At 46.7% G+C, this 72,089-nt stretch overlaps 1 protein-coding gene and 2 long non-coding RNA genes across 3 annotated transcripts; all 3 read left to right on the forward strand.

Moving 5' to 3' along the window:
• The first annotated feature begins 473 nt into the window (after nucleotides 1-473).
• On the forward strand, nucleotides 474-9,698 carry LOC119167267 (uncharacterized). Its single transcript, XM_037418724.2, has 5 exons — nucleotides 474-571; nucleotides 2,586-2,784; nucleotides 5,477-5,586; nucleotides 7,448-7,480; nucleotides 9,478-9,698. Exons 1-5 carry the CDS (start codon nucleotides 514-516, stop codon nucleotides 9,696-9,698), a joined length of 621 nt encoding a protein of 206 aa, XP_037274621.2. The 5' UTR covers nucleotides 474-513.
• A 1,054-nt stretch (nucleotides 9,699-10,752) lies between these two features.
• Nucleotides 10,753-13,554, forward strand: LOC142769166 (uncharacterized). The gene is made up of 3 exons (XR_012885692.1): nucleotides 10,753-10,903; nucleotides 10,976-11,029; nucleotides 13,365-13,554. It is a non-coding gene; the product is annotated as an uncharacterized LOC142769166 (long non-coding RNA).
• A 17,297-nt stretch (nucleotides 13,555-30,851) lies between these two features.
• Nucleotides 30,852-34,864, forward strand: LOC142769172 (uncharacterized). Its single transcript, XR_012885693.1, has 4 exons — nucleotides 30,852-30,977; nucleotides 31,998-32,099; nucleotides 32,714-32,912; nucleotides 34,755-34,864. It is a non-coding gene; the product is annotated as an uncharacterized LOC142769172 (long non-coding RNA).
• Nucleotides 34,865-72,089: the final 37,225 nt, after the last annotated feature.

A 72,089-nucleotide genomic window follows, 5' to 3' on the forward strand; every position in this document is an offset into this window, starting at 1 on the left:
TCCGGAAGTGTTTCTTCCTCACAGAGATGGCGCTAAGCCCCACGAGCAGCTGAAGGATCGCCATTTTTTGAACGTATAGGCCTATGTGAAAGTTTCGCTACCATTTACTTTTACCTTGGCACCATGCTCAAGTCAGCCAATGGCTGATATTCGCAATCGCTCTGACGAGTGACATTTGAGCGTGTAGCCATATATCGTGAGAAGAGAAAGTGATGTCAATTTCAGGCCACGTACTGGGCTGTAATATTTGGCTCGCGCGATTCCCGGAGCCTCGACTGCCGATCAGCAGTATTTTCTTACCATGCTGAAAAAGTGTGGCAGCGTCCCTTAAAAGCTTTGCCCGTCTCGGAACACCCGACTGACCTGGCAGTTTCCGGGTTTTCAGGTGGTCTCACGCTCATGCAGTGCTCTAATATATACGCGCATAAAATACGGCGTCTGAAATGTTTGACCCTTGGTACTTTTCTAGTTCTTCAAGATCGTCGACTCGCAAAGCGTGTGCTTTCTTCTCCGATGCCGAAATACGATTATGACTACTATATAACAATGAGGAAATCAAGGGTGCGATGCGGTAAGTACATTGATGATTTTGTATCGTGCTTACCTTAGCCCGTGCTTTTACGACGAACATTTGCTAATGTGTCCTCAGGTGGGTACTTGAAACGCACGAACGTCCCTTAATCACGAGCATGAAAAAATACAGGTCGACTGATCAGTTTATCTTCCCATATTTTTTTTTCATTGGCTGATTTTCAATCAAAAGGACTCCTAGAATAAGCTCATACAAAGCGAGAGTCAAAATGATGCCAACGTCAAAAGGATTAATTTTTCTTTGCTCTATATAAGCACCACCACCAGCAAACTGCGTATGCATTTCGGCCCCGCAACTTGATTTTTTCTAAGTAAAAATAGAGCATGACAGATTGCAGAATAACAAAATGTTTATTTTACCACTAATTGCAATAATTGACTAATTATCGTGGAAAATAACTATCTCTTCATTTGCTTTTTTGGGATGTAATATTGAGTGGCGTAGTATTACATCGTGCGAATCTTGAAGAGTGATTCCGGAGTAAAACTTTCAAAAGAAAACTTGCAGCGCTCATCTAGAAACAATAAAATTTTCAATTTGCTTCGGAATACCTGTGCGTAGACGTGAGTACAAGCATGAATCCAGGCAAGGCTGATAGTGATACTGAAGGTGACTAGATATGAGCTTTCGTCAGCAAAAGAAAGTGGAGCTCGCTCAGACTCATCGAAGAAGTGCATGCTGCGCTTCGGACTCACTCGGACTCAGACTCGCAAAAATTTTTTTCAACTGAACTCACTCGGACTCAGACTCGCAAAACTTTTCTTCAACTGAACTCACTCGGACTCAGACTCAACGAAATTTTCTTCAACTAAACTCACTCGGACTCAGACTCAAAAATTTTCTTCAACGTAACTCACTCGGACTCAGACTTACCAAACTTTTTTTTAACTGAACTCACTCAGACTCAGACTCAAAAATTTTCTTCAACGTAACTCACTCGGACTCAGACTTACCAAAATTTTCTTCAACTGAACTCACTCGGACTCAGACTCACAAAACTTTTCTTCAACTGAACTCACTCGGACTGACTCACCAAAATTTTCTTCAACTGAACTCACTCGGACTCAGACTCACAAAAATTTTCTTCAGCTGAACTCACTCGGACTCAGACTCACAAAAATTTTCTTTAACTGAACTCACTCGGACTCAGACTCAACAAAATTTTCTTCAACTGAACTCACTCGGACTCAGACTCACAAAACTTTTCTTCAACTGAACTCACTCGGACTGACTCACCAAAATTTTCTTCAACTGAACTCACTCGGACTCAGACTCACAAAAATTTTCTTCAGCTGAACTCACTCGGACTCAGACTCACAAAAATTTTCTTTAACTGAACTCACTCAGACTCAGACTCAACAAAATTTTCTTCAACTGAACTCACTCGGACTCAGACTCACAAAACTTTTTTCAACTGAACTCACTCGGACTCAGACTCAAAAATTTTTTCTTCAACGTAACTCACTCGGACTCTGACTCACCAAAATTTTCTTCAACTAAACTCACTCAGTCTCAGACTCACGGCTCGATCTGAGTCTCAGTAAGTCCAAGTGAGTCGACTCCCGAGTGAGGTTCAGCCACTTTATTTGCTTCTTATTTACATCACATATACTACGAATGACGCACGGACAAACGAAAATTTTGTCGTACATTTGGATGGTGCCTGTAGTACCTCTGAACAATCAAACAACGGCGGCTCAGACTAAACTAAGCCCAAAGTTTGAAACATTTCTTTTTTAAGAGCCTATTGTAGTTCCAATTAATTGCAGGTGAAACTGAAACAACAGCTTGTGAAACTTGTCTGATGGAGCACGGCGCGGAATTCTCAAACATTCAGATGGGGTTGAGTACTGCATGGTCTTGTCCACCCCTAATTCACTATAAAGCGTGCAAATCGTACACGTCAGGTATCATTAGCTCCCCAAGTGGAAAAATAGATATTGGCGTACTCAAGGCCCCCTCACAAATGTGTAAATTGTTTGTTTTTTTGCAGTGTACTTCACGGATTGGCCGCCGCACACTTACTGCCTCGTTCGGAACGGGATGTATTTCAACACGTTTGATGATGCGGACTCTTATTGTAATTCGATTTTCCTGCGCCTACTTAGTATGACTTCTGCACCTATGTACCGCATTTGCCGTCTCATACGGCTCTTTCGAATCAAGGATCGCAGGCTATGGGTTAAAAACACGTGAGTAGAATTTGTGGCAGGGCTACTTGGTATTTGTTTATTTGGGTACAAAACTTAGCTTGGCTTGCACTGCAGGCCCAACGCCAAAGAAGCGGCGGCGCTGGTGAGCACCTCAGTAGTTTGACTGTTGCTGCCTTCCCCCGTTTTGCGAGTTTTTGCGTTCTTTCTGCGTTCAATCTTTATATTTTGGTATTCGCTCTGTTTTTTCTATCTTTCTGTGTTTTTTTTTCCTTTCTCAGCCTCTGCCTGAATTTCTCGCTTCCCCTTCCCCACTCACTCTCACTTTCTTTCTCTCACTTTATGTCCCCTTCACTTTTTCTTTCTTCACTTTCTGCCTCTTGTTCTGTATTTTCATCTTCCTTTGTATGCTCCGATGTGCTCTTTCCCCTCTTACTTTGCTCTCTTCTCACCCTAACTTTTTTTTCCAATCTCCTTGCTATACTATCCTCCGCTGGCGTGCCTGGATAGCCGAGTGGTTAAGTCACTCGCCATCGGATCATAGGTACCCGGTGCGGATCTCGCCTCGCGGAGAAATTTCCTCTCTTCCCTACACCCCCGTTGTCTTTCGTTCTCTTCCTCTGTACTCGTTGTCCCACCGATCAGATCACATCGTCCCACCCAGGAAAAATCGGCGCACGCGTTCTGGCAGCCAAGGACAAGCCTAGCGCGTTTCGTTTTTCTGGTGGCTATCGTTTATGTTGTTAGCTGACGGACTAACACGAGTCCTAAGCAGCCCTGCTGGTAGATGATGTTCAAGCACAAAGGAATGTCTCGAGACGGTAAAGACGAGGGCGCCACTAGCAACTGGCTTTCTTCTCAGAGAAGCAGCGACACACACACAGCCGTGTATCTGCGCGAAACAAGAATCACCTCGCATGGCAGTGCCGCCCTCTTCTGTTCTATTTCGAGACTTTCGCTGGGTGTTACGCGCCATTTTTATTTCAGTAAGACAGATGAGTACATGCAAGCGACGCTAGAAAATATTTCAGGGAAAGTTTTTACTCGCACCCTAACTCCGAAGAAAAGCCGCGATATATTTGTGCGTTTTGGTGACCTATTCGCGCATGCAACACACACTCGGAACGTCGAGTTAGCCAACTCCTGTATCAATTACAAAACATTTTTTTTTACAGTAGAGGTAGCAATATACAGTACGCTCACCATTTGAAAATCAGCTTGATGTCCTCGGAAAAACGTGTACAGCACGACTGGACAGGAAAGCGCCTGGACTCACAAGTGATCTTTTATTAGTCAAATAATAAAATCATAAAATCCGACACAATATTCTTCGCGCTTGCGTAACAGTGCAGGGCGCAAAAAAAAAAGCATTCGTGTGTTCACTTTTAGAAAATGTGAATAACACAAAAATTTATTTTCCGCGTTACATGTCATTTGTTGTACATGCCAAGCGCCGTATGTGACATGCGAACTTCTTGTCGTACCCCACTAGTGTGACTTGACTACACAACGTCCTCTCCACTTTTCTGGGTATGATACGATTCAACCATCTGGCAAGGCAGCTGATTCTCATGCCAAAAACTGACTTCGGTTTCATTAAACATGGGCTACCTTTGGCAAATCTTGCAGTGAGCAATGAATTGAGTATATTGCCTGCATGGGGCGTGGTGTTGCTTAATAGGCTCATCTATGCGCCTTCCATACTGACCTACGTACACTTTAGCATAAGTGAAATGAATCATACAAACCATCATTTGTACGCATTACATCAACTTATTCCGGTATTTTACAAGGGCAAGCTCTTGTATCATTGAGCATCAGTTATCGCGGACACAAGTTTGTGAACCTGTTTTTTGCTGTATACTTCGCGTCTACCTTACTCCTGCTGCCAAGATGTTTCAAATCGTACAAGTGCCAACTCGTGCGCGTATGGAATGGTGGACATTTTCCCGCGTTTCTTTGACTTACTTGCTTTCCAGCTGTCTCCCTCTTCTCTATTACTTCTCTAGCTCCCTTTAATGTTCTGGCTACAGTTGTGCCCACTGAAAGCAACAACTGCGTGGGGTAGCCAAAGCCCTGAAATTTCTGCAACTGACTCTTAAATTTAACAGCCATTAAATAAAGACTTGATTTCTGCAAAGTGGTCAAGAAACTTGGTTTGCATATTCCCATTTGTACTAACTTGGTGTGCCGGGATGCTTCTTGGGTTGTGACGCCAGCAAATGAGTTCCCCATTAAGGACTAACCTTAAGTCCGAAAGTTGCAACTCGGTATTATTAGGAAGTTTTGTGACGAAATTAAGACCCACGCTTTTATACTAAAACGCATTTAAAATAGTCACTACTGCACGAGAGGAATCTGTGTTATCTGTGAAGGATCTTCATATCCGAATCTAAAGCAATAGCGATAAGATACCGCTCTCCTCCCCAGTCAAATTTGCTGAAAAATATTTTGCTAATAGGCGCGAAGGACCATCTTATACAAGTTTCAGATCGCTGGTTGAACAACTTGCTTTCCCAAGACTTGAAATCATATCGTAAATAGAACGTCTATAACTCCAGAAATGCTCCTACGTTTACCCGGAATTTTTCGCGAAGTTTGATTTTAGTTATGAATTTTTTTCACAGTCGCCACCAATTTGTCAATTTTCAAAAGTAGCGCCACTAATCCTGTCTTTTTTTTACCTTCAGTTTGTATAACAGCTCATAATCTTGTGTTTATTTCTCCATAAAAGAGTGCATCAGCCGAGTACCTTGGGCTGGGAAGATTGCTACTTTCGGGCTGAGAACAAACCCAAGCCACCGGTGAATTGTGACTCCTGCAATATCTCCGTTATTTGTGTCGGTAAGTGGAGTTTCAAAAGTACGCGGGAACTTCAGTTGACGGTGCTGTTTCGGTAGTCAACGCGTGCATGCGCATGTATACAGAAAATTACACAAAAACACATAAATGCAGACACATTGATTTGATGTGTGGGGTTTCAACGTTCTAGAACAAATACACACACATGGAAAAATACAAATGCTTACACACATAAACATGCTCGAGCACACATATGCACGCGCGCACCCAAGCATGGCACTAAACACACACACACACACACACACACACACACACACACACACACACACACACACACACACACACACACACACACACACACACACACACACACACACACACACACACACACACACACACACACACACACACACACACACACACACACACACACACACACACACACACACACACACACACACACACACACACACACACACACACACACACACACACACACACACACACACACACACACACACACACACACACACACACACACACACACACACACACACACACACACACACACACACACACACACACACACACACACACACACACACACACACACACACACACACACACACACACACACACACACACACACACACACACACACACACACACACACACACACACACACACATGTATTGTTTGGCACGCACACAGGATGTTTGGTGTGTGCATGCGTTTAACGCGACATTGCTAAAAAAGCTCGTTTCGGAGAAATTCCGGCGTTGGTGTCAGAGTCGGTGTGGTCCTTGTTCGTTGTGAGCGAGAAATAGTCTGATTCGTGACCGAAAAATTGAGAAAGATGCAAATAAAAAATAAAAGAATTCCTGGTCCCACTGTGGACCGAACCAAGGCCACCTTCGTGGTAAGCAGGTGTTTTAGGCTACCATACAGCCATTCATCTGCTAGGAAATACAGGAAAAATACAGTGAAAACATAACTTTAAGCTTTTCAAGAACACTCGACTATATGGTATACACAATTTTATTTTCGACTTATGGGTGCCGCCATCTTGGACTGATAAGCATTGTTTTGTAGGTTTTTTATGTCACAATATCAAATGATCAGTTTCGGGAAACGTTGAATGCGCCGGCAAAGCGATTTCGTGTGTGTGAGTTCGCAGTAGCACTGTTTGTTTATTTGGTACTAATACTGCAACGTTATCAGTCCAAGATGGCGATGATACTAATACTGCACCATTATTAGTTCAAGATGGTGGCACTTAAGCGCGTTTTGGAAAATGGTGCATACAGGCTTCGCCATATACACCGTGTAATATCGCAATTGTATTGCGTGATACAAGCATGCATTATTCCTATCGGACGTCACAACATTTTATTATCGTAGCAACTTTGTGGTTTAAAGCCGGCCGCCCATTACAAAAGGCACAGACTTTACTGCGCGTATTCCCTTAACACCAGGTAGTGTGTGTATAGGAAGTTCGAAAACATATCACGCGCGTAATTACTCGTGGTTTAAAGTATGCTACATATTACAACGAATGCAGTCGTATGCGAAATATCTACTGACACAATCCACTTTCAACTTATTCATCCCGTTGTAGGAGTCCACGATTTGAACTTCACTAGTAAAATCGTACAAAAATATTCTGCACTAAGCAGTTGAAGTACGCATTAGAGACAAGATAACACGATCGCGTCAAACTCTCAAATGCGAAGCCTAAGGATCCTCCGATTCGTTGTGCGCGCCTTTCTAACACTTAATCCCAGAGCCTCAGCGACACAAACGCTGTGTTTGCAGGTCTGGTATAAAACCGTCACAATCATACATCATAGTGCTTTGACCAGATAACGCGTGTAAACGTACTTCATGCTTCTCTCTATTGCAGATGATTCCATCTACTCAGATGTTTCACAATGTGGTGAGTGGGTGAACGCTTGAAATTCATTGAACACGTATTGCGTGTTTATTGAGAATTTGTGAACTTGCGATCGGTAACAAGTGGGGACAATTATAATGAATCACATGCCATCTTGTGGAACTTACGCCACACCCATAACCTACCTACTGCCTGTCATATTGGCCCCTATAGTGGCGCGTGGAGCTGCAATCTGTCGTTTAAAAGTTTACAGTATTTATATCCAAGCACAGGGATTTCTTTTTTTTACAGAAACATTAAACGTTCAGGTGATTTCAAAGTACAGAGGTGAGAACCTCAAATGAGTTTACTATGCAAAGTAAGCTTTAGCCTATTGCGTTAATGCAGATTTTAATGTAAGGTCAGCAATGTATTGTTTAAATGTGTGGTATTACTTAAAAAAACGGTACCTATAAGAGTGAATTTTGTGAGTTTAGTAATGACTGAGAACTAGTGTGTCGTTATTATATTAACCGGCAAGAAAACGAATACTCACCCGTGACCTAACTATTCATCGAGGAGGCTAGATAAGAAGTGCCGTTCTTTATGAAAGGGAACACGCGAACGCGTGGCCTGCGCTCTGCGGCGGCTGCCTACAGCGCCATCAACCGACAAGTGAAGAAAGCACGTTCGCTTTTTCGCGTCATATATGGCCAAGCAAAATAACGAGTTATGACTGGTCGACAAGCAGTGCTAGATTACGTTGCCCGATAGCTCGCGTGGCGAGCGATATCGGGCGATTACTGCTGCTTGCCCCGGGGTCGCGAACAACGCTTGATATGTTGGCAGTGGACTATGCACTGCAGGCGTGAGCAGAGAGAGAGAGTGAAATCTAGCAGCGATTGTCTACCAGCCATAACTCGTTATCTTTTTCGGCAACAGATGACGCTGAAAGTGAACGTGCTTCCTTTTGCTGTCGGTTGATGGTGCTGTAGGCAGCCGCCGCAGAGCACAGACCACACGTTTGCGTGTTCTCTTTCATAAAGGACGACAGTGTGCATGACAGCATGTATGTAGTTATTTGGTAGAGTTGTTTACGGGGATCCTGTCTGTAAGAGCAGCACCAACGTCCCTAGCGATAATCACCTGAAGAGGTACACCCTTTCTTCAGTTAGAAGATATTTTTAGCGATATTGGCAACATGGCTAGGGCTATTCAGAATATCCGGTACGTTCACTTAAAAGGCGACCCGCAAGACCACTGTGTGTCATTAGGGTACCAAACTTACGTTGGCAGAAATTGTTCGACCCACGTCCGTTGAGATCTAGCAGGCTCTTTGTTACAGAAGGCGGGGCGTAGCAATTAAAAAAAGTTAGTGAACGTGAACACCAAGCTTCATGGGCAACTTAGATTTCGCGTTTGAATGAAAAATATGTATTGACGCGCTGTCTCAATGGCGGAAGATTTCAACTGTGACTTGGTACGGTGCCAGTCATCCACTTTCTTATGAAAAGGGTTGATCGTGGGTTTTGACATATTTATCAACATCACTGCCCTTCTGTAGAAGTGCCGCCTCCGTTCGTACTTCTGTATTGACAGAAAGTTCTTTATTAACGTACACATCACCAGTTTTTGCGGTGCTGTACATTAAAGGACCAGTGTTTATCCTGGTAGTGGCTATTTTGCATGGAAGAGTTCATTATAATTTGGAAAAGAACAAGAAGACTCGCAATCAATGTGGTATGGCATAGATTCATTACATCTCAAGGTAATCAGGAGGACAACTTGTGTTACCCTATAAAGTAACAACAATCATGATGCTGGCAGAAGGGGCCGGTGTCAGACACGCAGTATCCTGCAAGGAGTCTCATATTGGTTTGTTTTGCCATTTTTGTTTCAGTGTAAAACCAGCCCGTTTTATTGCTTATAAAAATCTGACCTGAAGTGCGATGTCGAAAGTCTATGTTAAACGTGGATGGAAGTTCTCCCTTGCCGTTTCATTCAGTGAAGTCAGTCGACGCAGATAAAATCACATTCTTTTGCATATTTTCTTTTTGCAGTCACGAGAACAGAGGGCGATAATGATGTCGAATATTGCTATGAAGATGAAAAAGTCGACGCTACGGAGGTCAACGAGCAATGTAAAAAGCATTCATCGGTGCTTGTAGACACGCAGAGAATTGATCGAGGAGTATGGACCGACATACGTGGACTGTTCTACCTCGATCTGGAGGAATCTTGGGTAGACCTGAACCAAAACGACTTGAGGTATAGGAGCTAACGTAAAGCTAAAATGTTGCCTTTTTCCCCCACTGTGCTTTGGTGCGATTCGTTATGAATAATGCTTGCTTGCGTAGAGCTTGCACGACGGCTAGTACGGATCCCTTCGGAATTATTTGGGAGCCGGAATCGTACTAGTAACGGTGAAGTGGCTAAGCTGTTCCGCAGAGCCGGGCGCGATTGGTATTCGAAGAGCTCGTCCAGCCTCACGCTTCATGAAATGTAGTAAAAAGAAAGTGGTTTTACAACATCTGCCACTCGTAAAACCTTTTGCCGCACTAGTTGTTCGCACGCTCACAAGACACACACGCAGAGGCCATTTTCGCTGCACCGACATTGAGTAATGTATACAGACGTACAAAAGCGAGTGAACGTCTTGAGATATGGATGTTTCCAATGTCTGGCGGTGTGAAATATCTCCATCAAAACTCTCCACATCTCACATCTAGCATCTGTAATCAACATTAGAGATCCTGTCTTATAAAAGACGAATCTCTTCAAGAGGAACAGTTCATGACTGTGGGCACAGAAAATATTTGCGTCTGCGTCAACTGTCCATACAGCCACGGTTGACGCCTGAAAAAAAAACACAAGACAAGTTTATCTGAACACAACTTGTGCTGAAAAAATCCTGTAGGAACCAGTAGGTGGAGTGTTTAGGGTGGGATCTGAAGACAAGTGGTTCACCACCTTTTGGCACCCGCCCACCATGACTCAAATATTCTAGTTGTACCACGATCCCCGTGCTTGCGTTTATGCCTGGGTCCAAGCTGGCGTGTTATCTGCAACCAATTCCATGACATGTGTTTACTTTGTATGGCTTTCTCGCACCCTACCGCAAGACACGGTACATCTTTGGCAATCTGCCACATCGCGGACATTCGTCAACGTTGGTTATATTTTGCTTCGTGACACTATATATGGAAAGACTCTCGTGTGGGTACCTATCGGCAGTGCGCGACGTGTTCCCTGTCGATGAAATTGTGAGAGACACCATATTTTTATCTCGAGCATTCAGCTACGTTGCACTTTGTCTCTCTCCTCGGAGCAGCCATCTGAGTGGTGTGATTTCAAGGAACTTCGCCGAGATCGACTGGCGTTCACCATGCACTACGGTTTTGCTTAATGGAGTTGTACCGTGGTTTTTCGTGCGTAACTGCAGCGACTCCTATCCAGTCGTATGTGAGACCCGCGATGCATCGAAAGGTGAGCGGGAACAGAATGAGTGAACGACTTTTGCCGTAACGTGTTATAATCCTATCTGCGCGTTTTCTTCAGATGACATACTGAATGATTATTCAAAATATTATGATACTGATATTCAAGACTGCGGTGAGTACTACTACAATTCTAGCATTTTAAACGTATCGCGTTGTGAATATAAAAGTTTTTTTTAATTGGGAAGTATTGATTCCTGGGTTAATTTTGAGCGACGTTCAAGTCCATTTGAATTTCACGAAGTGGGAAAACCAGGTAAGAAAAAAAAAAACCCTACTAGTCTACCGTTTCGCGCATTATTTCATCACTTGCTTTGTTCTGCATTTTTTGAGCATCGTGCTTTTATCATAACACATTTTCTCATGGTATATGTATATATCACTCCTTTGCGTGTAGGCAAAGTTTAGAAAATTGTTGAGCTTTGTGATTTTTACGACAAAACTTGTTAATTGATAAAGAAGCATAAATTACTTCCGTCGTACTTTGTTTCCGGAAAACGTACTATTTCCCAATATTTTCTGTTTGCCTCTGCGCGGCGCATAACCTCTAAAATCAAACCTTAATTTTGGCGAAAACACTGCCTCGGCCCATGTTGAGACGTCTGTAGCACTCTTAGGTGGTTCAAGAAAACTTCAGCAGATCCCACGTTCCTTGGGAATGGACGTTATACGAAGCATGTGGAGGGAAAATGATCGTGTTGTAGTTTTTTTATTCAGCGACACGACATGAAATGACGATAAATATACCTATAAATCCTGAACGCAAAGCCATTTCTTGAAGAGTTGCATGTGTTCATATAGCCATTTCTTCGAACTTGCGCAATGATACCAACAGGAACATGGGTATTAGCAACAACAGAAGCAATATGCAATATGCTGATATGAAGCGCCGGCACTCGCGAGGGTAGTAGCCCCTGACACTACCACATAAATCAATCTCAGTGCATGACATCTAATTGCAATTGACGTTAGCCCTCCGTGACGGGTGTATCATAGGAGTGTATATGCAATGTTTATAAAATATGATAGCCCGCACTGCAACCGCAATCGACATTCTGCGAACATTAGGACCTATTCGAAAAATAGTTCCGAGACGTGCACGGTTCCGTAATAGAATGCTTGATAGCCACGCAGAATACTTCATTTTGATTCCTTCTGGAAGCATTACATTTATTATATGCAATGTTAGGGTGAACGCTGCCGATGTCAGCTTTTTCATAACACTCCCGTGTTACTATTCTACATTTGTTCTCGACGTTCCTGGGTAGATACTGAGTGTCAATCACCTGTGGCTCATACCTGCCCGTGGGTATGTGCCACTGTTTGGCGGAAAGTGTTTGACGACGTATGCGACGGGATTGTGACATTATTCGTATCTTGACCAGCACGTCATATTTGATTGAATTATTGATTAACTAATTGATTGATTGATATGTGTGGTTTAACGCCCCAAAACCACCATATGATTATGAGCGATGCTATAGTGGAGGGCTCCGAAAATTTCGACCACCCGGGGTTCTTTAACGTGCACCCAAATCTGAGCACACGGGCCTACAGCATTTTCCCCTCCATCGAAGATGCAGCCGCCGCAGTCGGGATTCGATCCCACGACCTGTGGGTCAGAAGCCGAAGCGCGTCATATTCGTCAAACCAGCTTACGCTCCCATACTAGTTTTGGTTCCCGCCAAGTTAAGGGGTTGCCTGCCTGCACCTAGGCAGGCAGGCAGGCGGGCAGGCGGGCAGGCGGGCAGGTGGGCAGGCGGGCAGGCAGGCAGGCAGGCAGGCAGGCAGGCAGGCAGGCAGGCAGGCGGGCAGGCAGGCAGGCGGGCAGGCAGGCAGGCAGGCAGGCAGGCAGGCAGGCAGGCAGGCAGGCGGGCAGGCAGGCAGGCAGGCAGGCAGGCGGGCAGGCAGGCAGGCAGGCAGGCAGGCAGGCAGGCAGGCAGGCAGGCAGGCAGGCAGGCAGGCGCCAAAGGTGGCAATGCTTCGCATGGAAAAATGTCAAGAAAATTATGACTGATTGAATTGAATTGAAAGTAATGAAAATGCTATAATTTACTAAAAATTTGCGTATGCGCTAAGAATTGAAATTAAAAGACTACCATAAAAAAATGCCCAATGTTAAAAGCAAGATGCTCGACAAATGCAAAAAAAAAGACAAGTGTTGAATGAATGGGGGAAATAAACGGTCAATTTATAGTAAATGTTTGTTTTTTCTTACCTGGTTTTTCGAAGCTCGTGAATTTCAAATGATGGGCACGTGCGCAAAAAATTAGCTGCTTAAAATATTTTGGGGCGATATTGTAGAACTATTGTCTATATGTGTGTAATTTTCTGAGAAACTTCTGCAGAAATGAATTGTCAGCGAGCGCCACAACTGGGACAGTCAGTATGGAATAACCTTACACACTGTGCGGCAATATATTTCAATTCTATTTTTCTTTCCCCCTTAGGTGACAACAATAGTGCTTTCTGCTTTTCGGGCGGTCGCAGGTTTAACAAGACGACCGCGACAAGATTCTGTGCAAACTACACGTATTCGGTGCTGAACGGAAAGACTCTTCGCACACTTTTCTTCGCGTACCGTCAGTTCTCAACCTCTTACGAAAACCGGCCGATAGTGTGGGACACACACGCCGTGAGCGACCGGTAACCATTTCTTCCTCCTCTTCAATTGAAAGTCTACGTATACTTGTAAACTTAAGGGTTTATCGCGTGGCGTTATTAATGAGACGAGAATATTATGGCTCAGAATTTCGTACACGTCTTCTCAGGACCACCTGCACACTTTCGCGATAGTGTTCACGATTACCTGTTGTGGAAAGTGTGGTGTTGGCGTCAGATGAATTCTCCCAGCTGGTAAGCGAAAACGTGTGACTGATGCAAAACATCAAGGTGAGAGCCGTAATCAAGGCCTGTTAACAAATGTAATAACCTAGGTGGTAAGGACGTTACCGGGTAATTAAAAATATTCGTATCATCCGAAAATCGTATCACCAGAATACACGAAAAACTAGTGTGCGGCAAAAGAAAACTGGCGTGCGTTGTTGTTTATTGTGTATCAGGGCCACGACAACGTTACGAAGAACTCTCAGTGATTGCCAGTAAAGCTTTTAGCCTTGGAAGATCTCAGTTGTACTCTTAAATATTGGGTGTGTGCACGCGTGTGTGAAATGATCCATTGCAGGAGTACTCTTATTTGTAACTGCTGGTAGCCCCTTCCGAAACCTAGTTTGTTCTTTAAAAACGATAGTCTTTCTTGGGGATCTTCGACGCAAAAATTTTGGTCTGTCTGTCTGTCTGTCTGTCTGTCTGTCTGTCTGTCTGTCTGTCTGTCTGTCTGTCTGTCTGTCTGTCTGTACATTTGTCTGTTTGTCTGCCTTTAATGCGAACTGGGTACTCTAAACAGCACCAGCCGATAGTCCAAACGGCCGACCCCATCCGCAGCGCCCACCAATGTTGCTCAAGATTTAGCGTTCATACTTGTTCGATTGTCAATTAAAAAGCAATTATTGCGCATATCTGAGGCACCATAAAACACGTATACTTTCTTCATGTGCGTCTTTTACTATAAAAGGCATACATAAGTAATTCTAAGGACTGTAGCGTTTATCACGCTGCGCTGACCATGCAACTCATGCACGAAGAAGCGAGTGTTTTCGACGCTTTGTTAAGACGACGCGGTGGTGGCACCTACCCGTCGCCTTGCGTTCTACACCTTATCACCTCTGAAATGGGCGCGCACGCGCAAGCCCGTCTCAGGGCCGCGCGCTTTGTTTTACAAAAAAAGCTGCCAGATGTCGCTTATGTCTCACGTGTGTAATGACTTGGTGCACTCGTTCCCCTCCGCTGCACTCTCGAGGCACTCTAACACAGCGCCTCCAGAATACCATTCACCAATTTTCTTGCGCAGAACATTAAATAAATGCTTTGTTCACTCTCTCTACACGCAAGCTATCGTCTTCCGACGAAATTTGTAGATTAACACGCAGATACGGTGTCAGTTTCTTTTTAAATAACAACAAATTACTGCGGTAAAAGTGGCTTAAGAAGCTGTTTCCAGCCAATTTTAGAACCATTCTTCTTTGTTGTCAATATTTTCTTATCGCGGTAATGGTGAGGATTCTTTTTCAAACAATTTACAGTCCGGCCTACACAGTCGGGAGGTTTGATGAAAATTTGGGAATCTCCCTTGCAATTCGGAAAGTTTCAAGGTGTGCGTAGTCCTGGATTTCCGAGGCCCAGCTTTTTGACCAAGACCGTACGTTCCTGCTTCGGGTCTTACTCCCCATTCCTAGGCTGTCTGAATGTAGGGACATGGCTTGTTTCGACGTGCGAGTCATGCATAAACAAAACACAAAGACGCTGCCTCTAGCACAACAGCGTGCTTTGACGAATTGAAAAAAAAAGAAGAAGTGCGATGCTATAGCTATTTGTAATCAAAACGAGCAGTGCGCCTCGATGTATTGGTGGCTAGGGTGCTCGGCTGCCGAGCTGAAAGTCCGAGGGTCGATGCCGGCCGCGGCGGTCACATTTCGATGGACAATAAATGGTAGAGGCCCGTGTTCTGTGTGACGTCAGCGCACGTTGAACAATACCAGATGGTCAAAATTTTCGGAACCCTACCCTATGGCGTCTCTCATGTTCATAGCCTATTTTTGGGACATAAAACTTGATATATTATCAATGTTCAAGACAAGAAGGCACGTGAAAGCGCATCACAGCCTCCAAGATCATGACACAAAATCTCGGAGGCTATAACAACGTCGTGCCGCTCATGACGTATTCTCTCAATCTGGCGCTGTTGCGCATACACTCACACTTCTAATGTATCCGGCTGAACACGTTACGCTCTACCCTTTCTGCAACAGGGAAAGAGGCACTCCGGCACATATCATAGTTGAGTGTAAGGACATTAGGAAGCCCCACCTTCTCGGCCCCCCCCCACACACACCCAATCTCTAGCCCCCCGAGCGATGGGAGACCTTGTTGTCCAGCTCCGCCCTGCTGACTCAGCTTGCATCGACGGCCAGGGGTCAGAAGTTGCTTGAGAGATATGGGTCCCGAGAATAGAGAACCCCTTCGTCTTGTGCAAGCACGCACCATAGAATCTTCGAGCTGAATAAAGTTGATTCTCTCTCTCTCTCCGCATTCATGCGACCGCTGCATATTCCACCCCAGCGCGGGCAGCATTTGCCCGTACGTTTGCAGTAGCGTGCATTCTTATCAGACGTTGCTGAATGAAAATCGGTAAACAACAACCGTACTCAATTACACTGCAGGCTGATGCATAACTCATCATAATCGTGGTGATGAGGAGAACCATCATCATCCTCCTGTTCATCACTACCATCAGAAGCAGTGGTGGTAGCGGCTTCCTACGCATCTGTTAAAGAGCGCAATGATATTGTTACAAACCGAGCACTCAAAAAACGGCGCGCCGCCAAATTCTCGCGACGAAGCGCCGAGAGATCAACGATAAAAAAAAGAAAACAAGCATCCAAAGACTCCCCGGGCGCGCGTCCTTCTCCCCTCGGAAGCGTAGGTTCGCCGTCGAACCTCCTCGCATCGGCGGCTGAGCAAGCCCTAGAACGTTCTCAATGGAAAGGGGCGTGGTGATGCAGCGTTGCGTCATCCGTCGCGGACGGCCCTCGTACCGTCTCGCCCTTTCCCCCAGCCTTCGCTGCGCATCGCGCCGACGAAATGACGAGAATTTTCTGGAATCTCGCACGGAAGGTGTTTAACCGAGCAGCAAAGATGGGAGATCAGGAGAAGAAGGAAGTTAGCGCCAGAGTGCGTAGGGTTTTCCGCCGCGTCTGTCGGCGAAGGTTTTGCCCTTAGTGACAAAGCAGGAGAAGAAGAAAGTATGCGCCAGAGTGCGTAGGGTGTTCTGCCTTGTGGGCGAAGCCTTTTGTCTTCCGCGACAAAGGAGGAGAAGAAGAGGATTTCCACCTGAGGGGTGAAGACTCGAGCTACAGGCAAGAGTGTGTGTCTACCGCTATCGAGCGAAGACGCGTGGCAACAGCTCCGAGTGTGAAGCCGACGTGTTTCCGGCGAAGAAGTTTGAAGCTTGGAGAGCGGCCAAGTGAAGACGCGAGGTTTCCTGGAAGAGAAACTTCGGGGGCAGCGGAACGACAACAACGCTGGACTTTGAGTGAGTGATTCTCGGAAGAGTATCATCCAGACTTTTATTCCAAGAACTTTGGACTGAATAGGTTTTCTAACTCTTTAGTCTTTAAGTGTCTTGGTTGTTCGATGCATGCGACTGCATTGTAGTGCGTGTTGTCGTCTGTGTCCGTTGTTTCGAGAGTGGCTGATTGTACTGTGTAGTACATTGATTGGTGACATATTGTATTCAACTATTGTAGAGTGTGCATACTTGTGTATCGTTTTGATCTGCCATAACTGAGAATATAATTTTGTTTTGTTTATCAACTCTCGGCTCTGACTTGTTCTTTGGGCCACAGCCGGCGTCCGCTGGCGCGCCAAATACGACCACTTCTAAATTGTCCACGCTTTCGTGGTGCGGTTCGGGGGGCCGATACTTCGGCCCTTGGAACTAGCCCGGCAATCGCCTCCCGAATTAACGGGACCCGTGACAGATATGCTATAGATTAGCGCAGATGCGGTACACTTTAAATTATTGGTAGGCCTAACATCCTAGCCCAGAATGTTCTTCTTCACGTGAGCGCTGTTTCTGCGGGCTAAGTGCGTGAAAGCACGCAGTCTCACTTCCCGAGACGCCGTAAAGCGCCCGTCGTGATTCCCGCTTCAAGCGATCTTCACCACGAGAGGGTGTTTGTTTCATCATGTTTCGCCATGTATCGACAAGGCCGAACGGCTGAATATACAGGTAGGCATGCAGGTTTGCGGGAAACTGTACTGATGCGATTAAGTTTTTGTCACTGTGATCGTTTCATGCCGTAGCATTGCATTCACTGCGAACAACCCCTTTGTTGTCTTTTTGCAGACAAAACAACAGTAGCACGTGTTACGCAGCCAATCTCGAGACCGGCGCAGAATTGATTGAATACGGCTGTTCTGAAAAGCTGGGCTATTTCTGTAAGTAGACGTAATAAGTTTATCGGCCACACTTATGAAATGTCGTCAATGATTAGGGTCGCCAAATGAAAAAGACAGAAAGAAAACAGGCAAGAAATCAGAAAATTGTATCTACAAAACAGCCAACTCGAGCCATGGCAGTCAAAATAGCAAAAAAGTAGCCTCGCGTGCGTGCGAAGAAGTGAGACGTTTTTATGTTTGCGAATTTTAGCATAGGTTTTTTATGTATGAGTTTTATGCGTCGACCCTTGTTTTATGCATATAAAGCTTGGAAACTTGATTATGGGAAAATACAGTGCACAAAGGGGCGAAAGGAAGATGAGGAACGTAACTCCCTTCGTTTTCAGACACGTTGTTTTTTTCCACAACACAACTCGCTTAGAATATCATTACTCGCAACGAACTTGTCGATGTGTAAAGCATTCCGCGAATTCCCTACAAGAGGCCATTCATCTTTAAGGTTGTGCGAATAATGTGAAATTTCAAATAACCGATCGAATTGCGTTCTGTTAGATTGAGTACTCGAATATAATTGTCCATATTCCCGGTACCGAATATTTTTGACATATTTATTGAATAATGGGGGCTGTCGGGAAGAGGATAATTGGACAAAATGGTGAAACATGTTAGGAGTCATGTCTCGTGTATTTGTAATTGAATAAATGTGATAATCCAATATTATCTTGAATAACAATGAACTGACTTAGTTTATCAACGCTATACTGATGACTGGATCATGAGACCTTTATTTATAACTCTAAGGTCTGCGATAAGAAGGAATCATTTGTATACTGTCATCATTATTTTACTGCTAATGGCCATAGAAAGGCGGACATGGTGGCCTCATTCATCTACACAAGTGTAGTTTGGGCGCTGACATCCGCTGGTCATTAAGGGTAACTGATTGGATTCCCAGAGTAGGCAAGCGCGCGAGGGGGAGAAAGAAAGTTATTCAGGCCGGGGAGATTAAAAAGGTTTGCAGATTTTATAAAGCTCAAGACCGGGTTGATTGGCGAATCATGGGAGAGGCCTTTTTACAGCAGTGGGTGTCGTCAGGCTGATCATGATGATGATGATGATGATGATGATGATGATGATAAATAATAGCAGTCACAAGTTTTCTCTATCTGTAAGGTGGTCTTGCTGAAACAGCACACCACAAGTACGTTTACAAGATATTCCTGCAAAGGGCAATCCTCTGGTAACTGATTTATTTGCATATTAAACTGAGTGAACGTGGTTTTGTTCAATGTTGTTTATACTTTATGTCTCATGAGTTACAACGTAATGCATTGACTGTCGCAGTCAGAGCTGTATTTCGATCCACACTTACTAACAACAAAAATGTTTTAGTCGGTTGATGGCATTCGGTCGGTTGATAGTCCAGTGCAGAGCAGAAATTAGGTGGGGGACATAAAACAACACACACAGCGTAGATCAACGGCTATACTTATTGTCTGCTTCATATGAGCTTTCCTCAGTTTTGTAGAATAATGAAATTGTTGTGTTGCTTTGTTAAGGCTTGCGAACGTTTGTTTTGTACAACATACTTGAGGAATTCCACAGCGGTTTTCAAAATTGTAGAATAATGAAATAAAGTCATAAAAGACGCTAGTTTCTGCGGGTGATTAGTACAGAATAATTAATGGCACATGGAAGGTGCATGCGCATCTTGTACAAATATATTCCATAAAGCAAAGTAAGCTCATTGTGAATGTTAAGTGGGACTGCTTCAGTGGTGCACCTAAATTACTGAGCCGCGCCCCCCTAAACAAGGGCTGAAAGAATAGCGTATTATCCTTACACCTGTTTGTAATCCTTTCAAAAACACCTTGACATGAGCGAGTTGGTATATATATATATATATATATATATATATATATATATATATATATATATATATATATATATATATATATATATATATATATATATATATATATTAATGAGATCTAACAGACAATAATGCCAATGAAGGTATAGGGGAAGTTACTAGGCCAATTGTGATGTAATTGAGAAGAAAGAAAAGTGGGTGAAAACAAGATAACTTGCCGTGGGCAGGATCCGAACCAGCGACCTTCGAATAACGCGTTCGATGCTCTACCACTGAGCTACCACGACAGATATCCCCCAGCCACTTTATTGGGTATCTATGTCAATTTAAACGTGGAAGTTTCAGTCAGCGCAACTCGCCGCCATGGCTACTAGTGGCGCTGACTGACAACACACACAGCGTAGACCAATGGCTATTTTTATTGTCTGCTTCATATGAGGTTTCCTCAGTTTTGTAGAATAATGAAACTGTTATGTTGCTTTGTTAACGCTTGCGAACGTTTGTTTCGTACAACATACTTGAAGAATTCCACGGCGGTTTTCAAAATTGCTTTCAAACTATTTGCAAACTGTTCGATTCGTATTGGTAATTTATTCTGTTCAGAAATTTACTACTCGCACGCACCTAGGAACGTGAATGCAATGAAGTTTGCGCCCAAACTTAACGAAGTAGTGTATATTTAGGTTTCGGTAACGCAAATGACGAACTGTTGGCAAATATATGCTCATTTCTCTAGAAGGTAACCTTAGTAAGAATGTTCATTGCTTAGTGACAAATCTTCAAATATCTCGCGACGGGTGCGCTGTGAAAACCTGATAGGAGATGCGCATTATCGAAGGATCCCACAGAGCGGAGCTAAAGCAGAAAAGTCTGGAGAGAACTCTGAAATAAAAAGAAGAAAGGTTTCCTTTTTCGATGTCATATTTACGTTTCTCTGAGCTAACCGTATGCCCATTTATTTATTTAATTAACTCCGCCAATTCAACGTCAAAGTCAGGACCTTCAACCACCTTTTCTGTAAACAAACAACGTTTAAAACGTGTGGATTTGTGTAGCTTCTGACGTTACCGATCATTTTTGGTTGTTTTTGTAGGCAGTAAATCAAAACCACGTTCTACACATGACTTCGATTGCGGTAAGTACACAGCATGCAAGAAATTTAGTAGTTATTAATGATAATTTTTGAAGATGTGATACGTTTGCGGTAATTCCGTAATTTTCGATTTTTCTTTCGTGCTTTGGCAAAACAGAATACGCGAACGCGGCTCGGTGGTCTCGGCGTCCGGTTTGTGTGAGCAATGTTGGAATAAACTTGGGGGAGTCCATAACACAATGCACAAAACTGGGCATGGATCTTCTCCCTGCTGGTCTCGACCACAAAGAATACGCAGTCATTGTAAAAAACTACTTTCTACTATTCATGGTTCCGAGGCCGCATTTAGCCCTGTGGCTCGACACGCCTCAGAGGTGGGCACTTTATTGTAATTTATAGATTAATTGTTTTCTTAGCCGGTCACATTACCACTTACGTCTGACTCACAGCACTCGAAGATGGGCTATATGACTGACGTAGTGTGATTTGATAGAGCTATATTTTAAAGCAATTGAACCCAAGTGCTACTTTCTGCTACACATTATTTTAACAGTAATGTTGTCAGAGTGCCCCATTTCTCGTTTTTTGCGTTGTGACCTATCATACTGGTAGACGAATAATGAGGACGGACCTTTTTCATTCTATCCGCATATTACAAGAGCAAGCAACTGTATTACAAAATAAGAGATAATGCAGACTGTAATCGATACTGCACTCATTTGTTTCACAAGCTGAAAATTCTCCCTTTTGATTGCATACGGCTCCGTAAAACGGCCGTCACCGTCAGGAAGGTCGCCGCATACGCGGTGTTTTTCGATGTATCTCTTTCTTCTCCCTCCTCCCGCTCTACTACACGCATTATATCGTGCAAGTTTAATCCTCTATTGACTAACAATGTGAACTCTGGTGAAAACAACCTCAACAAAGTCATAAAAGACGCTAGTTTCCGCGGGTGATTAGTATAGAATAATGAATGGCACATGGAAGGTGCATGCGCATCTTGTACAAATATATTCCATAAAGCAAAGTAAGCTCATTGTGAATGTTAAGCGGAACTGCTTCAGTGGTACACGTAAATTACTGAGCCGCGCCCTAAACAAGGGCTGAAGGAATAGCGTATTATCCTTACACCAGTTTGTAATCCTTTAAAACACCTTGACATGAGCGAGTTGGTGTATATATATATATATATATATATATATATATATATATATATATATATATATATATATATATATATATATATATATATATATATATATATATTTTATTTCAAAGTACCTTACAGGCCCCATGGGGGGCATTGAGTAAGGGGGGCTACACATATATACAAATAAACTGGGAAAAAATATACAAGACAGACAATTGAGCAAGGGGGAATACATATAGACACCTCAAAATGAAAAAAAGTACAAAAGAAACAATTGAGTAAGGGGCGCAATACTTATATACATCTCAAACTAAAACAAATACAAAAGAAACAATTGGAAAATAATAAGTCAAACAAAAAGCACCAACATGTACAAAAGTTCAACATGTACAAAAGATACACGCATATTAACCGTGGGCGAAACACTGTATTTCCTGCGCATGCAGCGGCCACAAGGCAGAATCCTCGCGCACATGAATGTGACAATCACAAAAATGAACCAATACGGACCAATGAATTATGATACGGCATCTACTTGCTGAGGCTTGTGAAGTGGCTTGATAAGATATGACGGAATGTGTCAAAGTTTGTCTGGGATGCAATGTCGTCAGGCAAACTGTTCCACAGACGGATAGCACGTGGAAGTGCGTACTGATTGAACGCGTTTGTTGAGCCGTATACACGGGAATAGCTAAGATGATGATATATATATATATATATATATATCACTTACATCCTCCGAAGAAGGCTGGTCCACCAGCCGAAACTGTTAAGATTAAATAAATATTTTATTGTTTTGTTTCCTATACTGCACTATTCTCGAAGTTTATAATATATATATATATATATATATATTATAAACTTCGAGAATATATATATATATATATATATATATATATATATATATATATATATATAAACTTTGAGAATATATATAGTATATATATATATATATATATATATATATATATATTGATGAGATCTAACAGACAATAATGCCAATGAAGATATAGGGGAAGTTATTAGGCCAATTGTATTGTAAATGAGAAGAAAGAAAAGTGGGGGAAAAGATAACTTGCCGTGGGCAGGATCCGAACCTGCGACCTTCGAATAACGCCTTCGACGCTCTACCACTGAGCTACCACGACAGCTACCCCCCAGCCACTTAATTGGGTATCTATGTCAATTTAGACGTTGGAGTGTCACTCAGCGCCACTCGCTGCCATGGCTACTAGTGGCGCTTACTATATATATATATATATATATATATATATATATATATATATATATATATATATATATATATATATATATATATATATATATATATATATATTGTGAGCATTGTACAGATGAAAAGATGGGACACAAACAATGCTCACAATATATATACTTCAACGTATGCAGCGTGACTTAGGCGAAGGGATGGGAAAACCAAGAACAGAGACGAGCGCTGCAATCTTCCTCGTGTTGGAGTCTGTCGTCGTTGGGCGATGGCTGAAGCTACCAGTCGTCGTGATTTCAGCGTTGTTAGACGTCCGGAAGGTGTGACTGTTCTGTTCGGTCTAATCAGCAGCAGTAACCGAGCCTGCTGCCTAGGAGTCAACATGTACCGGCGTATACAGATTAACACCGTCAGGTTTCATTAAGCACGATTCTAAACTATGCTGTTGCAGTAGATGCTTTGCCCTCCCGGTGTTAGTACAGCTTTGTTTTTCATTTCGACCTTACTCGAAGATAACACTTTGTTTGTCTATGCGTGTTTCGGAGAGTAAGATTTTACAGTGTCAATACAACGTTCTGTGACAGACACTTTCGAAAAAGGTTTGAAACTTGTAGTTATTTTGTTTTTAGAGTAAAATCAAAGTGACTTATTTCGCATGTTTTCTCTCCACAATGGACAACGACAGCTGCGCTGTGATGTCCGACTGGAAAAATTTCAGCTTTCAATCTGTTCAGTGTGACAAGAGTGTTGCTTCGACTCTCTGCATGTGTGAGTACCTCTCTGTTCCGTTTCAAGGTAACATGTTGTAGATTATTTCACTGAAAAAATTAGAGAACCCCTGGCAGATGATATCGAAAGCTTTTGGTGTTGGTGAGGGACCATAAAAAGAATCAATCTAATTAAGGGGTTCGTTGAGCTGTCACCACGTTGGGTGCCCCGATGCAAATATTGAGGCACCGACTCTGCCGTCTCAAAAAACGCCATCAAGCGACATTTTACTATTTACACGCAGACGAGAACCGGTGTAAAATATAGTTTTTAAGTGAATGCAACGGATACTATAAGAACTGATGTTTCAATGTCCCCACGTGACTTTTATTTGCATTCTGTTTATACCAAACTGAAGAATTATGCAATATTGAATTAAAGGGCTCAATTATTTGCAAATTTATTCACCGAAGCTTCCTCCGCAGTCCGCCTACCACCCCCCCCCCTCAAAAAAAAAGAAGCCCGGCAGATCATCGACAGAGTGAACAGTTGGTTTGGTTTGGTTTGCTTTATTCAAGGCAAAATTGAACAAGATTGCCTTGGGGGACACGACTAAAGGCTAAGTAAAAGCCTGACTAGGTTGTGCCACCCTGGCAGCAAAGCAGAAACACACCGCAAGTTCACTGTCCAAAACTGCACTAGTAACTAGCTGTTCTATTCACTCCGAAAACTACCCAATAAATCAACAATTCCAGGATAGCCTAACTATCGAAATTACGGGTCGTAAACGCCACAATTACTCTAATAAAAAATGCGGACCACTAGCAGGATTTTCAGGTTTGGTTGTTGCTATCGTCACGACCGTCAAGTGAGTCGTAGGGAAAGCAATAGACTTTGATTAGTGTCCACTATCTTGAATGCTTTTTGACAATTAGCGCGATAATAATTTAATATATAATTGATATGATCAAATTATTTAAATAAATCAAGACTTGTAATTTATTATTGATGTGAACTAATCTTGTTTTTGTTTTATTCCACAGTCTCCAACCGATAAATGCCAGCTGCTGCTGACAACACCACAACTGAAGCTGTCGGTGGTGTTATGGCTGTAACAAAATACCAGTTAAGACCTTGTGTTACTGGTCGTTCAACGTTTTATTTACTACATCCCGAACAATACATTCCTTTTAACGTCTGAAACATTTGTGCCTATTGCAGGTTGTTGCAATTGTTGGTTGATGATCGAATGTCGTATACTAAGTGGTCACACATTTGCGCAGCCGTTTCGGGCTTCATGCAGGAGTGATAAATGTTGCTGGACGTAGGTAGACACTAAATGTTTCAGCATTTTTTGCTAATGAGAATGATACGTGTGATGGAAACAGTTCGAACTTAGCCTGTGGCATACAGACCTGACGAGTTAGCAAGTTTTCCGATAACTTAACTCGTGTGCGCAATATGTCATAATACCTTGGCAAATCTGAAATTGCTTCGCGAATTCCCAGTCAGGTATTTTCTTAATGCCCGAGTAGAGTGTGTTGTTTGAATGTGCACCAGCATTCAGTGTGCGTTGTTCGCGCTGGAAACGTCAGTCATGCGTGGTGATGTAACCTCAAGTTCGCATGTTATTTTGCCTTTGGCTCGTCGTGTTTTTGATCTGGCTCAATGTGAACGATTTCTCAGGTTAATGCGTAAAACCAATGTTTGATTATATGGGAGACCATTGCGAAAGAATGAATACGTCATTGCTGTCGCTTCATTTGTGCTTGCTGCAGAAAGAATTGCTTTCGCTGTACGCACACAGTAAGAGGACTGTTTTGTGAGCGTTCTGTCGGAACAAAATGGTAAAAGAGAGTCACATGGCATCGGTGGAAGCTTGTCTGACGGTCAAGACGTGAGAGTAGCCACAGAACGGGTTCATAACGGGTAGAGGTTTCGTTTTGTTTGTAAAACGAATACAAAACGTTATCCGGACGACTTCGATTAAATCGAAACATAAGTGCTTGGGACCAGAGCTTTGTGTCTGGCTAGCTCAAATTTCGTGCTGATAGTTAGAGAAAATAGCAACCCTAGCGCAGAAAGACCCGTGAGATTGCGACATCACGTAGAGTAGCGTTCATACAAGTCAACATCATCAAATCGCCAAAGTCATTGCGCTTTTCAATCTGAAGCTTCGGAAAACAATGCCTGTTGGCGTTTTGACGTTCCGCTTTCACAATTATATATTTCCGCATGAGCTGAAAATAGTTCTGAATTTACTCAGCCAGCCTACTGGCAATTTGCTTCCTGCCACCTTCTCGTGACATTTCGTTCATTCCACTTCCGTTCTGTGCCAGAACGCCAACGAAACACTCCCCCTCTCCCCACAGGATCACTCTTAGAAGGAGCAGTCGAGCGTGAATAAAAACAACCTAGTTTATCAATTCGTTTCACAAATATAAATAAGAATATAAAAAGGCATACATTCACAAATAAATAAAACATGTCTTCCAGGTTACAAGATCATGTGTTTTAATAATACATGGCTGAAAGCAAACAGTAAACCTTGTCATTATATACACCAAACAGGGATTCAAACAAACGACTATGTATAGCGGCTGAAATAATCGGACATTTTAGCACATAACAAAAGTATTGCAAAGCTTACGAATATTTGGTCGTGATAATCAGAAAAAGGGACGAATTATAAGGGCGCACATGCTACAACAAAATATGAAACTTTCATCGAACCTGCGTGCAAGAAAACACGTCAGAGAAACAGCACCGTAAAAGCATAAGACAATACGAGTCACTAGTAGAAGCAGTTCATTAGATTGAAAATTTTGGTATTGATTTACCACAACTTTTAGTGAGAATTTGGTACGAAAAAAGATGACCAACAATCATATGTGGGGAGAAAGTGTAAACAATGCATCGAAGTAAATATTTTAGATCCCATAACATGTTAAAACTAGAGAATCCCGTTGCTTAGTGGTCATTACACTATAGCGTAGACAAAATGCATCTAACTCAAGGGGAAATATAGAGTGAAGACATAAATTTGTTAAATTGTACTTGTAAAATATTTCTTATAGCGCTAATGGGTAAATGACAATAAATATTGCATTGAAACTTACTGATATTATTCTGATTTCTCTTCAAAATGACTACTTACGGTGTCTGGTTTGAATGTACAGGTAAACAGTTCTTGCTCTTGACGGTTAGAATTATTGGCGTTGCTATTTACTGTATTGTTCCTACAATCTCATATCAAGAAACCATCATCATCACGAACGGGAATGTGCCACAGAAATGGATTGAATCCCACTAGGCACCACTGGTCCACTACAAAGGAGAAGGCTGTATTTCTCAAGAAGTGTACTGTTAATTTTTAAAGGATTGTACTGTTCACTCGCACATATGCTCTGGCAATGTCACGCGTTACCTCAGAGACCTCTCACCAGTGAGTCAGACTGGAAAGAGGTAGTTAGGAGCCCCAATCTCCCAAAACAACCAAAGGGTCCAGAGGGCCCAAGACCTGACAAAAACGCCACCACGTTCCCGCCCCGAATCGGGAGTCGCCTACAGTACCGGCTTCTAAGATGTCCTTCGTGGATACCCTCGTCGCTCAATCGCCTCGGTACCTTTTAATAAAGTTCCCGACCGACCGACCGAGCGACGACCGACCGACAAGAATGTTCTATTATTACGACAAGAATGTTCGACAGCAAGAATGTTCTATTATTACGAGAGTGTATGAGAGCAGCCACCAAGACACCATCTACAGACAGTTTAGGCTTAAGACTGAACTTGTCTTGGATTTGTATTAGTTACGGTTGGCTTGTACAGCCGATTATTGTGTACCTATACTTGTTTCTTTTTGTGAGTTCATTCTGAGTGTCAGATTACTGTTTGCCGTTTTGTTGGGTGTGATAAAGTGTGTTGGTGTCTTGCCATAAGCCTGTCTACCCCATCGTCTTCCAGTCGAACCATTCACAAGAGCTCCCGATATAGTTTGTGACACAGGGACAGAAGCTCTTTTCATGCCGTCTGTGGTGGTGGTGTTGGTTGTGGAAATAGTTCATTTCAGGAAATGTACTAGAAAGTAGCGGCATATAACATGCTTGAGTGGCCAAACCTCATTCCCTGACGCTAACGAAGCTAGCCACTGCCCAAGTGCGCCTCAAGAAAGAACGTTGAGCACCTAATGTGGAGCAACCGAACAGGTACTTCTCCTAAACCTCTCTAGTTGGAATGGAGAAGGGGGGTCAGGAAGAAAGTGAGTTGGCACGGCATGAATTGACGACGTGGTAGGTGTCGGCCAGAACCTGACAGGTCGAGCAGGTGCCACCAATTTTCGGCGAAAAATGCCTGGCAACCGCCGGGTCGCGGTATAGTGTTCGTTTGGAGGCGGCGTAGTATTCGCTAGTCCGCTTTCCCCAGACCACGTGCGGCTTCAGGGTAGAAGTGGCATGAATCCTGGTGACAGGCCAGAATATCGCGGAAGTACGTCCGCCTCGTATCGCTATACTCCGTCTCGGGACATGGAGGATCAATGGCCCGCATGAGAGAACCGTGAGCAGCGGCGTTCACCACCTTGTTGCCGGGCAGGCGTGGGTGGCCTGGTACTACACAAATAGGGTGAAGATTAAAGCAACAAGAGGCTGCCCAAACTAGGTGAGCTGCCTGACGGGTTATAGAGCCCTGAAGATAACAAGGACAGAGTGAGCGCGAGTCCGTGAGGATGGTGTGTGAGCTGGGATGCGAGGCGGTCAAAGCAACGGGCAACCTTCTTAGCTTGCACTGCAGAGCTGACTCTGCAGGAGAGTCATCGACGTACTTTCCCTCTTCGATGACGGTGGCCGTCAAGTGACCCGAGTGGGAAAGGCCCGAGACCTCCTCGTAGAATATGGCAGGGTGATCAGAGTGTAGCGCCTGAAGGGCCGCGGAGCCTGCAGCTGGGATGTTGCTCGGGGTTCATATTGTATGGTAGTGTCTCCACCCAAAATTTTTGACACCAAGTTCTGGTATAGGTGTCGAAATATCCTGGCTGAAAATTGCATGGAAGCCGGGCCTGTGTAGTAGACGGCACCCTAAGAGGGTCTGCAACAGACGATGAATTTGACGGAATTGATGAGCTTCCAGCCACTCCGCAAAAAAAAACTATGCACCCGCAATGCCACGAATTGACTGTTGGAGGTGGAAATTGGGAGTTAAAAGGCACATTGGTGCACTGAACAAAAGAGGACGTCAAGCTGGTGCTCGAGGAGGGGACGCAGGCGAAGATAAGGTGAGGCATACAGAGCGCGGCTGGTATCAAATGAATGGGCAAATCACTGGAACAGGGTCCCGTGGAGGCCGCCACCTTTTGTAGAGACCAGTCGTACCAAACAGCTCACCTGTTACCTGGTGCTTCGGAGGCGGGCTGCTATTGTGCCCTTGAGATACAAGGATGATGTTAGGTGAAGCCCAAGAATCCCAATTTTTTTGACTGACAGGATGGGGCCAGACGGAAGAAATATTTGGAGTGGAGGTAAGCGGTATATCGAGAGAATGTCTCGACACAAAGCGGTGGGAGGACAGCACGTGGAAGCTCATGAAAGCTGTTTACCGACGTCTGCCGAGAGATTGCGCGAATCCTCCAGACCGCGCCTTTATTATGATGATGATGATGATGATGATGATGATGATGACCTCAGATGAATGGCACTCACCCACAAAGGGGGATGGGCCAAGAACCGGGTGACAGGATACTTACATGAAACTAAAACCAATTGTAAATATTTGTTTAGAGAAAAAAAACTTCGAATAAACGAAAATAGTTGCTGAGCAAGCGGTCAAACCATCTCTTGTTCTTGACAGGCATAACTACGAGTTGTAAACTAGAAATTTGGGGTGTGATGCAGAATGGCCCGAGGTTCTCGGGCAACTGAGATCGCTCAGCGGCGGCCATGGCATGATGACAGTGCGGATCTATCTATCTATCTATCTATCTATCTATCTATCTATCTATCTATCTATCTATCTATCTATCTATCTATCTATCTATCTATCTATCTATCTATCTATCTATCTATCTATCTATCTATCTATCTATCTATCTATCTATCTATCTATCTATCTATCTATCTATCTATCTATCTATCTATCTATCTATCTATCTATCTATCTATCTATCTATCTATCTATCTATCTATCAATCAATCAATCAATCAATCAATCAATCAATCAATCAATCAATCAATCTATCTATCTATCTATCTCAGGGACGTCCATGATAACCCTAGTGTTATTGTCAGAGGAATCAATCATGTATGAATTTTATTCTCATTGATGCAAAACAGCAACAAATGGCACAGTGAACAAACAGGACACATCACTGTATTCGGCTTTGTAATCATCATTATTTATTAATCACGAAGCTAATAAAGCACGCCATTTAATTCCCAGTTTGAATATAATGTACTGTTATATAGTTTTTTGAATACCTTCGTCTGAATTTCCGGCAACTCCGTCGCGTTTCTCTGTACCGAATAAGGTCTCATTCAATTGAATTTGATCGGTTATCTGTTTATGTCTACAGAGGTGACTGCACATCTGTCGTCGGTCAGTTGGGCAGTGCTCTCAAATATGTGATTTAAGTTGTTTGTTAACATTACTTCTTTTGATACCTAAGCTGAAATTGCAGGTGGTAGATTATTGCTCTCCAGCTCGTTGTGGGTACGTGCCATGGGGTGTTGCAGTATTGCCAACATCGTGTTCCGTAACGGCGTTTTCTTCACGTAGTGAAAACGAAGCTGAATCGCGGGAGACATGCCGACTTTTACCGCTCGCCTCGGCTCCACCCGTCCGCCTTCGTCTTTGCAGGTTGTGCAGGTCAGATGTCGGGGATCGCTGTTCGCCTTGGCTTTGACGGGGTTTGCAGTAGCGCTGCTCTCGCAGTTAAACACCGCGGAGGCGAGTGCCTACGATAGCACACACCCTCGCAGTGGTGTACAAGGGAAACTAGAAGGTATGTTGATAATTCAATCAATCAATCTATAAATCAATCAATCAATCAATCAATCAATAATGCCATGTATAGCATGATTTACGAACCATTTTTATGCGCTCGCGGCCGGTTTGCTAGCTTGATGTAGCCAAAAATGTTAGTACCTGAGTTGACAGTATGACAAACAAATATGAAAGGTAGAACATGAAAAATAATGACATGCATGTCATGCGCAGCATGATTAACATACGGCGCTCATGCTGCAGTGCGCGGTCGGTTCAGAGGCTTCATGAAAACCAAGGTAGGTATTGTATGACGTGACTTTATGATGAACACAAATGACAAGTATTAACATGAAAATAAACAAGGACATGCAATGCAAAGCATTATTTGCGTTACATGGTCTTTGTGCGCTTCCGGCCATTTCGTTATGCGGAGATATGCAAAGATATGTATGGCATTACATGAGTGTGTGACAGAAAGAAATGACAAATCCTGGATTGTACATTCTAGAATACGAGTTTCATCACGGTATATTTCAGATAGTACATGAATGAATGTTTGACGAGGATTCGATGTTTGTAGTGCACAAAGTGTCAAGTCATTGGTGTCTGCGTTTGCCTTAAGAACAAACCGGGAGAAAAATGGAACTCTTTGCTGGCTGCTTCAATTTACATCGATTCTCACTCGGCGCAGAGAATCTGCCAGATTTTTTTTCACGTCATCTGGTTTTGGTCTAACGAACGTCATAGATTTGGGTGATCTGTGAAGTTATGATGACTTGATATGGAGATGCCATTGCTGTGATGATTTTTTCTGTAATACGTGCTGAAGTAAGTGGCATCAACTCGAGCGATAACAACGAGTCAATGTGCATTTGATGAGACATCTAAAGCTTTCACCTTGAAACTTTACCTTGCCCAGCACACCAAATGGATCTTGTTCGGTTCGGAATTTTGGGTAGTTTCGCTAACGAGTAGTACTCAAACACCGGCACAAAATATGTCTCCTGAAATGTTTCATCTACCTCTCTTTTGCTAGTTCTTCAACGGCGTCAACTTGCAAAAAGTGCTGTTTCGTCAGTCGGTTCGAGACTGCAACACGATGTCCTTATTAAAACGAGGAAATTAAGAGTGAAATGCGGTGAGTACAGTGGTGCTTCTCTATCGTAGGTAACGTGGCCATGATTTTACGACGACCATTCGTTCATGTATACCATCAGGTGGTCAATGATAACAAAAAAACGTCCTTTAGGATTTGTATGTAGATTACTAAAAGAACCTTATCGATTTGTAACACTTTCGTTAAACACAAGGAGATCAGACGATCAATGTTTTGCTGAAATTTTAACTGAGCTAACGGCAATGCTTCGGTATGATGTATTGTGGAGTGAGGCTTTACAGAAGGCTCTTCGCACTTGTGTTGACTTAAGGGGGCGTTGTAGTTGTCGCTCCACCACGTAAGGACGTACACTGTCTGTTCAAACAATTAGGCCAGAGGGACTGACATTAGTCAAGGGAAGTTTTAAGCACAAGAATAAATTACGGCTGAACGAAAATGAACCGCACGTTCAAAGGTCAATATTCAAAAGCCAGAGTTGTGAAAGGGTTGATTACTGAAATGGCTAGGTTACTCCCAATGCAATTAAGGAGACGAAAATAATCTATGATGAATGTTATTTCCACATCAATCAAAAAATAATAGATGTTTGAGAACTTAAAGCTTGCTCTTACAGGCGTTAATTTGTTCGTTTGCAGTGTACTTCACGGAATGGCCACCCCAGACCTACTGTTACGTTCGAAACAGTGCGGATTTCCACACACATGCTGAAGTCACTCAATATTGTTATTTGATTGATATGCGCCCACTCAGTGTGACTAATACACCAATGTACCGTATTTGCCGGCTCCTACAGCTTTTTGGAATCAAGGACAGCAGGTTGTGGGTCAAAGACTTGTGAGTAAAACTTTTTTCTACGCTACATGGCACATGCTTACTTGGTTACGAAAATCAGCATTGCTTGCACTAGCACCGCAATTGTAAAGGACATTAGGGCTGATTGGCACCCAAGCAGTCGTGAATGTTACTCTTCTGCTAAGCTTTGCAAAACTAGCTTTCCCGTTTGTTTATTTTTATCTTTCTGTCAGGTTATTGTGATTTTTTTGTCTGTGTTTGTTTCTTTGCCTCTCTCTCTATCTAAATTTTCCCTTATCATTGTTTAAGTTTTCCCTTTCTCATCCCCTCTCTCTTTCTCTCGGAGGGCACTTCCGGGCTCTTGTCCCCTCTGCATACTCCCACGTTTCAAAAGAAATGCTTCAAGACCTGAGTTTGGGCGATCTTGTGATAATGCGCCCTCGGCAGGCTGCGCAGAAAACATATAAGTGAGGGCTGGGGACATAAGACGACCGCTAACCTAAAATTATGTTTAATCTAGGAATTCACGTCTATTTATATCACTCAGACGACATCACAAGAACACGTAGAACGCTTCATAACTGAACGCATACACCCCACTGGTAAAAAAAATCATTTGTGTATGGCTTACTGTAAAGTCAGAATTTTTAAGTGAGCTTTAAGTGAGCGCTCGTATTGTGGCTCTGTTTGTCGCTTCTGTCTTCGTTTTGTTTTTGCGCTAGCTACACAAGCATAGAACTCTAACGTTCTCGCTGTCTCAAACTGCGTGTAATGAACAAAGTGTAGGCGCGATAGACGGAACACGTTAACCACGCGCTCATGTTTATTCTAACAGAAAGAAAAAAATGAACATGTCCAGTGCACTTTGCTGAACATGCGGTCCGCACTGAACGTTGTCTGATTCTGCGGTATGTGTGACGTGCTGACGTGAGCTGCACGACAGGGTTTCTCTCGAGGTTCCTTCCCTCGTAATTCATGAGCTCCACTAGCTGCGTCGTGGGCTGGTGCTTGGTACTGGTTGGTGGCTTGCAAAGTTGCGATCATGAGTAAGACTCGTAAGGCGTTTCGAGAGTGAAGCAGGCATCCGGAGGACCTAAAGGGCCGCTTACTTGTACTTGTAGGACGTGATTGAGGATATTAAAAATTTTTCATCTGCAGGTGAGCATATTGTTGTGGTGGCTTATGGGCCAACGAGACTTATTGACGAACGCATGTTAAACGTTATACAAGGGCCCTCACGATTTTATTATTTAGAACTAACGGACAATTACACGAAGGAAGGTATAGGGTATATTAATACCAGTAATTTTGAAGTAATTGTGAAGGGAGAAATGTGCACTAACAGTTACGCCAGGATGAGGGTTTCGTCCTGGCAGACTTGATGCCTTCAAGTATGTGGGTGATTATTGGTCAGCTGAGAGCTCGCATTGAAATCTCCGGCTACGGGATGCCAGCAAGCTCGAAAAGTGTCTTTCACATTCATCCCTCATGGCTGCTGGCGATGCTAGCTGAAACACAATAAATTAAAGTGCAGATATATACCCTAAAATTGGAGAGAGGATTGGCCGCCACAGAACCAGAGTCGGTAGAGCATCGGAAGCATTAATCGTAGGTCGCAGGTTCAATATACGGCAAATGTTGTGTTTCACTTAACTTTCTTCACATTTAGACTAATATTTACCCTCATAACATCCACTATACAATCCTTGGTATCATTGTCTGTTATAGTTAATATTTCTCCGAACAACGAAAATGAGCCCGTAAGTTTCCACTTTTTTTTCCCTCACGGTGACATTATAGGTTTTTTAGCGCTGCTAATCGCAATTTTTCGCCACTGTCAGTTCAGATGACAGCGTAACCTTCTGTATATTTTTCCCACAAAAGATTGAATCAGCCAGACACCTTGGGCTGGGAAGACTGCTACTTTCGAGCTGAGAACGAAACCAAGCCAACCGTCAATTGCAGCTCCTGCAACGTCTCCGTCATTTGTGAGGGTAAGTGGTGTTGGAAAACTAGCCATGCTCTGTAGCGACAAATTTCATAAAGCAACTAGTTTAAGGGATGGTAGTGACAAACACGCACACACGTACGCGCGCACGTGTACGGGCACACACACGCACACCCGAGCACGCGTAGGTCTATACACATACACACACCAGGCACGTAGCCAGAATTTTTTTCCTAGGAGGGTGCACCTCCTTAGTTTTGGGAAGGGCACCCCCTTGAAATGGTCACTTTTCTCTCTCTATTCCAACGCAAAAAAAAAAAAAAACGTTTCGGGATGGGGGAGGGGGGGGGGGGCACGAGCCCGGTATGCCACCCCTTGGCTACGCCCCTGATACACATGATATTTGTTTGTGGGGTGTATGTTCTTTGTGGGCCTGCTTTGAACGCTTTGTACCAGAAAAAGAGCAACACAGGCTTTTAAACTTTCACTCGAACACATCGACATGATATACCGACGTACCATTCAATGTAATACATTGACTCAAAGAGCGATTGACGCCTCTCTATATTGCAGATTACGTCATCTACTCGAATACTTCCCGATGCGGTGAGTGGCTGCGTACTTGAAATTCATTTGCAGTTATTGAGTGACTGTTACAACACTCTGATGGTGTCAAGAATGTTTCGTACAAGACAGCCTTGTCATGAACTCGCGATCGGTGAACAGGGATCAGATTTGAGATTCTTAATTGAGAGCAACCCTTCTTAGTTCAAAGGCGTGTAAGCAGGATGGTTTACAGCTTGCAAAAAATGAAATCGTCATGACAGCACACTTGGTCATTACGACAGTTTATGCTATACTCTAGTTCAGCATGACCAAAAAAGTAAGCATAAATCATCGTTCTCTTGCGGTAATCTTGAGCTTTAAGGTCATGATGGGATCTTCTACACAGGTAGTGTGGTAGTTTAAGATAAGTGGCTTTTATAATGCCACTTTTTTATAGGATATATTTAAAATAACAATCTGAAGCGCAATTTTCTTCTGTGACGGGAGCACGCTTCCCATTCCATCTCTCTCGTTTTTCATTTATTTATTTATTTATTTATTTATTTATTCATAATACCCCTAAATGCCCTCGTGAGAGGGTAATACATAGGGGGGGTTACATGAGCAAAATTACAAACAATAAACGTCAAAAACGAAAAAAGGTCAAAAAATTCAAATTAAATACAGACTAAGGTTGAGATATATGTTATAACAAGTAATTGGTAAAGACAGCAAAAATAGAGAAAAGAATAGGCAACAAATCATTGGAATACAGATAAGTACCCAGTGAACAACCTATGAAAATGCAAGAAAAAATAATCAATACACTTGATAGAAAAGAAAAAGAAAACAAATAAAGCGTACACTCAAAAACGAATAAAAAATATACACTCACTCATCCCACCTCAAATAAGCTGAATCAAGGTAAAAATTCTACACGTGTGCTCTGCACATTATAGAAAAGAGGGAAAAACAAGTAAAAGAGCAAAAGTTAGATGATGTCAGTATTTTGAATTACTTCTTGAAATTTCGTGGCGTTTTTTTCTAAGGCAATGTGTGATGGTAGATTATTCCAATCGTTCAGTGCAGCGGTCACCTCGCTTATAACGACTTAGAAAAAAGCTACCCCTGTGTTCTCTGTTTTCTCGACCAGATGAATCAGGGTCTTTCGGCAAAGGTCTCACACACAACACGCATATTCCTAAATTGGGAGGACGAACAAAAATATGAGCAGTACTTTTTGGCTTTAGGACAGCAGGCGAGGATTGCTGGTGCCATTAAATGAAAATGAGCGCTTTGGTGGATTTTTCGGTTATGGCATGCACATGCGTATTCTAAGACCAGTCTCTGGTGAGAGTTGCACCGAAGTATTTTTTGTACACTGATTGACCATAAATAACCTTATCATTAAAGAGGGAGGCGCTGGTCCCTGTTTTCGTTTTTAAAAGTAAAGACGCACACATACATTCTTTCCCCTTCAGTTGCGTTTTCTATTGCTCATATCACTGCGAAATTTATTTGTGAATACTGTTGTCTCACGTAGAATATTATAGCAGGGTGAAAATTACAATCATGAGCATTGCAAGTTACATATGAATATAAACATGAACAAAAACACAGAAGGCAAATAGAGTTCTCAGAATTGAAAAAAAAAAAACTTATTTTAAAGGGACATTAGAGAGAGACATCATTTTTCGAGTATTAGTAAAGTACAATTTGACAATCCAGAAAACGCCACTTTTACCGCGACACGACACTAGTTGAGCGAGAAAACGCCCGAAAACGGTGGGTGGAGGCGCCACTAAACACTGCAACTTTATAAGTTTTGATGGCGTCTTCTGGGTCTTACGTTGCTTCTGATAAATAAAATTGAAGTATTTTGTAATCTGTGGATGCCATGGGCTTATTAAACATGGTGGACAACCCAAAAAAGCTCTCATTATCATTGGGACACTCACTGAGGCTTGCATGATTAGTTTCAACAACGCTCATTTTGCTGGCCAAATATTTGTTTTAAAACTGAGAAGTTTCGCCGATCACGCGAGTATATAGACTTGTAAAACAGAATTATTGGATGAGCAGAAGCAGCACGTCGCATAGGCAGCTCGCATTGCTTGCCTGAATAAAAAGTAAGCATGGTTCCGCTTTCTGTATTCTGGAAGGTTTCAACCGTTGCTTGCGGTATCGCCTGTTGTCTTTTCTTCCCCTGAAGGCTCACACCTCCATAAGGGCAGCAGGTCTTCGGTTATTCTCCATGGCATATTTAGTGACAGCAGGACCCACCTGGAGAAGCGCTATACCTTCAGGGGGCAGTTCTCTATATTCAAACGCATTTTCACTCGGAGCATACCACAACTTCTTGTGTCATTCTAGATCAGAGATCCTTCGTTCATTGTGGTATTCACTATTTTTCATGACAGGGTTCATTAACAATAACATCCGCCGTTTTGGTGTTACAGCATGGAGGTTAATAATAATATCTCGGATTTTACGTCCCAAAGCCACGATAGGTTTATGAGAAACGCCGTAGTGGAGAGCTTCGGAAATTTTGACCATCTCGCGTTTTTCAACGAGCTATTGTGGTTCGTTCCATCGCAATGTAAACAGCAGACCAACTTCTTTCGACCACCACAATGGCGGCTGTGCAGAGAAGTGAAGACAATCATAACACTGGCACACTTTAGCCTAAAGAGCGCCGTGTCTTGCAAAAAAATTTAGTTTTAACTTGACTCGTAGTTTTATTCCTAAGTCATACTAACTGATTTTATAAAAAAAATTTTCACACTGTAGTTGTAATATAGACAGTGCACGTTCAGTTTGTTTGCAAGTTCGCTATCGCAATTGTGTTTCAATGTAGTCAGTCGACACAAAAAGAATCAGTTTCTTTCTTATATTTCAATATTTTCGTGTGCAGTCACAAGATCGGAGGGTGATAACGACGTCGAATATTGCTACGAAAACGATGAGGCCAATACTACGGAGGCCATCAAGCGATGTGCGCAGCATTCATCGATGCTTATGAACATAGCTAAAACGGATGTGCTTATCGAGAATAAGCTACATGACATTATCCGCTTCTACCAGGAATCTTGGGTAGACATCAAACAGGAAGACGTCAGGTAGGCGTCAACAGCAAAAATGATATTTCCCACTTTGGTGTGATCCATTGTCTGTATAGCTTTTGCGACGGCCGGCAAAGAGGGCGCTGACATTCATTCGGGAGCCGGAATTGTGAGGAGAGGTGCTAAAGGGGTTACTCTTTCCTGCCTACCATGCTCACTTGCTCTGCAAAGCCCCGGCCCGTCCCCGCAGTCTACGAAAGTTCGTAAAAAGGAAGTGGTTCCACAACAGCTAGCGCTCATGAATTCCTTTCTCTTTCTTGATGTTGTCACGACCAGAAGGCATACGGGCATCGACCATTTTCGTTGCGCAGAGATTGAGTAAAGTTAAATGGGCCCTGCAACACGTTCTTTTTTTTAATAGCCATAGAATGGATTCAGTAAAAAAGTTTATTGCCTCAAGAATTCACTGCCTAGAATCGGTATACAGTACAAGCAGAGTTGATGATGTGTCGCACGCTGCATCAAAGAATTTGAAGCAATTGCAGACGCGGGATGGCGAAGAACGACAGAAGAAGGTGAACTAACAACCACTGGTTTATTGCTGGGTTGGGAATTCTACGTCCAAACTTCGCAGCTGGGTTTGGCTCCCGAAACAAGCTTACTCACATTTGTTGCATAGTACACAAAACGTCGCAAGGGTGTGCAGTGCGAAAGAAACATTCGGTAAGAGGCATGCGACCTTGTTTTGTCAGTTGTGTAGGAATTCAATGAAAACTTATATTAAACCTTAGACACATTGTTATCCTAAGTGAACTTCGGCTAGACTGGTCAACGCATTGATACATTCCTTAGCGGGAATAAATATGCACTGAACTGAGCCATTTAATTTCATATCTTTAGACATGCAAACTTTATTCCATCTTTGAAAGCACAGCAATTTGTACCATGAACCTGAAGACAACGCGAGAAATTTCGGGGGCACGTCATGTCACAGCTAACGCTTCTATTTGTATGAATCAACCTTCTCGGACATTACAGGACAAGAAAATCGACATTAATAATTGACTGTAAACACGTGCTTTGGTTGTCTGACCTCTTGTGCCCCTCTATGACAAACGCGCCGCACACCCACTTTCCTGTGATTTTAGGAACGCGGTTCCTTAAAGCGGCACCCGTTTGTCCCTCGTCGTAGTACGTAACATGTCTTACGCTTTGACCTGCAAGGTGGTGCCGGTGGGAGATTTTTCCTGTGCGTTGTTGAACAATGAAAAATTCGCAGCGTGCGCGTTAACCAAAAGCCGAATTCTCCTGTTTCTCATTCCCCATTAGCAGCCATTGGCATGTACACTGAGCACTATCTGATAAGAAAGAGTTGCTACGTTATACTCACTGGGCGTAACCTCCTTGGTTTTAGAAAGGGTTTAGCGAGCGTTGAGCCGCAGTGCCATGAATACAGTGAACTAGTATATACCATGAACTCGAGGTGTTTAAAGGTGGGAAACAGACACGAAGCGCAATCCGTTAGAAAAAGCCTGCGTGTGCCACCTCTTGTAGTCCTTGGAATTTCCGCTGGATGGCGGTCTTCTATATGTGGAATATATGATGAAAAGATGCGAGATGGTGGTACTTGGAGTGTTGACTAGATGGACTAACGGACACACAGACAGATGCATGGACGGACGCACGGATGGCTGCACAGATGGATGGACGCACGGACGGACGCAGGGGCGGATGCATGGACGAACGCAGGGACGGAAGCACGGATGAACGTGTGGACGCACGAACAGACGCACGCACGGATGGGCGGATGGATGCATGGACGGTCACACAGACGGACGCATGGACGGACGGAAGCAAGAACGAATGGACGGACGGATGCTTCGCCCCCACTCTCCACCATTCACCCCGTGGATATGCTGCCTTTTTTTTCACGCGTCTAATAAACTTGAGATTGGCCGCTAGGGGGCCACGGTGTGTGGACGCGCGTCGCATCGGCTCCGCAGATTTTCTATGGTTTTCGGCGATTTCTTTCCAGCCATTCAGTTCAGAGTATTCCCAAGTGACTGCGAAAGTCCTGCGGTCTCTCCCGATACCATTTGTGCAGGTGAGCCCGTGTTTCCGTCACTTTTCGAAGATTGCCCGTACCGCCACGCTGGCACGACAGTCAAGCCAGTAGACAAGGCACGGTAGGCCTGACAAGTCGTCGGAGCAAGCGGGTGCCCCATCCGCTGCACCGGCGCCCGAAATGGAATTCGTGCAAGTCGAAGGGGAGGAGATATCGCCGACAGAGTTCGGAAAAGAGCAGGGATGGTGCGAGATCAAACGAAACACCAAGAAGGCGGGTGGAGACGCCGACCCGGCGAAGAACCAGCAAGCAACGCCAGCGTCTACTGAGAAGGCGGCGTTTATACAGAAAGCGACGCAGTACGTGCGGAAAATCACCATGACGAGCCGAATGCCCAACCTGCCAACGGATGACTACAAGATCATCGTGCGACCCCGGGACGGCTTCAACGTATCCCACTACCAGAAGGACCGCGTCCACTGCTGCATACGCAACGCTGCAGGGGTGGGGCGCGAGGTAGCCGAGGAAGACAGCGTCTGTCTCAATGAGCGACAAAACGTTATTGTGGTAAGCACGCCGTCAGAAGATCGTGCTAGACGATATGGAGGCATTTGCAAGCTGCGAATTGGCGACCGTGAGTTCGAAGCGAGTGCATACAGAGCGGCTCCGGAGAACACGTCCAAAGGCCTCATCAGGGGCATATCGCTAGACGAAAAGCCGGCGGACGTCCTGAGAAGTCTGGTTAACCACCGCAACCCGAACGTCCTGCATGCCAAGCGCATGGGAAACACGACCAACGTGATAATCCTTTTCGACGGCTACTACGTGCCTCGTTACGTGAACTACGGCGGGATGGTGATAAGGTGCACTCTTTACAAGAAACATATCGATATGTGCTACGAGTGTGGTCGTCTGGGACACAGGGCCGACGTGTGCCCCAACCCGAACGACAAGAAGTGCCGTGGGTGCGGATGCGGTAATCCGCCCGACGATCATCGGTGCGAGCCGGTGTGCCAACTGTGCGGAAAGGGTCACCTCACCGGAGACCGCAAGTGCAAAGCTAAGTACAAGACGCCCTACCTAGTCAAGCGCCGACAGTGGGAACGCAGAATGCGCGAGGAGGCTGAGGCTGCTTACAGCAGGAGCAGCACCGTCAACGACGGGGAGGAGGGCTACGGACGACGCCACGCACCGAGACGACGTCGCGGCAACAGTCGATCGGCCTCGAGGGAGACCCGCGCGCGGAGCCGCACTCGCTCCCGTACTCGTTCTCGAGCCCGCTCTCGCAGCGTCTCCCGACCCCGTTCAGCGAAGCCTCGCAGCACGTCGACGGCCCGAGCCAACCACACAGCGGCAGCCAAAGGCGGAGGAGAGGTTGACCCCCATAAATTGAGGTGGGTGGACGTCGCCTCCGGACGCGCGCCCAGCGCACCGCTAACGCGAACCGAGACTGCCATTGATAGAAACCCAGATGTAGACAGACGCGGCAGCTCTGCTTACAAACGCAACAGCGACCCAGAAAGTCTAGTGCAGAAACGATTGGATCAATTCGAATCATTAATCCAAGAACTAAAGCAGGAAAATTCAAGGTTAAGAAACGAAATTGCCACGTTGAAGGGGGAGGCCCCGACAGCTCCCTTTCCTCCTCCTCCTCCAATTAAACCCGTCGCTGCCGACGCGGCTGCTAGTACAGCCGAGAGAGTGGAGGAAGTCATGGAGGCTCGAGACGCGCACCCCGCACCCACCAAACGTAAGGCACTTGACCCGGAACAATTCGACGTCAAATCGCAGAAACGCGAGGAGAAACTCCGCGAACGAGTCGATAGACTCGACGACAAGGTAGACGCGATGATGACCCAACACGCGCAGCAAACCGCGCAACTTAACAACGCAATCGCTCAGCAAACCGCACAAACCGAACAGTTGAGCATTGCAATATCTCAGCTCACAAAAATGGTCGCGACGCTGCAAACGCGCATAGACAATATGGAAATGCGACTTCCGGCCGCAGTGGGTCGCCCAGTACGAACGACTGGGAAACCGTACTTTAGGCCGTTACCCGACGAAGAGGCGCAGGATCAGCCGGACGGCAAACCATAACACGTACAGTCACCATGGCTCGACACGAAACCACACAAACCCAACGCCCACAACAGCATAACACACGAAACACGTTCACTATCTGGCAGTGGAACTGCAGGGGGTACAGGAGGAAACGGGCGCTTCTCCAACAATTCTTACGTAGCCGGCAACGACCGGACGTAATACTATTACAGGAAACCAATGACCCGGTCAAGCTGGCGGGGTACAAATCTATAGACGAAGCTGTGACCGCGGGAGCCCCACCGGCCGCTGCAACGCTAGTGCGACGCAACCTCACCGTGGCGCAACGCGAACTTATGAACGTTAGCATACCGCATGTATTCATAGAGCTCATTCCGACGAAAGGGCGCGGCCCCAGCCTGTTTGTGCTGAACGTGTATAGCAGACCCAAAGCCAGACACCGCTTTAGCACGTTACTGCGAGAGGCGCGCGAGGCAGCTGCCGACGGGCCCTTGCTCATCGCGGGCGACTTCAACGCGCCCCACGCGGCGTGGGGGTACGGCTACGAAACGCCAAAAGGTAAGCGCCTTTGGGACGATGCGCAGAATGAGGGCCTCGAGCTCATCACAGACCCTTCCGCGCCCACGCGCAGGGGTAACAGCGTATGTGCAGACACCTCACCCGACCTCACATTTACCAAGAACGTTGCTAGCGCGCGATGGCACAATACACAGGAGGACCTGGGTAGCGATCACTCAGTGATCGAGATCCAGGTCGACGCTGAACCTCACCACCGCGTTCATCGGGAAGGTACCAAGGGCAAGAACCACCGGCTGGTGGATTGGGACGCGTTTCGCAAAGTCCGGAAAGAGCAGAATCGTGGCAATGCGGCTATTGAGGATATAGATAGCTGGACTGCGACGCTCAAGGGGGATTTAGAAACGGCGACGCGGGAGGTTCCGCCAGAAGCCCAGCTCGAAGTGGTAGACAGCAAACTCCTACACATGTGGGAAGCCAAGCGCAGCCTGCAAGACAGGTGGAAGCGTCAACGCCACAATCGAACGCTGCGCAGACGCATAGCACGGCTAAGCCGTCACCCCCGGAAGCTTTTCAGGCCTGCGCGTCACGTGACGTGACGTCGACGACGTCACATCGCGCCGGCCGGCCGGCCGCCCTTCGCTGGGTGGCTGCGCCAGCCGCGAGCGCCCTTCACGCCTACCGACTCGGGCGAGGTGCCTTGACACCATGTCCGCACGATTTATCAAGGTATCGATTGATTGTATGGTTTAACGCGCCGACGCAACGCAGGCGATGAAGCGCGCCGTAGGGGAGGGCTCAGGATCAAGTTTGACTACCTGGGAATCTTTATTGTGTGCCGAAATCTCGTACACACGGGCGTTTTTGCTTTTCGCCTCCATCAGAAATGCGGCCGCCGCAGCCGGGTATCGAAACCGCGCCCTAGTGCTCAGCAGCGCTACGCCTTAGCCACTGAGCCACCGCGGTTGGGGAACTTATCAAGGTATCAAGAAATAATGAATATCGTGAATGGAATAATGCATATTTATTTATCACAGCCAGACGCCGTCTGTACAAATATCACAGTGCGCATTGTTCTCGGTCCAGGCAGACGACAGGCAACACAAGATGTTGCCCTTAATGCTGAAATTATGCCAAAAGTACAAAACACAATATCTTGCCTCATAAAACTCAAAACAAAACAGATTGTAACAGCAAAAACATCCCCGAGCTTTGGAACAGAAAAAGCACACTTTCATTTAAATTGTAGGTTAGAGAAAAACATACCATTCGTTTATCATAGTAGCAGTAGCAACACAAGGTATAAGGTTCAAACACTTGCCAAAAAATACAATATATAAGAACACTGGTGACTAAATTGTGGTCCACAGCATGATAAATGACAGAAAGAAAAGTAATTGTACTGCCACAGGTAGGTGCATGTCCTAGGGAAAAAATCAAACAAAAATCTAAGAAAAAACAAATCACAGTGCACAACATGTCTGTACACAGAGTGCACAACGAAAGTGTACACAGCTTAGGTACCAAAACGGACTGTACAACTGCTACAGTAGGCACCGAGGCAGTTCGAGTTAAAAAAAAAGAAAAAAAGTACAGCACTTTTAAAAGCTAACAACTTGTAAAGAGATACAAAACTGGAAACAAGGCTCATTTTACATAAGGCAGAAGTATACCAAGGAAATCAAGTCATGACATGCAATCAAATACACTCTGTGCAGTTTCACAAGAATAAATGTGAAGAGAAAGACGCGACGCTTGGAAAATTACTTTCCAAGAAAAATTCGGGCCTTTCTATTTTTCGCCTTCTGATCTTTTTCAATGCGTAAAAGATCGTTCCTTTGCTTGCGCAAGTTGTTGAGCATTACATTTGCTGCACAGTTTGCAACCAATGTGATGAGGAGCTCGTAGGTGTGCCCGTTTTCACACGTATCTATGTCCTCAAGCCTTAGCAGAGAGTGCAGTGTAAGTTGCCGAACGACATTCTTTTGGTTCGGCCCATGGAGAAACTGGGTAGAGGTACTTTCCGTCATGAGCTTTCTAACTACAACCTCCGTGTACATAACTACTGCGATTACAAGAGCAGAAGGAAATTTGAGGCCACCCCGCTCCAGTTGTGCGATTAAAGAATGGGTGTCCACTCCTGTTTCGGCCGTATTTCCGGTAACGACCAACTGCCTCTGGCAGCTTTCACACTTGAGAACTTTCATTGCAGCGTGTGCACAATACCCACTAACATAACCAATCACCGGCATTTGTGCTCTGAGCTCCTCAAGGTCAGCATCGCTAACATGAACACTAAAAGAAGTGCCCGCATCTCTGACACTGTCCGTCTCTTCGATGCCTCTGAGATCATCGTTGCTCATCCTTGGAAGGGCATTTTGAAGGCGAATCCTTCCCTCGGTTTCGCAAAGCTGCGAACAGATATGTGATACTGCCCACCAGCCATCTGCCTGTACTGTCCAAAGCGACTCTCGAGGGGATCCGTCTAGACTTTCCCTAGCAGAATATACTTAAAGTGAAGCTCACTAACGCAGTACTTCACCAATGCCAAAAGGGATTGAGCAGAGAGCCTCAAGGCACTCAATGTCTCCTGGGTAAGTACTCCGGTGTCGTGCCTATAAAATTCCCACACATCTAGCCATGTGATAAAAGCGCTTAGAAAGCTTGCCTTTGGGTCATCTGTGTGGTTTGACATGGGCTCTTCGTAAACATTACGGTGATGGAAGCCCTTACTAGGTGTCTTTACATTGACAATGCTCCACCAACGAAGAATTATTTTGATGAACTCGGCGGTTGCTGTAGCATGTTGAAAATCAGTATGACCCTTGCGAGCGGCCAGGGCTTCGGCTACGTGCGGATTAAAAACCTGCAGTACGAGTTTGACGTCCTGTCGTTCCAAGCTGCTTGGATTTAGAGCTTTTGACGTCAAGCCATACCCAGACTTCAGAAGCAGGGGTGACTCCTCCTTATGCAAATCTCTCAAATGCTTAAATGAAGCAGTCATCTTGCATTCGGGATGAACTTCATTGTTCGAAAGCTCGAAGCGTGGGTAGAAAAAGCAAGTTCCAGCATTTTTCTGGTTGAGCCAGTTATTTCTTATGCATTTAAATAGATGTACAGCATCCACCACGTAAAATAACGGCCGATCTGGGTCTGCTGGATGCGGGTAAACAGGGCTAAGCTTTGGTTCTGGCAGAAACATCTTCATTGCCTTCCTGTTCAGCGAGTTATTGTCACAGACAACGGCTATGACCCTGTATCCAATTTCTTCTAAGCCCAAGATCACCTTCTTCAGCATGCAATGAAGATCTTCACCCTAAAAGGTTTTTACCAAAAGAATGTGCACCACCTCCTTGAATGCGCTCAGCAAACTTTGTATCATAAACACGTGCACCGATGTGGCCGCTTCGTTGGAGTTAACAGCTGCACCACATATGTTCCCACCTTTGTAATCTAAACAAGGTTTGATATAAATCTCGTCAAGCATCAGCGTCACAGTGTGTTCATGTGCCTGCAGATGTTTGAATCTCTGAGACACATACTGAAGGAAAGTGTCGTCAGAAGAATCAACTTGTGGGCACATTTGAATAGACGAGCACACATTTCTAATAGTGCTTGGGTGGGGCAAAGTTAGTGCACCTGTGCTTCTCAGGAACTTGTAGGCAAGTGGTGATATTGTACGCAAGATGCATGCAAAGACCATCACCTGTGCGCTATACTGAATGCGCTTTGCAGAAAGGAGTAGTAGCTGCTCCTTCATAAAGTTCACCGTCTCTTTCTTGCCTTCAATGCTGGCTTCCAATTTGTCCAGAAGGGAATGTATTGCTTGAGCCAGGTGGCGATAAGTGCAGCGCTCCTCAGACAGCATCGACAGGTTGTTCAAAATTTCCAACAAGGAACTTACTTTTTGAACTGAGTCTGGTACAACAGCGCTACCAAGGTTCTTGATTGGTGAACCTTGATAGCAGGCAAAGACTTCAAGGTTTGCAAACACGGTCAATGACGCATTCAAACAAGGTTCACGATAGTCGATAATGTTCAAAAACATGGAGCACTCTTCTTTATGAATCACAGTCCACTTCACTGACACAGTCCACACACACTGACACCACACACACTGACAGAGTCCACACACACTGAATCACAGTCCACAGACACTGACACCCCTTGCAGGCGAGCCCTTGGTTCTTCGAGGGACGAAAACCGGTCTCGTTCTTGTTCCGCTTCATATGACGCCAGTGACTCTTCTACAGCACGGGCGCGTTGGGAGGCTTCTTGTCGGCTCCTCTTGGCGTCAGGGGTTTCTCTCGTGCTCTGGTCTCGTACTGATAGGTAGGACGGACAGCCGGGAAATACCGTTGGGACAGATCCAGGACGCAACCGTGGTACTGGGAGTGCAACTTCAATAACTCTCCCTGTCCTTGGATCCGTGTACGATGTCGTCTTCTCGATGCATGAAGCGTCGAAATGATCCGCGCACACCTGCACAAACGTTTCAAGAACGTCTGAGACGCCACTTCTCAAAAGAAAAAAATGCGCTCCCGTTTGCATGACCGCGTTTACAGTCCGTGTAGCTAAAACAAAGTCTACCTACGTTTCGCAAGCATCTAAATAAAAGCGCTGCGCTAAGCGGTACAAGCAACATGAAAGGAAACGCGGGAGCGTGATGTCACCGCACTCCACGAAGCGCTTCCACCGAGAGCTTGCAAGAATGGACGACACCACGGCACTGTTAGTGAACAAAGCGCAGCTGACCATCCTTGCTGCGAACGCTGCTGGCGTCAGCGCTTCGCGAGGCCCGGCGGCCACACGCTCAAGTATTTCCCATCATAGGTGATTTCTACCCGAACAAGCAACGACAAGCTAAGAACAGGAGCATCTCAAATTCTTACCTTAGTGCACGAAGTCGGCACGAAGTCCTTCCTAGGAATGGCGCGTAGCCATTGTTTGAGAGCGTCGGCGTCTTTAGGGAAGGAAAACACTTGTATCTTCTTTCCTGTTTTGTAGTTGCCGGTGCATCCGGGTACACAACACTTATTCGGCATTGTCGCATCACTCCAGCATCACGCACGGAAACGAAATTGCCGCAAAACAACAACGGAAAGCAACAAACGCGAAACACCGTCAACACCACGCCGCCGAACCGTCACCACCGCCGCCCGCACTGCGCTCGCTGCCGCTGTGGCTTCCCCGAGAGTCGGCCGGCCGGAAATGACGTCAGATTGCTGGGCGCAGGCCTGAAAAGATTTTCCGGGGGTGACGGCTAAGCAGGGACATGGAAGAGCACGCGTTACAGGTATGCAAAACTCAATGGGAAGAGATCTGCAATGGGATGGAGAACCAGCTGGGACGGGCCAAGACGTGGCATCTCCTCCGGCACCTCTTGGATCCAGAGGAGACGAAAACATCGCACGCACATAAGCTTAACAAGTTGCTGCACGACTACAAAGGCACCCACGCGGACTTTCTAGATGACGTGCGAAGCCGTTACTTTCAGTCACGTAGCCCCCTCGCGCACTCGGCATACGCCTGGGAGGGTGAGGGTAACGCGGAGCTAGACGAGGACTTCAGCGTTGCAGAGGTGAGGGCGGTGCTGCACAGGCTCAACACAAAGTCGGCGCCAGGCCCGGACGGGATAACCAACAAAGCGCTACGTAACTTGGACGATGAGTCGATAGAACAACTGACGGCTTACATGAACGAGTGCTGGAATTCGGGCGCTATACCGAACTCGTGGAAAACGGCGCGCATAATTATGATCCCCAAACCGGGCAAACGAGTACAGATTGACAACCTTCGACCGATATCCCTGACGTCCTGCGTTGGTAAGGTCATGGAACATGTGGTTCTCGCTCGCCTTACCAACTACCTCGAGGACCGAAACATGCTCCCACACACGATGCTGGGGTTCCGTCGTAACCTTTCCACACAGGACGTTATGCTTCAACTCAAGCACGATATCGTAGACAATCCCACACGATCCACCAAAGCGATACTCGGGCTCGACCTCAAAAAGGCGTTCGACAACGTTAGCCATGCTGCGATACTTGAAAGTATACGAGCGTTGGGACTTGGCGAGAGAACGTACCACTACGTACGGGATTTTCTTACGGGCCGCCGGGCCCGATTAGCGATCGGCGAACTAGAATCGCAGGACATATACATGGGTTGTACGGGCACGCCGCAGGGCTCCGTAATCTCGCCCATGCTCTTTAACCTCGTGCTTGTCGGATTACCACGGAAACTCGCTGAGATAGAAGGCCTCCACCATAGCTTGTACGCCGATGATATCACCCTCTGGGTTGCCGAGGGAAATGACGGCCACGTAGAGCAAACGCTGCAGGAAGCCGTCGACGTGGTGCAGGACTACCTTCGCGACACTGGCCTCGAATGTTCCGCAGCTAAATCGGAGCTCCTGCTCTATAGACCATCGCGCAGGGGCCGTAAACCCAAGAACGCCGATTCCGCATTCGAGTGCGCATATAGAGAAATTAATGTACGCACATCAGACGGCGCTGTCATCCCACAAGTTAACACCATTAGGGTACTGGGCTTGCGGCTGTCCGCCAACGGCCACAACGGCAAAACCGTTCGCAGACTAGAGGGCGCGGTCAATGAAACAATCCGGTTGCTGAAACGAATAACAAATCGGCATAGCGGAATGAAGGAAAGCAACACCATTCGCCTGGTACATGCTTTCGCTATGAACCATATAACGTACGTTGCCTCCTACCTCAAGTGGCAGGCGACTGAACGCACCAAACTAGATTGTCTCATCCGCAAGGCGTACAAACGCGCAATCGGATTACCGGCCAATACCAGCACGGATAAATTTCTAGAGCTGGGGTTGCACAATACTCTAGATGAGATAATCGAAGCACACAACATCGCCCAGTACGAACGTCTGGCGAAGACCAGAACTGGTCGACACATCCTCGAGACACTGGGTATCAACTACCATACGCAGCGCGGCGAAAAGGTCGGGATACCCAGACGTATTCGCGAGCGCATCGTCGTTATGCCGTTGCCTAAAAACATGCACCCGACACATCACATCGGTCGGCGCAACAGGCGCGCCCAAGACCTTGAAAAGAAATTCGGCAATAGCAAAGACACAGTTTACGTAGACGCGGCCCGTTACGACTGCCACCGCGGCTTCGCGGTCGCGATCACGGATCATGTAGGAACTTGCGTCACGAGTGCGACGATAGGCACGGAAGACACGGAGGCGGCCGAAGAAGCTGCCATAGCCCTCGCGATAGCCACCACGGACGCCGAGGTGATAATAGGCGACTCGCAGGCGGCGATACGCAACTACGCCAGCGGCCGGATCTCCCGCGAAGCGGCCCGCATTCTCCAAATTCACGAACGCAACATCTGCCGCAAAAACGACAGTTTCCTCGTATGGACCCCCGCCCACACGGACCCTCCGCTTGCGGGCAACGCGACTGCCCACGCCGCGGCTCGAGGACTTACACGCCGAGCTGCGACGACTGCCGACAGTCCCGATGTCTCGCACACTTCGACAGCGATGCGGGAATGGACGTGGGGGGATCGCATGACCACTTTCAGAGACATCACGCAACACTACAGACTGAACAGATGCAAATATCCACCACCCCACGCCAAACTAAACAAGAAACAGCAGGTTGCCTGGAGACAACTACAGACACACACGTACCCGAATCCGGTGATCCTTCGCCTCTGCTACCCAGGCATTTATACGTCCGACGCGTGTAAGGCGTGCGGAGCCAGAGCGACGCTGCAGCACATGCTGTGGAAGTGTACCGGTAACGCGCAGCAGTCCCCTACGAACCCGGCAGACATGGCAGTCTCGAACCGCGAGGCGCGATGGGAGGCGGCTCTGCTCAGCCACGACCTTGCTGATCAACTGTGGGCCGTCCGGCAAGCCCAGGATGCCGCCCGGGTCCAAGGACTCGAGGCCGTCACCTAGGCCGGGGTGCTTGTAGCCCCACCCCGCTCAATGACGCCGGACATGTTCAATAAAGTTTTTACTCACTCACTCACTCTAATAAACTTCCAGTTTTGTGTGAGTGCTAGATGGTCTGTGTATTGTTTCCGTGTCCCGATAAATTTTTCACTTGAAGCATTATTCCAACCTGTAGTCATAGCGTTAACGAAAGAGACAAACACGCGCTCACCGCGGCGCCCGCAGCTGTCACCTCGTACATCCCTGACTGGTCAGTTCACACGCAATAAACCTGACGTGCGCCTTACGTACGTGCTGGAACATGTCTGTACATGTCAGCTACAAGACCTACGCCAGCCGCCGCTCCACACGCATCTTCCATTGCTCACCGTGGCACCCGCGTTAGCGCCGTTCAACCCATGACGCCATACGGGCGCAACGCTGCTGCTTCGCATCCTGGGTTCATTTCGGAGAGATGGTCCAAGTTTTAGAGACGATAGCCTTTCTTGGGGACCTTCGACGCAAAATCTTTGGTCTGTCTGTCTGTCTGTCTGTCTGTCTGTCTGTCTGTCTGTCTGTCTGTCTGTCTGTCTGTCTGTCTGTCTGTGTCAGTGTCTGTCTGTCTGTCTGTCTGTCTGTCTGTCTGTCTGTCTGTCTGTCTGTCTGTCTGTCTGTCTGTCTGTCTGTCTGTCTGTCTGTCTGTCTGTCAGTGTCTGTCTGTCGGTCTGGCTGTGTCAGTGTCTGTCTGTCTGTCTGTCTGTCTGTCTGTCTGTCTGTCTGTGTCACTGTCTGTCTGTCTGTCTGTCTGTGTCACTGTCTGTCTGTCTGTCTGTCTGTCTGTCTGTCTGTCTGTCTGTCTTTCTGTCTGTCTGTGTCAGTGTCTGTCTGTCTGTATATTTGTCTGTTTAGTATCCCTAATGGTGCCGGGCACCTAAACAGCACCAGCGTATATTCACAAACGGCCACCCCATCCGCAGCGCCCACCAATGTTGCTCAAGCTTCAGCGTTCATGCTTGTGCGATTGTGAATTAAAAAAGTTGGCAGATCCCACGTACATTGCGACTCGATGATATGCGAAGAACAAATGAGAAATGTTGATATGTCACTTTAAAATCAGCACAACGTTATGAGGTGGAAGTATATGATGGCGTACATGACTTCCTTGTTGCGGTTATCATGTTTGGATGTGTCGTTTACCTTCGTCATCTGTTCACGTCGCGTGATACCAAATTTAGTATATGTGGAGCTAGCGAAACGGCCGCTAGCATGCTACAAGCGTCGCATGTTGCCATGTTCTCACATGACACGCGTGTCAGGATTTTCATGTTTGCACCAGTCATATATTTCGTCATCTATTGACGTTACGTAACACCAAATTCGGTATATGTGGAGCTAGCAAAACGGCCGCGAGCGCATCATGAAGGGCCCAATACACTCCAATGTAGCGTTGACGCGCGCGTACGCTGTGCACAGCGACGCTACGTTAGCAAAACGCGAGCACTATATAGTCTGACGCCAGGCGGGACCGACGCGACCAGCGTCCATCGGCGCGGCACGACGGCAACCGGTGCGAAATGCGAGATGCTGCATTTTGCGCCAATGCGTTACAAAGACAACAATGCGTCTCCCTCTTTTCGTGACGGACGGACGCTGGACGCGCTGAAACGCGCATGCGTCAGAGCAACGCAGCGCGGCACGCGCCCGCGAGTATATGGCAAGACTTGCGCTTGGCGTGGCAACACCGGCGTGACGCGACGAAACGAACTCCGACGAGAACGTGCACTACGTCACGTCGAATTGTATAGGCGCCTTGACTGTGGCATGTAGTCATGTTCTCACATGGCACGCATTTCATGATTATCATGTTTGCACCAGTCACATACCTTCGTTATTCATTGGCGGCACGTAATGCCAATTTAAGCACATGTGAAACTAGCGAAACGGCCGTGAGCGCATCATCAGTGTGGCATGTAATCATGTTATTACATGACACGCATGTCTAGATTATAATGTTTGGATGTGTCATTTGCCTATGTCGTCTTTTCGCGTTGCGTAATACCGAATTTGGTACATGTGAAGCTAGCCAAAACGACGCGAGCGCATCATGAGCATAGCATGTAGTCATGTTGTTACATGACACACATTTCATGTTTATCATGTCTGCACCAGCGTCATACTTTCATCATTAAGTCACGCCCCGTAATACCAAATTTGTTATAAGTGAAGCTAGCGAAACGGCCGCCAGCACATCATGAGCGTGTCATGTAGTCATGTCGTTACATGACACGCATATCATGATTATCATGTTAGGGTCAGTCTTGTAAGAGGTTCCGCAATTTTCGAAAATCCTTCGACAAAATGATTGATTGATTGATATTTGGGGTTTAACGTCCCAAAACCACTGTATGATTATGAGAGACGCCGTAGTGGAGGGCTCCGGAAATTTAGACCACCTGGGGTTCTTTAACGTGCACCCAAATCTGATTCGACAAAATGGCGGTAGTAGGCACAGAGTCCGAGGAATCACCGAAGAGCCTTCTTGTCTCCAGGACGAGGGAAATCGGCAACGGCAGCCAGCTTCTCCGGATCTGGTCGAACACCCCCCGGGGCTCACCACGATGCCGAGAAACTTGAGTTCCTGATATCCAAAGTAGCACTTTTCGGGCTTGATAGTAAGGTTTGCTCTCTTTATTGCAATGAGGACACTTTTAATTCTTGAAAGATGTTCGTAGAACGTGCTTGAAAACACAACGCCATCATCCAGGTATACAAGACACGTCTGCCACTTTAGTCCAGCAAGTACAGCGTCCAGCATGCGTTGAAATGTGGCGGGAGTGGAACAGAGACCGAAAGGCATCACTTTAAATACATACAGCCCGTCGGGAGTTACGAACGCGGGTTTTTCACGGTCGCTTTCGTCAACTTCAATTTACCAGTACCCTGACTTGAGATCTAATGATGTAAAAAACTGGGTATGGCGTAGACGGTCTAAGGCGTCATCAATCCGTGGCAGGGGGTGAACGTCGCGTTTTGTGACATTGTTAAGCTGTCAGTGGTCGCCGCAGAAGCGTAGTGTGATGTCTTTTTTCTTTACTAGGACAACAGGTGACGCCCACGGACTAGTCGAGGGTTGAATGAAGTCATCATTAAGCATTTCTTGTACTTGATGCTTAATCACCTCTTTCCTTCAGGGACACACGGTATGGACACACCACCGACTCCTCGGTAACAATGCGGTGTTTTGTAACGGCAGTACGTTGAACTTTAGGTGCTGTGGAGAAGCAGTCCGAGAATTCCGTCACAAGGTTCAACAGCCGCTCTTTTCGTGAATTTGCAAGTCTGGATTAACGTGAAGGCGACTGCCCAGGTCCACTCAAGCTTTTGCATGCGGTGAAGTCGTATCCGATGCGCCGACATAGGAAAAGTCGGCGATTTCACTGAGGAAAGCGACAGTGGTGCCTCTAGGGACGTGCTGAAACACAATGCTGAAGTTCGTCAGCAGGACTCGAGAGCGTTTATTCTCTAACCGAACAAGGCATCGGGCTATGCAAATGTTTCGTTTGAGCAGCAGCGGGATATTTGCCTCTGTAATACCTTCATAGTCATTGAATTCATCGAAAACATCACAGGTTACCAAGGTCAACACGCTACTCTTCGGCGTTAACGTGACGTCATCGTCGACGATTTTCAAAGTCTTGACGTAACTGTGGTGACAGTTGCGCGCTACATCGTGTGCCGTAGAAAGCGTCATCTGCGACTCTTGCAAGTCAATCACGGTTTTGTTATCATGCAGAAAGTCCAGTCCGAGAATTAGGTCCCTCGAGCAACTGGGCAGTATTACAAATTCTCCGAGACACGTAAATCCGTGAATACTGACTCGCGCTGTGCACCGTCCCACCGGAGTGACAAGATGGCCTCCCGTCGAACGTATCTGCGACCCAGCCCACTGGGTAGAAACCTTCTTCAGCCTCCAGGCAAGACCCATGCTCATAACGGAAGTGTCTGCTCCAGTGTCGATTAGCGCCATTACTTCTTCGTCGTCCACGGTTACCGCAATTTTTGATGTCACCGCTCTTCCTACCACATTTGACTGCGTCTGTACATCTTTTTGCTGCCGTCGCTGTCGTCGTAGTGGAGGATATTCTGTAGAGTCAGCGTCAGCGGCCTCACCTCCGGAGGTCACTGAACTCAGTTTTCCCGACTTGCAGGACTGGTTGAACGGCGTCTCGGAGCGCCGCGTGAATAGGCTGGACTCGGTAACCTGTAGCGAGCAAGCGGCGACGAGCGGGGCTCGTGCGACCGATGTTGCGATGTTGCGATGATTCTAGATGAAACGCTTTATTTACAGTGGTCACTCGCCAAGTCGTGGACGAGGGGGTGGGCGAAAATCCCCAGAGACCCACACAGTGGCGTGGACATCATCGGTAGACGTGTCCAGCTTCCCCGCAGTGGAAACAAGGGGGCCTGTTGTCGGGTGTACGCCAGAGGTCGCTCTTCCTCGGTCATGCTTCGGTGATCAACGGCGGGCTGCGAGGAGGGAAGCCTACCTCTATTTGCTGAGCACGTCGCTCATTGGGGTAAAACACGCCGGGTGAACTGCACGATGCAGGACGTCGCACTGCTTCCGCGTAGCTCATTTCGACGCGGTGCTTCTGTTGTGGCGCCTCGGACTGTTGGGGAGCGTGAACGGCTTGCCGTAGCTCGGCGCGTACCATATCCGCAACGGAGAGCTGCACTACAGGTGAAGCAGTCACCTGCATATTTTGTAGCTCCTCCTTAATATGAGCTCTCGCAACACGCTGATGTCGTTGCCGAGAGTGACAGAAATGACCTCACTTGTATGTACACCCTGGTTATACTGCCTGGCACGCTGTTGAAGGGCCCTCTCCATGGCAGTGGCTTCCTCATGGAACTCCGCAAGTGTCGCAGGTGGGTTTCGAATCAGGGTGGCAAAAATCTTTTCTTTAACACCACGCATTAAGTGGCCAACTTTCTTGGATTCGGTCATAGAGGGCTCCGCACACCTGAAAATCCGATCCATGTCCTCTATGTAAGTCGTCACCCTTTCGTTAGGGCCTTGAACCTTTGCCTCTATAGCACGCTCCACTGTCTCTTTCCGGTCCTCTCGCGCAAAGGCCTTGAGGAACTGGCGGTGAAACTAATCCCATAACGTAAGCGTTGCTTTATGGTTCTCAAACCACGTTTTCGCGGAGCTCTCGAGAAAGCAGTACACATAGCGTAGCTTACGCTCTAGGGTCCAATCGTTGATGACGGTGACCCGGTCGGAATTCTCGAGCCAGTCGTCGGCATCTTAAAAAGCAGCTCCGTGAAATCTCTTTGGCGTCTCGGGCTGGTTGACAACCAGGTGCGCTGGTGCTGGCGCGGTGACGTTAGGCGGTGTTTGATTCATAGTTCTCTGACGTTCAGGCAGCAAACCGTGCTGTGGCTCGAGTCCCTGGAGACGACGGCTGGAACGTACGTGCACAGGGGTAAGCTCGGCTGAGATACTCGATGGGCTTGCGTCAGGGCTCCCTGGAGACCGTATTGTCTGCAGTACCCCGCACTTTCGCCAGAAAAAGTCACAAAGACACAGGGACGCAGGCACAAAAACAGGGCGTTCACTTTCGTAACCTAAGGCCAAAAGCACGAACACCAGAGCCCGCGCCCACAGAACTACCTCGTTATTCTCCTCAGAGGCTGGCCACTATAGTTGCCAGCCTACCTTACGTCAATATGAAATTTGGTATCAAGTGACGTGAATAGATGAAGAAGGTAAATGACACGTCCAAATATGATAATCATGACATGGAATTCATGTACGGCATAATTTATTTACGCCTCGTAACGTTGTGCTGATTTCAAAGTGGCATGCCAACCTTCTTTATTCATGTTTCGCATATAATTGATTCCCACTGTACGTGGGATCTTCCAATTCTTCCCTTCTTTTTTTCACCCCTTTTAATGCGTGGCTTCTCAGGGTGATCACCCGGATGCACGAAGTCACGGCCCCCGGTGGCGGCCGCAGTAACGACCGAGTGCGCCATGTTCAAATCAGCCTATGGATGATAATTGGCCTGGGACGTGCTGATGTTTTTCCTGTAACGTCATCTGTCGATAGAACATAAATCAATTTTTAGCTGACTTTGAGAATTTCTTGTGAATTCCCGGCTGCACGCCGCGTTATAATATCTGGTGCGTGCGCTCAGGGGAGCCACGACCACTGATAGGCAGCGTTTTCTAACCGTGCTGAAAAAGTGTTGCAGGGCCCCTCAAAGGACGTGTAAAGGGGAGTTCATCGCTTGAATATGCTTATTTCCAATGTCTGGATAGGTGAAATTTTTCTCTGAAAACTGTCTCTATTTTAGATTCTGCATTTGCAGGCTACATTAGAGATGCTTTCATATAAAAGACGAACATGTTACAGAGGAACATTTAACGAATGTGGTCTCAGAAAATATTACTATGAGAGCATTCAGGGTCCTTACAGCCATGGTTGAAGCCTAGTTAAGCAGAACTATAGTTTACTTGAAGCTAAAATGTAAAAAAAAACAAGGATAGACGATCCTGTAGTGTGCTACCTCAACATCAGGGTATGGGTGGGAGAGGGCATAAAACAAGGTTCCAGTGAAGTCCGTCAGCCCTTCTCCCTCCTGCCCAACGTGACTTGCAGGTGCTAGTGGCACACTGAGTCACATGCCGGCACTCAAGCCTTGGCCCGAGCTGGGATGTTGTACCTCTAATTACTCCCATAAGATGTTTTTAAATTGTACGGTTTTCTTCTACATAGCCATAAAATGGGCGCGCGGAAGTGAATAGTGTTACGATTATTCTGTATAACAGACATTCGTCCCTGTTTAACATGGCATTGTTGACGCGAGCATCAATTTAACTAGAATAACTGAACGTCCGCGGCGTCAACGCCGACGATGAAGTTGTGAGGGACGCTATACATTTATCGCGAGCCCCCAGTTACATTGTGCTTTGTTTTTCGTCTTCAACCAGCGAGCTGAGTGGTGTGTTTTCGAAGAACTTTGAGGAGATCGACTGGAATGCATCATGCACTACCGTATGGTTTACACGAGGTGTGCCATGGTTTTTCGTGCGCAACTGCAGTGACTTATATCCAGTTTTGTGCGAAGCCAGCGATGCATCAACACGTAAGTGGGGAAGAAATGAGTAAACATTTCCTGCAGTTTATTAAGATGTTTGGTACGTTTCCTGCAGATGAAAAAGAAGATTATGATTGGAATGCAGATATTCAAGACTGCAACGGTGAGTACTGCTACAATACTAGCTTTTCAGATGTATCAATTACAAACGTGCGGTGATCATGTCAGCTCTTTCACTCGAAAAATACCAATGTGTCAGCTATTATTATTTTTTTGAGTGATGGCTGCTCTCATACAACCCAGCAAAAGGGGCGTTTTGTTATACTTCTTATGGTCTACCAAAATCACACAAATACCAAATAACACTGATCATTCCATCGGAAATCACGACAGGATGTTGTGAATAGTTTTGTTACGAATAAATAGCAACAATTTAGCTGAGTTTTAATTTATGTCTCACCCACTGCAGTATTCTATTCTGAAAACTCCTCCTGCATTTGTACTCACATAAAACTATTTGATCAATTTGCATACGTCATCACCAATCAGTAAAGCATCAAAATTGTTAATTGTAAATAATCAAGTTAGATACTTGTAAATTATTGCGAACAATTAGCATGTCCTTCCCTTGTTCTGTTATAATGCGATCCTGCACTAGCGACACATGATAGGGGTGCTGGTGCGAAGGAGTATTGTTTCCAGTGTTCATTGTGTGACCAGCTGTGTTTGTTTGACCTCGCACCACTTAGCGGAAGTCAAACAAACGTCTGAACAAGTGCAGCAAGATAAGAAGCTTTTCTCGCTGAACAGGTGCGAGAAGGTGTTCGATAGAACAGTGAAATGCACCCGATTATATACTGTTCTGAGAAACCGAAACGTTCAGCTCTAGATTCGGCTAAGAGTCAATGAAACCAATGGGTGCGACAACACCTTCATTATTCGGCTGAATGTGGCCGAGCGTCTCGTTGCGGTGCAAACTGAGAAGAAGAAACATAACCTACTGCATTCGTCAGCCGATATATATATGTATATATATATATATATATATATATATATATATATATATATATATATATATATATATATATATATATATATATATATATATATTGTAATGAATTTTAATGAATCTGAATAACGGACGCTCTGCTGGCAACGAAGAAGACGATGATGATCGGTGGCTGCGGTAGTAGCTCGCGCACGCCGCTCGCCATTAGCCAGACCTGCCTGATAAAGGACATTTTGCCAAGCTACGTCTGAACCTTTCTCGACGTACAAAACCTCTATTTTAAGTGGTGGAGGAGCCGGGGTTCCCATCAACCTGGAACTTCGCAATCGGACGCTACCCTCACCGTTCACCATGACTGCTCCTAGCCCTTCTCAAGCTGCCTTACCAACGACAGTCTACTGTACTGGCGCGCCTCGGCAACGCGACCCACCAATTTTTCGCGGCAACGATGAACAAGACGTCGAGGACTGGCTCGTCGAGTACGAAATCGTAAGCGCTTCCAACAAGTGGAACGCCTGCGACCAGCTCACAAACGTGCGCTTTTACCTCGCTGATGTGGCCAGCCTCTGGTTCAAGAACCACGAAGGCGAAATTACCAACTGGTCCGCCTTCAAGACCACCATCTCCGCGGTCTTCGGCCATCCCGCCGTGCGCCGGCTTCGTGCGGAACAGCGTCTCCGTAGTCAAGTCCAGCGCAGGGACGAGACCTTTACGAGTTACATTGAAGATGTCTTGTCCATTTGCAAGCGCGTCGATGAATCTCTAACCGAACGCGACAAAATCAAGCACATCATCAAAGGAGTTGACGACGACACCTTCCAGATGCTCGTCGCTAGGAATCCACAGACCGTCACCGATGTTGTCCAGTTCTGTCAGGAGTACGACGAGTTGCGTAAGCAGCGTGTCTCGACGCGCAGGGCCGCAGAAGATACGGCTGAAGTTTCCGCCCTCGTACATGACGTCGCTGCTGATCACACTGTCTTACTGCCCCAAATCAAACAATTCATTCGTGAGGAAGTTGCGCGTCAGCTTTCTCTTGTGGCCGAAGCATCCGCGCCAGTGACCTCGTTAGACCCACGTCTACGCCAGGTCATTGAGACACAGGTCACGCAAGCACTGCCTCCATCGCCACCTGTCCCTACGCCGCTGACCTACGCTGCCGTCGTTGCTAGGCCCCCAGCCCCACCTGTCTCTGGCGCATACCGGGGCACCGGGTCCTCCTACCCTACGACGCTGCCTACATGCACGGCACCCCATCCCGTTTCGCCCCCTGCACCTTCTGTCGTTAACCCATGGCGCACCTTGGATAATCGACCCATCTGTTTCGCATGCAGTTTCGTGGGACATATAGCACGCTACTGTCGCCGTCGCAACTTCCAGCCTCCAGACCATGGGAATTCTGCAAATTACCAGGCTGCCCAGAATCCCCAGCGACCATCTTCTACTATCACCGACTCATTGTCCCCACTACGCCCCGTCGATTCTCGCCGGTCATTACCACCCCGTCGCCGATCTGTGTCCCCGATGCTTCGGCGCACGAGCCCCGCTCGAGAGGAAAACTGACAGCCGCAGTTCCGGAGGCAAGAACTGTATCGTCGTCGAACTTTCTAAGACCTCCTCTTTGTCCGACCAACGAAATTGATGTGCTAGTAGAAGGTGTTGCTGTACGTGCACTTGTCGACACAGGCGCCGTCGTTTCTGTAATTAGTGAAAAACTGTGTCGCGATTTGAGAAAAGTTACAACGCCGCTTACGAATCTTGCTCTGCGTACAGCCACCTCCCATTTCATCGCGCCGACAGCTGAGTGCACAGCACGCGTTCTTATTCAAGATGTTTGGTACGCCGTCAACTTTGTTGTTCTCATACGTTCATCTTACGACGTCATACTAGGATGGGATTTCCTTTCTACCCATCAGGCCCTCGTCGACTGCGCTCGTGCTGAACTCACGTTGACGCATCCGTGCCTTGATATCGACCACCACAGTCCCTTTAAAGTGTTTGCCGCCGCTGACGTCCGCATCGCGCCGTCGTCCGCCATCCTAGTGCCTGTGTTTTCCCCTGCTGCCACTAACTCGACGCTCCTGTTCCAACCAACTATAGCTAGTGTGCAACACCGAACCATCGTCCTCCCGTTTGCCGTCGTCAACTTTTCCAATGGTTCGGCGGGACTTTACGCGTGCAACGTTTCTGCTTGCCCGTACATCCTGCTACGCGGTGAGTGTCTGGGAAGCCTCGAGACCTTAAATTGTATTTTCGAAGACCCGATCTATCCAGATAAGCCATTTCTACTGACTTGTGCCATTACACCCGCAACTGACGCTAATGAACCTATGGATGTATTCCGCAAGTCCATCGATTGTAACCTCACGCCTGGGCAGCAGAAACAGCTGATCAAGCTCCTACAGCGTTTCCGAGCCTCGTTTGACCACAATCAGCCTTCCTTAGGTCGAGCGTCATCTGTTGTTTACCGTATAGATACCGGTCAAGAGACGCCATTACGGCAGCGTCCATATTGTGTGTCAACTACCGAACGCCGTGCCATCAATGAACAGGTTGACGACATGCTGACACGAGGCATAATCGAACCGTCAAGCAGTCCCTGGGCCTCTCCAGTTGTGTTGGTGAAGAAGAAGGACGGATCCATCAGGTTTTGCGTGGACTACCGGCGTCTCAACCGAATCACGCGCAAGGATGTCTATCCGCTGCCACGCATTGACGATGCCTTGGACTGCCTACAGGGAGCCGAATTTTTCTCTTCTTTAGATCTCCGCTCTGGATACTGGCAGGTACCCATGGCAGAGGCCGATCGTGAAAAAACTGCTTTCATCACGCCCGACGGGCTTTACGAATTCACAGTCATGCCCTTCGGCCTCTGCAACGCGCCAGCTACTTTCGAGTGGATGATGGACTCTATCCTTCGAGGCCTCAAATGGAACGTTTGCCGTTGTTATTTAGATGATATTGTCGTCTTTTCAACTGATTTTGCAACCCATTTAACCCGCCTCGAGAAAGTCCTCGCGTGTATTTCTGCCGCGGGGCTGCAACTGAATCTGAAGAACTGCAATTTCGCCGCTCGAAAGTTTATGATCCTTGGCCACGTGGTTTCAAAAGACGGCATTCTTCCTGACCCTGCCAAACTTACAGCCGTTTCAGCGTTTCCCAAACCGACCACCATGAAAGAGCTCCGAAGCTTCATAGGCCTTTGCTCTTACTTCCGGCGCTTCGTCCGCAATTTCGCGACGATCATCGCTCCTTTGACCAAGCTCCTCGCCGGCTCCAGAGACCTTTCAGCCTGGTCTGCCACCTGTGACGACTCTTTCAATGAACTGCGCCGCCTCCTCACGTCGCCGCCTATTCTGCGACACTACGACCCATCAGCACCCACAGAGATCCACACCGACGCTAGTGGTGTCAGGCTAGGCGCTATTCTTGCACAGAAGAAAGACGGCTTCCAAGAGTACGTGGTTGCCTACGCAAGCCGAACTCTTAGCAAAGCCGAAAGCAACTATTCTGTCACTGAAAAAGAATGCCTCGCCATTATTTGGGCGATAGAAAAATTTCGACCTTACGTGTACGGGCGCCCTTTTGACGTCGTGACGGACCACCACGCCCTCTGCTGGTTGTCGTCATTGAAGGATCCAAGCGGTCGCCTCGCCCGATGGGCATTACGCCTCCAAGAATATAATATTCGCGTGGTCTATCGCTCCGGCCGGAAACATTCGGACGCAGACGCCCTATCCCGTTCGCCTCTACCCCCTGACCCGGACTACTGCGAAAGTCTAACTTGTGATGCCACTGCCGTCACCATCGCCGACATGCCATCTGAGCAACGCAAGGACCCTTGGGTTGCTTCGATTCTAGACATCCTGGTTGGGGGGACGGCTTCCCCCCCTTCTCGCACGTTGCGTCGGCAAGTCGAGCACTTCGCCACTCGCGACGACGTGCTGTACCGACGCAACTACGCACCCGGTGGACGTCAGTGGCTACTCGTGATTCCACGTCATCTGCGATCTGAAATTTGTTCCACGTTTCATGACGACCCCCAATGTGGCCACGCAGGTTTCCTGAAGACTTATGCTCGCATACGTCTCCGATATTACTGGCGTGGCATGTACAGTTTTATACGACAATACGTTCGGGCCTGCTCGACGTGCCAGAGACGAAACAATCCCCCTTGTCACGCCAGCGGTACCTTGCTACCCTTACCATGCCCATCCCGACCATTCGACCGCGTCGGCATCGATATCTATGGTCCCCTTCCTAACACTGCTGACGGTAACCGCTGGATCATAGTTGCCGTCGACCATCTCACGCGGTATGCCGAAACTTCATTCCTTCCCTCGTCTACAGCAAAAGACGTTGCGACTTTCGTTCTTCACAACATCGTATTACGTCATGGAGCACCTCGGGAGTTACTGAGCGATCGTGGTCGCGTATTCTTGTCAGACGTCATCACAGCATTGCTGCGTGAGTGCCACGTCGTTCACCGCACTACAAGCGCCTATCTCCCCAGACCAATGGAATGACAGAGCGCTTCAACCGCACCCTTGGTGACATGCTGTCTATGTATATCTCGTCAGACCACTCCAATTGGGACCGAGTGCTCCCGTTTATCACATTCGCTTATAATACCGCCATTCAAAGCACTACTGGGTTCTCTCCTTTTTTCCTCCTTTACGGACGCGAACCTTCTTGCACTATGGACACCATTCTTTCGTACAAACCTGACTCCTCAGAGTCCACGACTTTGTCTCAAGCCGCTACATACGCTGAGGAATGCCGCCAACTGGCAAGATTATTCACAACCCAAGACCAAGGACGCCAAAAGCACCACCATGACGCATCAAATAACACTACTTCCTACGATCCAGGTTCACTCGTCTGGCTGCATGTTCCTTCTGCTACACCTGGCCTTTCTACCAAGTTGGTCCCCAAGTATCACGGCTCATATCGTGTGCTACAAAAAATGTCACCGGTGAATTACCTCATCGAGCCACTGGAACCATCTTCTGACCAACGTCGTCGTGGCCAGGAAATTGTCCACGTCTCGATACTCAAGCCCTGCTACGACCCTCCCGTGTTTACTTGTCCATAGGGTGCCAGGATGGCTCCTTATTTCGCGGGGAGTAATTGTAATGAATTAATGAATCTGAATAACAGACGCTCTGCTGGCAACGAAGAAGACGATGATGATCGGTGGCTGCGGTAGTAGCTCGCGCACGCCGCTCGCCATTAGCCAGACCTGCCTGATAAAGGACATTTTGCCAAGCTACGTCTGAACCTTTCTCGACGTACAACACCTCTATTTTATATATATATATATATATATATATATATATATATATATATATATATATATATATATATATATATATATATATATATATATATATATATATATATATATATATATTGTAGTGAAGAGGAATGCCCACTACTGCAGCGACATCGACACGACGTTGGCGCGAGGCACGAGCTAAGACTGCCTGGTTGCTGCTGCGACGCTGCCCCCGTATACTCGGCCTGCTCTTGCTGCTTCGGTACCGACGCCGCTACCGCTGTTTGCCTTGCATTTACATTATATTTTGGTGGAGGTGCTATATATATATATATATATATATATATATATATATATATATATATATATATATATATATATATATATATATATATATATATATTGTTACGGTGCATCATCGACAGGAGCAAGCGTGGCACTTAGCGAAGATGAAGAAGACGCCTGTGCGTTAGGCGCTTGAACGAGAGGCAACTCAGCCATCTTGTTCTGCTGCCGATTCTCGGTGGACGCTGTCCTGTAAGCCAAGACCTTGCCCCGTCACATTTGGTGGAAGTGCTGGGCAACCGCCTCGCAACGGAACTTCGCAGCGGCCGATGTTTGAAGGGTCATTCCACAACGATGACGGAGAGTACGGCGTCTGCATCTGCTCCTGGTGTTCCTGCGGCCGGAGATGATGCGGTAACTACATCTCCTTCTGCGACCACAACCTTTGTGCTCGAACCCCCGCGGGATCCTGGCACGTTCAGCGGTTCCAGCGATCCAGATGAAGTTGACGTTGAAGATTGGCTGGCAGAGTACGGACGTGTGAGTACTCGATACCGATGGGGCCCGACTCTTATGCTGGCAAACCTGTTATTCTATCTTAGGGGAACCGCCAAATCGTGGTATGAGAACCATGAAACAGAACTTGTGAGTTGGGCAGTGTGCAGGGAGAAAATGCTAGACCTGTTCGAAAAGCCGATTGGAAGAAAAATGGCCGCGAACAAAATGCTCGCGTCTCGGGCGCAGACCTCGACCGAGCCTTAAGTCTCATATATAGAAGATGTGTTGTCGTTGTGTCGCAAAGCCAATGCCGATATGCCGGAGGCTGACAAGGTCGGGCATATTCTTAAGGGGATTGCGGATGACGAATTCAACCTCCTCATCTGCAAAAATTTTTCTACAGTGGACGCCATTATAAAAGAATGTCGGCGCTTTGAGCAAGCGAAGAGCCGGCGGATTAACAGCGTGTTCACCCGCCTTCGGAATACGGCTGCAACATCATCTTGCGAAGACCGTGCAAGAACACAGCCACCACCTCTAGATTCATCGGATCAGGTGACCCGAATTGTACGGCGCGAACTTGAAGCCATTGCCTCTGCTCCGGCTCACACCGCTGCAAGTGACACCACCCCACTCACTGCTAACATGGTTCAAGCTATCGTCCGCCAAGAACTCGCTAGCATAGGTATTCCCTCGGTGTGCGCTTTGCCCAGCCCGCAGCGAGCTTCATGGCGTCCACCCTCGTCCTATCGCGAGCAGCAGTTCACGGCCCGATCTCGCGACCCTGCGGCGTGGAGAACCGTCGACAATCGACCAATTTGTTTTCATTGCCACCGTATCGGTCATGTCGTCCGTTACTGCAATTACCGCTGGTCCTCGCCACATCGGACTTCATCTCAACCTCACTACCGACAGGACAGCACCCGCTTCGCGTCTGCCGTGCAGCCTTCTCCGCAAAACAACTACAGAAGGTTCAACAGCCGATCTCCGTCACCGCATGGTCATCAGTCGCGTTCGCCTCCAGGACGTCGCCAGTCGTCTCGCTCACCGCAGACTCGCAGGCCGTCATCTCCATTCAACCCCGCTCCTGCCTACCCGGAAAACTAAACGGTGCAGCGCCCGGAGGTGACGCTGCATCTTCGACTCCCTCCACAAATCCTCTCTTGACGCTTCTGACGAGACAAAATTTGTTAGACGTTGCCGTTGACGGTGTGCCTATTTCTGCCCTTATAGATACTGGAGCGCACATTTCTGTAATGAGCGCGAACCTTCGCCGACGCCTACATAAAGTGCTCACGCCTGCCGCTTCCCACAAACTTCGTGTCGCTGATGGGAGGACCCCTGATGTTCAAGGGATGTGCACGGCCCGTGTGTCCATTGCCGGTCATCCTACATTAGTTCAGTTTGCCGTCATTGAAATGTGTCCTCATGACCTAATACTTGGTTTGGACTTCCTGTCACGTCATTCTGCGCTCATTGATTGTGCCACTGGTGCTCTTCAGCTTGAACTGCCGCAGTTTGCCGATTTTCCAGCAGACTATTCTCCTCGTTTACGCTCTCGTCACCACGTTCGCTTGTCTCCGCAAGCTGCTACATATGTCACTTTGTCGTGCTCACGTCATGTGCCCGACGGTGACTACCTCGTCACTCCTATAGTCGACGTACTGATGGCCCGAGACGTCGCCCTTGCTCACACTGTTGTCGCCGTCGCTAATAATACAGTGGTTATACCACTACTCAACGTGAGTCTCTTGACTCAAGTTATTCCGCAAGACATGTCTTTGGCCACCCTATCTCCACTTGACAGCTGCAACGTTACTGGTTTGGACACCGATACTACATCCCCCTGTCTTGGCCGCAATTACACTCTGCCTGCAGATGACATTAACAAGATGATTGCTCCCGACCTCACTGCAGTGCAAGCTGCCAGCCTCCGTAGTCTGCTAACATCATATAGAGACGTTTTCGACTTTGACCACCGCCCTCTCAGCCAAACAACTGCAGTGACTCACCGGATCAACACTGGTAATGCCAGTCCTATACGGCGGCGTCCATATCGTGTATCTCACAAGGAACGCCAAGTAATTCAAAATGAAGTGGATAAAATGATTACTAAAGACGTAATAGAACCCTCATCCAGCCCCTGGGCCTCCCCAGTCGTGCTCGTTGAGAAGAAAGATGGCAGCTGGCGCTTTTGCGTGGACTATCGCCATTTAAACAAAGTGACCCACGAAGATGTCTACTCTTTGCCTCGGATTGATGACGCCCTCGATTGCCTCCATGGTGCCCAATACTTTTCGTCTATCGACCTTCGATCCGGCTATTGGCAAATTTCCGTCGACCCCATGGATCGTGAAAAAACCGCTTTCGTTACGCCCGACGGCCTCTACCAGTTCAAAGTCATGCCGTTTGGACTGTGTAATGCGCCGGCAACTTTCGAGCGCATGATGGACTCCCTTCTCCGAGGATATAAGTGGTCCATCTGCCTATGTTATTTAGACGATGTCATCGTCTTTTCACCCACCTTTGACAGCCATATAACACGTCTGTCAGCCGTTCTGGATGTTTTTCGAAGAGCTGCTCTCCAGCTCAATTCTGCAAAATGCCATTTCGGACGTCGCCAAATCACCAGACTCGGCCACCTTGTCAGTGCCGATGGTGTTCAACCAGATCCCGAAAAGGTGCGAGCAGTACAACAATTTACTCAACCACGCTCAACCAAGGACGTCCGAAGTTTTGTAGGGCTATGTTCCTATTTTCGTCGATTTGTCCGCAACTTCGCCGACATCGCTCGACCACTTACTGATCTCTTAAAGAAGGACGTTCCCTTCGCATGGGGTATAGAGCAAGCGGACGCCTTTTCGGCTCTTATTCATCTGCTGACTGCGCCACCAATTTCGACCCAGCATCACCTACAGAGCTTCGGACCGATGCCAGTGGCCATGGAATTGGAGCGGTCCTTGGCCAACGACAGCACGGGAAGGACCGCGTGATTGCTTACGCCAGTCGTCTTCTTTCACCTGCCGAACGGAAGTTCTCCATCACTGAGCGTGAATGCCTAGCTTTAGTGTGGGCCGTGGCGAAATTCAGGCCTTACCTGTATGGCCGAACTTTTTCCGTTGTTACGGACCATCACGCTTTTTGCTGGCTGTCATCGCTAAAGGACCCATCTGGACGTCTTGGTCGCTGGGCGCTCCGTCTGCAAGAATACTCATTCGTGGTACACTACAAGTCGGGACGCCTCCACACAGACGCAGACTGTTTGTCACGTTATCCGGTTGAAACGCCCGACTTGACAGACCTTGATTCAGACCCCTGCGTTCTCCCCATCCACGCTTTGGGTGATATCTCCACCGAACAACGACGTGACCCGTCGTTACTCTTCATTATCGAGCGTCTGACCTCTGCTCCAACAGACCCTTCCGTTCGCCTGTTCGAACTGCACGACAACATTCTGTACCGTCGCAGCTTTAACGCTGATGGCCCGGAATTCCTACTCGTGCTTCCCCATCACCTGCGTACCAGCGTTCTCGAACAACTACATGACGTACCTACAGCCGGTCACCTAGGCGTCTCTCGTACCTACGATCGTGTGCGACGTCGCTTTTTCTGGCCCGGACTGTATCGTTCTGTGGTTCGCTACGTCACTGCTTGCGACCGCTGCCAACGCCACAAGCGCCCCTCTGTGCTACCGTCTGGCCTCCTACAGCCCATTGACATACCAACGGAACCATTCTTCCGTGTTGGCCTTGGCCTGTTGGGCCCGTTTCCTACGTCCACCTCCGGAAATAAATGGGTTGCAGTCGCCACAGACTACGCCACACGCTTTGCCATCACTAAAGCACTGCCGACAAGCTGTTCCACTGACGTCGCTGACGTTCTCTTGTATGAAGTCATTCTTCATCACGGCGCTCCGCGGCAGCTGCTTACTGATCGAGGAAGGTACTTTCTTTCACGTGTTGTGGATGACATTCTCCGCGCCTGCTCCACTGAGCACAAGCTTACCACCGCTTATCATGCACAGACAAATGGATTGACCGAGCGTCTGAACCGAACGCTGACGCAGATGCTGTCAATGTACGTTTCGACAGATCACCGTGACTGGGACAAAGCACTCCCCTTTGTCACGTTCGCGTACAATTCTTCACGGCACGACACAGCTAGTTATTCGCCGTTTTATTTGCTATTTGGCCGACATCCAGTATTACCATTTGACACGCTCCTTCCTTCGGCTGCCCCCTTGTCTACTGAGTACGCCAGCGATGTCGTTTCTTGAGCCCATGCAGCCCGTCAGCTTGCCCGTGATCGGCTGCACTTGTCGCAAGCGCAGCAAAAAGACCGCTATGACAGTCGCCACCAAAGCGTGCACTTCTCGCCGGGGTCTCTGGTACTTCTCTGGACACCAAACTGCCAAGTCGGCTTATCAGAGAAGCTACTATCACACTACCATGGCCCCTACAAAGTGTTACGACAACTTAGTGACGTGAGGTACGAGATCGCACCCCTAAACAATGCCTTTTCGACCACCTCACTCCAGACAGACGTTGTACACGTTTCCAGACTGAAACCGTATCACCCTCCTCGTTCGTCGCCGCCGTACTAAGCCCCGTGACGGCGCTTCCGCCGCAGGGGAGTGATGTTACGGTGCATCATCGACAGGAGCAAGCGTGGCACTTAGCGAAGATGAAGAAGACGCCTGTGCGTTAGGCGCTTGCACGAGAGGCAACTCAGCCATCTTGTTCTGCTGCCGATTCTCGGTGGACGCTGTCCTGTAAGCCAAGACCTTGCCCCGTCACTATATATATATATATATATATATATATATATATATATATATATATATATATATATATATATATATATATATGTGACGTAGGAAGGCAGTGACTTGTAGTAGAAGTAGATGAGAAAGAAGTCAGAAAAGAATAAACTTGGCGTATGAGCCAGGCCGCGTCTCCCGTTCATCGTAGCGTCACACAAGTCGACGGGATGAAGACCTCGCAACCACTTCATCGCCCGGCAATCATCATCGAAGACCTCAGCGAGACGCAGTTACGGAACGCGGACCACCAAGACCACCAAGCATCATGACAGCAGCATCAGACGACCTTGACATCCCTAAGTACACCGGATCAGCGGACGACGGACCCGTACAGGACTGGTTCAACCTGTTCGAGCTCCATGCCACCGCTGCATCATGGTCGGAACGGGAAATGATCATAAACTTCACCGACTACATCTCAGGTGAGGCATTCAAGTTTTACCTCACCCACATCTTCGAGAACGATGAGTCTTGGAAAAAGATCAAAGAAGAAATGATCAGCCATTTCAAGGAATACGATGAAGACCTGTCCATACTCCATCAGCGGAAAGCTTTTCAACTCGCCCATCAGAGTTACGCGAAGTCTTCCCGCAGTAAGCCTATTTCCCAAACAGGACCTCAGAGAAAATATTCCACCATTGTACCATCGTATGACTCGTCCAAATACACTTCACGCATTACAACACCAACTAGGGACTTGCACGTCGCAGCAGAGAAGGTAATGCCACCGTATGCCGATAGGAATGTAGACCATTTTGCCAAAAGACCGGACTTACGGTTGGATTTTTCACGGGCAAATAAGCATTTCCAATGTACTTACGGCACCATAATACTTCAGGTATTACTGAACAACGCGAATCACTTGATGCTTCGTGTCGCACACATGGCCCACACGGCTTCGGACGCGTGACGGCATTTACGCGTGACGAGTTAGTAAATCCGCACGAAACCAACCCAGACAACGCATGTTCACAGGAATCTCATTTGTTCAAAATATTCAGTTCAGCAGTTCCACAGAGACAGAAGCATTCACAATTAGCATCTTGTGAACAAAAGTGTTCTGCAGAAGCGTCGAGTGTTCATCAATCACAAGATCGAAGCGACGTGAATCCAGTATGCAACCTCACTGCATATAATGAAAACAAAACCGCAGGTGCGACTTCTGATGACATAAGTACGCTTCAGGCAACGACCAACAATGAACGGTTTTTAAATACAGAAGATTCAAGTGCATCAAACCTACCACATTATCTTGCGCCGGAAACAGTTGCATTGGTTGGCGTCGTAGAAGCCTGCGGAGGACTCGCTAAGAATCCTGGCGCAACACGATCAATGTCACACCACAAGCAAGTTGGCAAAACGAAGAAATTACAACGTCAACGCATACTTCAACATTGTCAACGGCGAAACAAAACTTCATCGAGTGCACTCTTAAGGCTTGAAGAACATTGCAAAAAGGCCCATCGTGGTGGATACATTCTCCACCAAAGGTCAAGAATGTGCCTTCCATCAAACCATCTGCGACATCGCCATAGAAAAATTTCCAAAAGCCACAAAAGCACCCCTTGTACTCGGCAGAAACACAGGCAGCGCCCAATCAACCTCGATCAACGCGCACGCAAGCTGCCTGCACGACCTGTGCCACGACGAAGAATTCGATGCCTACGATATCTGAACTGTCCATTCTGCAAGGTGTTCGAACCTCGTTTGTTCTTCACAAGAATGCCGGCTGCGATTTCCGCTATCTCCACGTCCAAAGCATTCTTGTGTTATCCAGGACGCAACCATCAGCCTCGCCCACCAGAACTCCTGCGTTAACCGGACTGCTGCCCTATACTGTGAAGCTTTTGTGCGACTTAAGAAACTCCCTCCTGAAATCGAACTACCGCGCATTTTGACATTCTTCACTTTATGCTTTTTGTGATTTTGTTGATTGTAACTTGCGCATTCTTTCGGGGGGAGGGGGAATCCTGTGACGTAGAAAGGCAGTGACTTGTAGTAGAAGTAGATGAGGAAGAAGTCAGAAAAGAATAAACATGGCGTATGAGCCAGGCCACGTCACCCGTTCATCGTAGCGTCACACATAT

The sequence above is a fragment of the Rhipicephalus microplus genome, chromosome 1 (genome assembly GCF_043290135.1).
Source record: "Rhipicephalus microplus isolate Deutch F79 chromosome 1, USDA_Rmic, whole genome shotgun sequence".
NCBI classification, from domain to species: Eukaryota; Metazoa; Arthropoda; class Arachnida; order Ixodida; family Ixodidae; genus Rhipicephalus; species Rhipicephalus microplus.

Coding starts and splice junctions, on each gene's coding strand:
- LOC119167267 (XM_037418724.2), top strand. CDS start 514: ATGCCGAAATACGATTATGACTACTATATAACAATGAGGAAATCAAGG. Junction 2,785..5,476: donor AGGCTATGGGTTAAAAACAC/GTGAGTAGAATT, acceptor TCTCCATAAAAG/AGTGCATCAGCCGAGTACCT. Junction 7,481..9,477: donor CTCAGATGTTTCACAATGTG/GTGAGTGGGTGA, acceptor TTCTTTTTGCAG/TCACGAGAACAGAGGGCGAT.